General features: G+C 45.8%; 1 protein-coding gene across 4 annotated transcripts; it reads right to left on the reverse strand.

Annotated features, from left to right (window-relative positions):
- Positions 1-1001: 1001 nt before the first annotated feature.
- Positions 1002-35070, reverse strand: LOC141272059 (uncharacterized). Of its 4 annotated transcripts, none has more exons than XM_073682359.1 (7): positions 34989-35070; positions 26865-27013; positions 26556-26735; positions 26350-26473; positions 26169-26266; positions 14176-14266; positions 1002-2472 (listed from the first exon to the last, which is right to left on the reverse strand). In XM_073682359.1, exons 2-7 carry the CDS (start codon positions 26940-26942, stop codon positions 1214-1216), a joined length of 1830 nt encoding a protein of 609 aa, XP_073538460.1. In that variant the 5' UTR covers positions 26943-27013; positions 34989-35070; the 3' UTR covers positions 1002-1213. The 4 variants fall into 4 exon arrangements, with proteins under 4 accessions (XP_073538460.1, XP_073538462.1, XP_073538459.1 ...); XM_073682361.1 differs by having other exon boundaries at positions 1002-2469; positions 14188-14266; positions 34982-35062; XM_073682358.1 differs by having other exon boundaries at positions 34982-35062.
- Between the last annotated feature and the right edge of the window lie 20122 nt (positions 35071-55192).

The raw sequence follows: 55192 nt of genomic DNA on the forward strand, positions 1-55192 counted from the left end.
TAATTTGATGAGACAAAGTGTACTGCCCTTGCCGACACCCTTGCATGGTGTCCCCTTCTCTCCATGCATGATGCCGGCTTACTCACCAACCTGGCCTTCGGCACGGTCCCTTGTGCGCTCCTGCTCCTGCCTCCTCTGTGCACGCCACACTGTGCTCCGACAGCGTGCCTAGTGCGTGCATGCTCTCCTGCTCTTAAAGGGGCAGCGCGCGCATGTGGTAAATGCCCCCAGCTAACAGCTGATAGGCAATTAGTTAATGTTAAACATATGAAAGGTGTTTCACAGACAATAGCTAGGATGTATCTTATATGAAAGGGAACCTCCCAATAGGGAGGTGCCTGAGCAACCCCTAAAGTTATGTTAGATGTTTTGATGTGCAACTGTATGTTGCCAGGTCCCTATTCCTAGTTTGTTAAACATATCCTGTATCTCGTGTCCTGGGTCCCCGTTAGTTAGTCCTTGTTTCCTGTGACCACTTCCTGAAACCGTGTCCGCGGTGTCTGTATCCCGTGGCTGCATCAGCGATACCTGTCAGCTACCCTGGGGGCTGAGTGCCCAGGCCTGAACCCAGAACCTGTCCCAGTGGCCGTCCAGTCTGCACAGTCTGAACCTGTCCCTGTGGCCGTCCGGTCTGCACAGTCTGAACCTGTCCCTGTGGCCGCCCCGTCTGCACCTCTCCCAAGTGACCATCCTGCCCTGTTGAGAATTTGAAGAAAAGTCTCTGCCCTTTGGGGTCAGCAGCTACTGCCGGATGCCGCCCTGGAGTGGTACCTGGCAGCTACCTGCCGCACAAGCCTGACCTCACCACTAGAGGCTTCAGTGAACACCAAAGAGGCCGATTAGTCACGCCCCTCCAGGGTAAGTCCAGTCTTTGGCACAGTGGATCCATAAACCATGTGCGCCCCGTAGGAGCGTAACAACAAGGCATTGAATGATTACCTTGGCAACTGTCCTGTTCATGTATAGCATCATTTCTCCATGGTCAATGTCAATTAGCATGGAAGAAAGTGTCAGACAATCCTTTATACTGTAATTATACATATGTAAAATACATACATTGTTCAAATATAGGTGTATTATTTTATTACTTTTCAATAACAACTGGTCATTAGTAATTGTATACATTTTCTAATACATTTAGTGCACTAAATTGTTTTCCCATTCTTTTGTAGACGAGTGACTTTACTATAACTTATGTTTTCCTAGTATATGGCTACTTCCCTGTGTGAGTTCTCTGATGTTTGACAAGATGTGATTTCCGATTAAAACATTTCCCACAATTTGAACATGAAAATGGCTTTTCCCCTGTGTGAGTTCTTCGATGTATAGAAAGTTCTGATTTATCCCTAAAACCTTTCCCACATTCTGAACATGAAAATCGTTTCTCTCCTGTGTGAATTCTCTGATGTATGACAAGAATTGATTTCCGAGTAAAACATTTCCCACAATTTGAACAAGAAAATGGCTTTTCCCCTGTGTGAGTTCTTCGATGTATAGAAAGTTCTGATTGAACCCAAAAACCTTTCCCACATTCTGAACATGATAATGGTTTCTGCCCTGTGTGGGTTCTCTGATGTACAAGAAGTCTAGGTTTACTAATGAAATTTTTCCCACATTCTGAACATGAAAATGCTTTTTTCCCTGTGTGAGTTAACTGATGTCTAATAAAATTAGCTTTCTGATTAAAACATTTTCCACATTCTGAACATAAAAAAGGTCTCTCCCCTGTGTGAATTCTCTGATGTGTAACAAGATTTGCTTTCTTATTAAAACATTTTCCACATTCTGAACAGACAAATGGCTTCTCCCCTGTGTGACTTCGCTGATATAGTCTAAGATTGGATGTCTTATTATAATCTTTTCCACATTCTGAGCATGAAAATGGCTTTTCCCCTGTGTGAATTCTTTGATGGTCTACAAGTTTGGCTTTCACTCTAAAATGTTTCCCACATTCTGAACATGAAAATGGCTTAATACCTTTGTGAATTCTCAGATGGGTAAAAAGACTTGCTTTCCAATTAAAACATTTCCCACATTCTGAGCATAAAAATGGCTTTTCCCCTGTATGAATTTTCTGATGTTTAAGCAGATATGATTTTTCTGTAAAACATTTCCCACATTCTGAACATGAATACGGCTTCTCCCCTGTGTGATTTCTCTGATGTGTAACAAGTCTTGATTTACTACTGTAATATTTTCCACATTCTGAACATGAAAATGATTTCTCTCGTATGTAAGCTATTTCATTTTCAACAGCAATTCTCTGACTTTTATTTTGCATATTTGTCTTTGATGAAGCAGAAGAGAGGACCTTTTCAAAAGAATCAGGTGACAGATTTTTTCTTAGCTGAGCTTGAAGTGTATCTGTGAAAATTACAGGTTCTTCACATGTATCAGATATGTTATTCTCAGATTTTTGAGCTGATAATCGTAGCATCAGCAGTCCCTCGGAGCTCGTGGTACCGCCATCTGCTACGATTAAAATTGATTTTATTATTTTTAAATAACACTGCATTTGAAATCTATTAATATGCATTTTTTATATACTTAATTGAATTCTATTACAGTTTATATGGAATTTATATAATCGACAGACTAAGGCAGTGGACCACAAAATAGGGGCTGATAGCTTATGGTGTTGGACCAAAATTCACAGACGCTCAAAATTAGCCGCACCCCTAATGAACACCATGCCTCCAAATGTAAAAAATAAGAGGATATACTTAGAATTACAATATATATATATATATATATATATATATATATATATATATATATATATTACACACACACACATACACATACACACAAAATAATACAGATACTGTTTATAGAATTGCACGTTGAATCTGCACATTGATCTCCTGGCTGTGGGCTTCAGGAAAATGGCTGCCGGAAGCGGCGCATGCGCCGGTTCAGATCCTGGCTGAAGAGCCCAGAACTAAACCTGCTCATGCGCTGCCTCTGCTGCCATTTTCCTGAAGCCCACCGCCGGGAGATCAATGTGCAGAGCATGGACTCTGCTCCTGCCTCGCACCGCCGACATTTCCCTGAAGCGCACCCCACCGGGAGTTCAATGGCTCCTGCCTTGCACCGCCGGGACACCCAATCCTCCCATCCCAGGGCCCGCAGCATCGTCCCACTCCTGCCACCACCAGCTTCCTGCAACAGCGAACCTTCCTCCTGTGACTCTGCTCCACATCCCCGGTAAGCTACATTCGGACTATAAGACAACCCCATTTTCCTCCCAAGTTTGGGGAAAAAAAGTGTCTTATAGTTGGAAAAATATGGTATATAGAAATATATATTATAATAAGCTTGCTGCTATGATAGCACCACATATATAATAATATATATTATTTTCTATACAGTACCAGGAGAGCTATGTAACTGTGTGATGTGCCGTGCTCTTCATATGCCCACCTCAACAGACTATTACTACTTGCCAAATTCAGCTTTACTAACTAGCAGCAGCTGGAGGAATCCTGGAGGGTGGAGAGGAAGGTGATGATGGCGCCAGCGGACTACTGGTGTGTGATGTTTGGCAGTGGGAGTCATCAGACCATACAATTGTGAATTGTGAGCACAATAGCAGGGCACAATGAATCGTGGAGCATCTGCGGTCAGACACACGAGAGAGCTGCCCAGCCCGGGGACAGGAGGGAGCTCAGCCAGAGTGCAGGACATCAGATGCCGGAATGGTGTATCTTGTTCTGAGGCAGAAAAAGGAGGATGAAAAGCGGTGAAAAGGGTAAACACAGGAAAGAAGCCCACGCGTACCACTGATTAGTTGACGTCTACAGCTCCGCAACCAGGCTCCTTCTGGAGATGAGTGTTTGCCCATGCATAGTGGTAAGCTTCAGTGGAAAAAAAAAATCACAGACTGTGCTTTTTTCTTCCAGACACTACCGACGGCATAACAAAAAACCTGCTTTTCAAGGACTGTCTGTAAATTTACTGACGGTTGGCAATCCAGTCTATATCTCCCAGCCTGGACGGAACTACAAGTCCCAGAGAATACAAAACTAGAACTGTCACCCTGCGTTGCCCGCAACGAGAGCGTGGCGCTGCTTGGTGACAGAAGCAAAGGCTGGAAGGGCAGGCACTGGTACAGATGTCACAGTACCCCCCATCTTATGAAGGGCCTCTGGACACTTAGGGCCAGGTTGATCTGGAAAGGATCGGTGGAAACTTTTGATCAGGTTTCTGGCATTAATGTTAGTAGCTGACACCCTCGATTTTTCCTCAGGTCCATAACCATTCCATTGAAAAAGATATTAAAGAGATCTTCTCACAAACCAAGAGTCAAGGATCTTTTGTACCAAGTACTTAAGACCACCCCTGACCAAGACAAGAAAAGGAGAAATTACTGAAAGGGTGAACAGGCGAACATATATTTTTGTTTTTATGGCACCAACATATTTCGCAGCACTTTACAATTAAGTGGGAAAATATGCAAACAATAAAGACATTACAAAGTTACACATAGTTCAGCAGTTACAGGAGAAGTGAGGGCCCTGATCAAAAGCTTACAATCTATAAGGAAATAGGGGGAAACAGGGGGGAGACAATAGATAAAAAGCGCTCGTCATGTAAGGTCCAGTCATCATTATAATATGTAGGGGTTATGATATAAAGCAGCATGAGCCGTCATCTGTCAGTATCTGTACAGTTACCAAGTGCTACTGGGTGCATGGAGGTTGTGGAAACAGATGAATAGGAGGGACCAGATTCTGAGGAAATTTTAGAAAAAGGGGAACAGCGAAGAGTTAGACTAGTGGAATGAGGTTATAAGAGATGTGTTTTTCAAGCATGCTTAAAACTTTGCGAGCTAGATATTTACCGGATGATATGGGGTACTAGATTACAGAAAGCAGGCACAGTTTTGGAGATGAAAGTGGCAGGTTTAGATTTTGGAGAAGGTTAGTCCTAGATCAGTTGCAGAATGGAAAGCACAGGTAGGGTGATACACAGAGTGAGGAGATGAAGGATGGTGCAGAATTGTGGAGAGCTTTGTGCGTTAAAGAGATAAGTTTATATTGTAGTCTGCAGTGGAAGGGTAACCAATGCAATAACTGGCACAAGGAGGAGGCATCGGTGTAGCGGCTGGACAGAAAACCAACCCTGGCTGATGCATTTAGGATGAATTGGAGTTCAGAAAGTTTGGTAAGAGGGAGACCGATCAGTAGAGAATTTCAGTAGTCTAGACGAAAATTTATAAGAGCGACAGTAAAAGATTTCAAAAGGTGAGAAAAGGCTGGACATTTTTTTATGATTTTAAGATACAGATAACATGAGTGAGTGATTGGATAAAGGTGAGAATAAGCTGGATTATAGGGCGGATACAGAGAATGAAAAAAAAAAAGTTGTGTGTCAAATATGACCCCAAAACAGCGAGCAATCGGCTTGGGAGTTATGGTTGAACCACCCAAGGCAATTTCAACATGAGGTAGATAGTAGGTTAGTAAGGGGGAGGGAATATGAGAAGGTCAGTTTTGGAGAGATTCAGTTTCAGATAGAGGGAGGACATGATGCTAGAGACAGCAGACAAACAATCCCTGGTATTTTATATTATGGTGGGAGTGATGTCAGGTGAAGGTGTATAATTGTGTGCAATTAGTATGTAGATAGTTTATACAAAAGGGGCAGTGTATAGAGAAGAGAAAAGGGCCTATGATCAAACCCCAAGGAACCTCGACAGTAAGTGGAAGCTTAGAAGAAGCCGGCACATTATACAGTAAAGGAGTTGTTAGAAAAGTAGGAGGAAAACCAAGAGACAACAGTGTCCTTTAAGCCAATAGAGCAAAGCATAGTGGGGAGGAGCTAACAAGAATGTACCAAGTATTGCAGGAGTTTAAAGGTGAAGAGGAGATTAGAGGCCGGTCTGTAATTAGCAGCTCAGTTCTGGTGGAGGGATGTTTTTTTAAGTTAAGGGTTTATGATGGAGTGTTTGAATGTGGAAGGAAAGCATCCCTTTAGAAAGAGAGAGGTTAAATATTTTAGTTAGGTAGGAAGTGACAGTCTGGAGAGGGAAGTGAGGAGCCTGGCAAATTTTTCTAGAACAAAATCAAAGGTGGAAGGTGAACTTGAGGTTCGGCAGGGAAACAGATCCAAGCTCTCAGGGGATTGTGCGAAAATGTCTTGACGAATATGGTTGATTTTTTTCTTGGAAATAAGTGGTCAGATCGACAGTACTGAGGTTGGTGACAGGGTCCTGTACTTTTGGGCTCAGGAGGGAGTGGAAAGTTTCCAAGAGTTGTTTAGTCGGATATAGTGTTGAGCGATACCTTCCGATATCAGGAAATATCGGATCGGATTGGATCGGGCCGATACCCAAAAAGTATCGGATATCGCCGATTCCAATACCGGAAACCAATGCAAGTCAATGGGACACAAATATCGGAATGAAAATAAACCCTTTCTTTCCTTGTAGGTTAATTCTACATGAAGGAAAACAACTAAGAATAATGTAGAATGTATTGGGGGAGGTGGTTGCCCAAATCGATGGGAACAGTGCTCACAGTGAAACATGAAAAGCCGGCTATTCAGCAGCGGCATACACCGGTACCCGACAATTTAGAACAGAAAGAATAGAGCTTCACACATAGATTAGATAGATAAAAACATGTCAGTCACATATATAAGAAGTACAGTGACAGTGTTGGTTACTGTACTTGTGATTTAGTGTTAAAGGATTTATTTAAAAAAATAATAGTGTTTTCATGCACCGTCTCTTTAAAAAAGCCGGCCGGAAATTCAGCATCGGTACCCGACAATTTAGAACAGAAAGATAGAGCATCACACATAGATTAGATAGATAGAAACATGTCAGTCACATATATAATAAGTACAGTGACAGTGTTGGTTACTGTACTTGTCATTTAGTGTTAAAATAAAGGATTTATTTAAAAAAAAATTGGCGTGAGGTTCCCCGTAATTTTAGTCTCTAGCGGAGGTTAAGCAGACGGCTGGGGCAGATGTTTGAAGCCTGGGAAGGGGGTAATACCCACGGAGCTTCCCAGGCTACTAATATCAGCCCCCAGCTGAATACCTAGCCTTTACTAGCTATTAAAATGGACCCCCAAAAAAATGACGTGGGGTCCCCCCTATTTTAATAGCTAGCAAAGGCTAGGCAGACAGCTGGGGGCTGATATTAATAGCCCAGGAAGGGTGCCATGAATATTGGCCCCCTCCCAGGTTAGAAACACAAGCCGTCAGCCGTCCCAGAAATGGCGCATCCATAGGATGCGCCAATTCTGGCAATTAGCCTCGCTCTTCCCACTGCCCTGTAGCGGTGGCAGTGGGGTAATAGGGTTGGGGTTGATGTCAGCTTATAATGCCAGCTGACATCAAGCCCAGGTTAGTAATGGAGAGGCGTCTATAAGACACCCCCATTACTAACCCCATAGTGAAAGTTAAAAAAAACACAAACACCCAGAATAAAGTCCTTTAATTGAAATAAACACACAATTCTTTATTGTTCTAAATTAAACCATACCTACCATCACGCCCATTCCAGCTGAAGCCAATGATCTCCTGCAATAAAAGAAAAATAATAAACCAACATCATCCTTACCTTTCGATGGTTCCCAGGACTGCTCCAGCTCTGCTACATCGAGATGACAGGCTGGAATGCAGCAGAAAGCTGCCATCCAGCTTGCCATGCCGCAGACACTGAGAAGCGCAGGCATGCTTGCGCTCCTCAGTGTCAGGCTGTGACGGCATCCAGATGAGCCGAGGTCATGTCCAATGAACTCAGCTCACCTCATGCACGTCACTGACAGCGTGGGAGAATTCTCCTGCGCATGTGGTGAGCGTGAGAGACTCGGCTCATCTGGATGCCGCCACAGCCTGACACTGCGGAGCGCAAGCATGCCTGCGCTTCTCAGTGTCTGCCTGTGGCACGGCAAGCTGGATGGCAGCTTTCTGCTGCGATCCAGCCTGTCATCTCGATGTTACAGAGCTGGAACTGTCCTGGGAACCATTGAAAGGTAAGGATGATGTTGGTTTATTATTTTTCTTTTATTGCAGGAGATCGTTCAGCTGGAATGGGCGTGACGGTAGGTATGGTTTAATTTAGAACAATAAAGAATTGTGAGTTTATTTCAATGAAAGGACTTTATTCTGGGTGTTGTGTTTTTTTTTTAATGCTTTACTAGAAATTCATGGCGGTCATGTCTAATATTGGCGTGACCCCATGAATTTCGGGCTTAGGGCCAACTGATAATACCAAGCTGGCCCTAACCCCTTTATTACCCAGTGAGCCACCGCACCAGGGCCCTGGATGAGTTGGGTACAGCGCCAGAAGATGGCGCTTCTATGAACGCGCCATTTTCAGGGGTGGCTGCGGACTGCAATTTGCAGTGAGGGGGGCCCAGAAAGCTTGGGCCTCCCTGCGCTGCAGATTCCAGCCCCAGCTGCCTAGTTGTACCTGGCTGGACACAAAAATAGGGCGAAGCTCCACGGTAGGTATGGTTTAATTTAGAACAATAAAGAATTGTGTGTTTATTTCAATTAAAGGACTTTAGTCTGGGTGTTTGTGTTTTTTTTAACTTTCACTATGGGGTTAGTAATGGGGGTGTCTTATAGACGCCTCTCTATTACTAACCTGGGCTTGATGTCAGCTGGATGCGCCATTTCTGGGGCGGCTGACGGCTGGTGTTTTTAGCCTGGGAGGGGGCCAATATTCATGGCACCCTTCCTGGGCTATTAATATCAGCCCCCAGCTGTCTGCCTAGCCTTTGCTACCTATTAAAATAGGGGGGACCCCACGTCATTTTTTTGGGGTCCCCCATTTTAATAGCTAGTAAAGGCTAGGTATTCAGCTGGGGGCTGATATTAGTAGCCTGGGAAGCTCCGTGGGTATTACCCCCTTCCCAGGCTTCAAACATCTGCCCCAGCCGTCTGCTTAACCTCCGCTAGAGACTAAAATTACGGGGAACCCCACGCCAATTTTTTTTTTAATAAATCCTTTATTTTAACACTAAATTACAAGTATAGTAACCAGCACTGTCACTGTACTTATTATATATGTGACTGACATGTTTCTATCTATCTAATCTATGTGTGATGCTCTATCTTTCTGTTCTAAATTGTCGGGTACCGATGCTGAATTTCCGGCCAGCTTTTTTAAAGAGACGGTGCATGAAAACACTATTATTTTTTTAAATAAATCCTTTAACACTAAATGACAAGTACAGTAACCAACACTGTCACTGTACTTCTTTTATATGTGACTGACATGTTTCTATCTATCTAATCTATGTGTGAAGCTCTATTCTTTCTGTTCTAAATTGTCGGGTACCGGTATATGCCGCTGCTGAATAGCTGGCTTTTCATGTTTCACTGTGAGCACTGTTCCCATCGATTTGGGCAACCACTGTAATGCCACAACCACCATGGCTGTGGCATTAACGTCTTAAAAAAATATTAATTCCTGCTATTCCATTTAATTGTAATGTAAGGGAGATAATGTAATGTCAGCGCTTGAGCAGGAGAATTCTCCCACGCTGGGATGGCATTCTGATGACAGGCTGGATCGCAGCTGAGCGCTGCCATCCAGCTTGTCATGCTTCAGAGACACTGCAGAGCGCAGGCATTATGTGAACTTCCGATTCCGGTATTCGAAATATTGTAAAAGTATCGGAACTCAGTATCGGAACTCCGATACAGCGAATATCGGTCGATACCCGATATTTCAGTATCGGAATGCTCAACACTAGTCGGATAGTGATGTGATGAGAGTGGTGAAGTAGACTTGTTTGGATTATGGAGAGGAGAGTTAAAGAGGTTGTCCAGTACTTTTGACAAATGCCCCAATGTATTGACCTTGGGCCCATAAGTGTTTTTGTAATTACCTTGCTGTGTCTTTATGGCCGGTGAGTCGTGCTACAGCGGGCCGCTCACAGGTTCTGACATCCGCTGATGTCACGTCAAGTTCCAGCTGCCTCAGCGCTGCGTTCCACGGTGGATGTGGGGCTGTGGACGTGGTTACACTGTGCATCACACCCAGCATTCACCGCGGGCTTTCCCTTTCCTCATTCATTGGGAAAGCACGCGGTGGATGCTGGGTGTGACGCACGGGGTAACCCCGCCCACAGCCCAGCATCCACCGCAGGGACCGCGTCACTGATGTCACGCCTCACTTGACGTGACATGAGCGGAAGAAAGAGGCGGCGGTCACGTGATACCTGTGAGCGGCCAGTGATAGCGCCGCTCACAGGCCATAAAGATACAGCAAGGTAATTACAAAAAGCACTTATGGGCCCAAGGTAAATACATTGGGGGACATTGGGGCATTTATCAAAAGTACTGGACAGCTGCTTTAAAAGAATGAACTTATCAAGAATGCAGTTGTAGCGCCCCGAGGGTTCGGTTGCTACAGGGGTATTGCACCTCAACCAGAGGTATGATATTTCACTCCCAGGTAAGGATGGAGTATGGACCAGGGCTCAGTGGCTGCATGCACACACTCACCCCATTTCCGGGGGACAGCTCGACGGTGCTCCCATTTATATATATGCAGGCACAACTGACCATGTCCCTGGCTGGAGTGGGGAGGGGGGAGAGAACCCAGTGATGTAGGAGCAGAAGGGGACGGTTTCTGGAGCATAGGAAGGAGCTCATTGGGTGCAGGTCACCTGGGCTCACACAGAGAAGCAGATAAAAGGTGGGAGCCATCTTAGTTCAGAGAGTTCAGCCAGAGAGAGAGCTGACAGGGAGCTGTGGCTCAGCCTGAGCTCAGCTCCACAAGGCAGGCCTAGGGTGAAGACAGAGGAGTAGGAAGGCTCCAGAGACAAGAAGGCAGAAGGGACCCTAAGAGAGAGCAGAACGGACAGTAACCATTGCAAACCTGCGTGATATCGGGTGAAGGGTCAGGTCGTGGAAGGGTACCAGATTCCCAAGTTGGTGGAGGTAAATTATCCCTCAGCCAAGGACCGGAGGTCATGATCATCTATTGGTGCGACCCCCCGCCAAACCTGCTAGGAAGGCACCATATAGGATAGCGGGAAACGGGGGCCAACGTTTGCCCGCATAGATCCGCGGCAGCTGGACAGAAGTTTGGTCACTGGTGGGGCACGAGAGGCCAGAGAAAGGACAAAAGGGGGTCCTGTGCCATACTCCTGAATTGCCTGGGGGTTGACCGAGCTCCTCACCTGGTGGACGCAGCACGGCTCGGGCAGTCATTGCCGGCAGAAGTGACTCGGATAACAACTGTGAGTAAAAGACCCTGGACTGCATCACTGACTCTGTGTGATTAATGCTGCGTCTGCACCATCACCCCCAGCATCCTACTACACTGCCCTGAGGCTATACTCTTCCCGTGGGGAGTTATCCTATCCCTATGCTGCACACTAACACCAGCCTCAGCGGTCTGCCTTGCAGCGGCGGTCCTCCCTGACCGCAATCCACGGGTGGCGTAGTCGGACATTCATAGCTCTACAAATAGACTGCCACAGCATTTTGTCTGACCACCCTGAGCCACGGGATCGGGTTGCCACTACTACCCCCATCATCGCATTGAAGCCCGGGTGCCCGACGGCCCAGGGGGCGAGTCACAGTCTTCTGCTGAAAGTTATTTTCTCCACTGACATTCGGCACACCTTAAAGGGAAGGTGCCATAAAAAAAAATTTCAGCAATTGAACAAATTTAAAGTATTAATGTTTTATATTTTTTAAATATTATCATTTGTTTTTAATGAAGTAAAATATGAAAAATAATTTTAAAAGGTTTGGTATTGCCACTTTTAAACACTAGGGGGAGCAGCTGCTGAAATTTGCCATGGAAACCTAGTGTACAACTAGCTCACATTACGACTGCAGTAAATGTGGGCTGGATCTGCCCACATGTGTTTGACATCACTCCCCTCCTCCCCTTCTGGGTGTTTGTAACAGGATAAGAGAGAATGAAGTTTAGGATCATACTGGGGAGCATTTTTGTTGGTGACTGCCAGTAATACTGACAAGTAGACAGAATCGGTGCTGCCGGCCGTCCTCGATGACACTGTTAGTTGGTGCTGCTACATAATGCAGTGCCACGCGGCCGATGTGGGGCCCGTGAGCCGGGTGGGGGGAGGGGCCCAGCTCTGGGTCCCCAGCCCGTCCTCGCAAATTCAACTGTATCGATTGGATGCCGATACAGTTGAAAGCAATGTTGAGTGAGGGAGTGTTACGCTCCCATCAATCCCCCTCTATGCCTGACTTCACTGATGCAGACACTGACAGCGGGCGCGATGACTACATGGAACCCACCATGCTGAGATGTGAGGGCTCTTGCTACAGAGACTGGAGCAACGGGAGAACAAGGAGTGCATTCTACAGTATGGAGTCCGATGGTGAGGGCATTCCACTGTATGGAGTCCGATGGGGTGTGCATTATACTATATGGAGTCTGATGGGGAGGACATTATACTATATGGCGTATTTTATATTTTTAGTAACAGCGCGGTCATCTGCTGAGGTTCTCCTACATGTACTATTACGGTGTACCACTGTAGTTGTAATCTGGGTTACCTGGTTAGGGGCCCACTCAGAAATTTCACTATCCCAAACCAAAACCCTAGCTATGCTTTCGGTGACACCACTCAGTCCACTTCTATGGGAGCAGTGGTGTAATATGTGACCCACGCTCCATCCACCATAATACAACTCCCATATAAGTGGACCGAGTGAGGTCACACACTATACCACTGCTCCCTTAGAAATGTATAACCTTGCTCTGTCCACTTCTAAGGGAGCAGGGGTGTAATAGAATAAACGTCCAGTAGATATAGAATTTCACAATAATACATACTACATATAATAAACTTGCACCCTTTAGCACTAAAGGGTGTTTACCCTAATAAATTAAAAAAACAGATGTGGGGTCCCCCCCCCTATTTTTTGGTACCAGGCAAGGTATAGCAGACAGATGCGGGTTTATATTATCAGGCTGCAAAAGGTCCCTGGTTATTGGGCCCTTCCCAGCCTAAAAATACCAGCCTGCAGCCACCCCAGAATTGGCGCATCACATTAGATCGCGTTTTGCCTGCCTCTTCCTGATTGCCCTGGTGCGGTGGCAATTGGGGTAATGATAGTTGGGGTTGATGACAGCTGTGAATTGTCAAAATTCACATCTGGAATCAAGCCATGTGGTTAGTACTGGAGAGGCATCTAACAGACACCCCCATTACTAACCCACTAATGAAAAAAAAAAACAGAAAAATACATGTTATTTAAATAAAGACTCCCTGATACTTTCCCTGGTTCATCAATTTATTTTTGAAAAAAACAACCTATGCATGTCCTATGTAGTCCATGGCTTTCCCACAAGGATCCCCGAATCCGACGACCAAAGGCTATGGAGCCTTGTTCAGAGAACGACGCTCCATAGGCTGTAGCAGCAGCCACTCCGGATCAAGCTTCGCTCCACAAGACTTGGCGGCTGTAGTAGAACACTTCTACTCACCTTTCACGCTCCCACGCAGCGCTGTCTGTGTGCTTTGAAGATGTCAGCGGTGATAACAGCTGAGAGGCTGAGATCACCGAACCTCTGCTCCCAGAACTTTTTCCCCAGCAGCTCCTTTCATGGCACATACTGCATGTGCGTGCCATGACAGGGAAAATGTGCAGCTCGCAGCTTAAGCTCCTCCCACGGCTGCGACTTGGACAACCCAGGGGGCGTGCCCAGGTCGCAGCTAGAGGCAGGAGGAGCAGCCTCTAATGTAAGAGATAGGGTCGGTGACCGACTACTGTCTCTTATGGCCAGGGCTGCCGTAAGTGAGGTGTGTAATAGGCTGCTTAGCTTCTTACACACCCCCCAAATAAAAATGGCAGCCCCCAGTGGCTAATGTAAAAATTAATACATAAAAAAGTAATAAAGTTGTACATTAAATTTTGTATTACAAATAATTGATTACATAATCAATAATTATTAATACCAAATTTAAAATCGCGGCACCTTCTCTTTAAGCACTGCTGGAGAAAAGGTGCTTGCAGCACGTGCCAGGGTTGCCATTGTTTGTTTCTAGTTGTTGTGCGTGTAGCAGGTGCTGGCAGGGATGGCTTAGAGTTAAGTGAGTTAAGTATTGTTTGAAGGCCCTTAATTGCCAATAATTCAGGATTACTAATTGTTGAGTGAGAGACGAGGTATCTTATGATAACACCGCTCCAAATTCAACCTCAGTCACTCCTCACCTGTGCAGTTACCTGTAAGAATGTCCTCTTTCCACTGCTCTTCAGCCTTCACATATGTCTCTGTAGTATCAATAGGAGTCAGATCTTTACTCTGAAACAAAAATTGTAAAAGTCAAAGACAGATGGAGACGTCACGTTTAATGATTTAGAAGAGAAAAAAACAATTTAACAAGATGGCCAAAAATGACAAGACGGCAGTAGTTATCAAATAGCTGCAGGTTTTCTGTATAAATTCAAACTGTCAGCTCCTAATTCTAACCAGCAGTCTCCATAACCAGAGACGATCCAGACAACATCTAGTGTCTATGATCAGCTTTACACCCAATTCAAAAAAATCTGCAGACCAGGCAGCAATGCTGCAAGTATAAAACACTGGAGTATGCAGTGCTGGTTAAAAGAGAATGCCAGATGTGGTGATGCTGAACCGTGCAGCAATACAATCGTCAAAAATTCCAAAAGTAGAAGAAAAATTAGTTGCACTCACCACTGGCACATTATTTTGTGCTTTTTTATTCTAAAATCATATGGTCAAGCTTCAAAATGCCACAAAAATATATTTGCAAATGTTGGGGCCACTGGTGTACCCATGGCGGTACCAGCTGCCTGGGTATGTCAGTGGTGCGCAAATTGAAAGGAATTATGTCCCAAAACAAAGCATAAGGATTTACATATAAACATCAATAGTTAACTCTCGATGTTAATATTCTCCAACTGATGTCTTACAGCTTATATACCGATACCCTGCGGGATGTGGGTGTCACGGGTATGTCAGTGGTGATAGACAGTCGCCCTGCAGTGGGTTGCAGGAGATCTCTATGTTTGGCATTGCAGACAGCTTTTTAAATAAGAGTTAGATAAGAGGCTGTGTTTAGGACCAACCGTCTACCTCTCTCTTGCTAATTTGCTCTCTGGCCAGGGTGTATATATACCTGATGTGTCTGAGAGGGAGTCGCTGGCTATATCAATTTCTACTTGCGAAGCTTAGCAGGAGCAGTACTTTGTCCTCTCTGGAGCTTGAGGCTGTGTGCTTATTTGGAGTTCATCTAAAGCTAAGCCATTTCCCCTGTTTTGTCCACCCTTGTTGTCTATAGAATTTACTGGAGGTTGACTAGTGCTCATCTCCTTCCATCCCTAGCTGTAGCCATACGCCAGGGAGAGTAGGGCGAGGCACGTGTTCGGCGATTTCTGAGGAGGCAATATATGGATGATAGTTGAGACAGGGTGACACTAGACCAGACTAGAATGTCTCCACTTCCCCCTTTCCCTAGTGTCTGGCCTCCCTTTCTCTATTCCCTCTGTGTTGCACTAAGTCTTCCCCACACCTGGCTTGACAGTGGGTGTACAGGCTCTCATTGTCGATCATTGCCAGCTGGAATCCTTCTTGCTAATCAAGCTGGTCCAGTATTTGTAAAAAATTTTCCTGTGTACTGTATATACAAAGGGAGTTTTCTCAACAAATATGAGTAACATCCAGTCCAAGTATCGGGGTAGAAGTAACTACTGTCCCTCTATTACAGGACGTATAGGTGGATTGTCTATACATTTATGGATTTTGGGAATAAAATACCAGTATGATTTTAGGATATTCTACCATTAGTTTGTTTTCAAAATTGTGTGATAATACCTCTCTCAATTCCTTGTCTTAATATTGATTGCAATTGTTCCTTATGGGAGTGTGTGGGATCTAAACTTAAAGATATATAGGTTTTTTTGATCACTTAATTGACGATTGGCTTCAGCCATATAGTATGCATGGGACAGGGGGAACTCATCACAGGTGGGAAAAAGGTGATTCCCGCAGATAAGTAAGAAAGGGTTCTTCACAGTTAGAGCAGTCAGACTATGGAATACCCTGCTACAAGAGGTAGCAATGTCAGGCGCTGGGCAGGGGAGAGTTACAGAGGGTCAGCCTTGCAGCTGGGCAGGGAAGGGTTACAGAGGGTCAGCCCTGCAGCTGGGCAGGGGAGAGTTACAGAGGGTCAGCCCTTTAGCTGGGCAGGGGAGAGATACAGAGGGTCAGCCCTGCAGCTGGGCAGGGGAGAGTTACAGAGGGTCAGCCCTGCAGCTGGGCAGGGGAGAGTTACAGAGGGTCAGCCCTGCAGCTGGGCAGGGGAGAGTTACAGAGGGTCAGCCCTGCAGTTGGGCAGGGGAGAGTTACAGAGGGTCAGCCCTGCAGCTGGACAGGGGAGAGTTACAGAGGGTCAGCCCTGCAGCTGGGCAGGGGAGAGTTACAGAGAGTCAGCCTTGAAGCTGGGCATGGGAGAGTTACAAAGGGTCAGGCCTGCAGCTGGACAGGGGAGAGTTACAGAGGGTCAACCCTGCAGATGAGCATAGGAGCATTACAGAGGGTCAGCCCTGCTGTTGGGCAGGGGAGAGTTACAGATGGTCAGCCCTGCAGCTGGGCAGGGGAGAGTTACAGAGGGTCAGCCCTGCAGCTGGGCAGGGGAGAGTTACAGAGGGTCAGCCCTGCAGCTGGGCAGGGGAGAGTTACAGAGGGTCATCCCTGCAGCTGGGCAGGGGAGAGTTACAAAGGGTCAGCCCTGCAGCTGGGCAGGGGAGAGTTACAAAGGGTCAGCCCTGCAGCTGGGCAGGGGAGAGTTCCAGAGGGTCAGCCCTGCAGCTGGGCAGGGGAGAGTTACAGAGGGTCAGCCCTGCAGCTGGGCAGGAGAGAGTTACAGAGGGTCAGCCTTGAAGCTGGGCACAGGAGAGTTACAGAGGGTCAGCCCTGCAGCTGGACAGGGGAGAGTTACAGAGGGTCAGCCCTGCAGCTGGGCAGGGGAGAGTTACAGAGAGTCAGCCTTGAAGCTGGGCATGGGAGAGTTACAAAGGGTCAGGCCTGCAGCTGGACAGGGGAGAGTTACAGAGGGTCAACCCTGCAGATGAGCATAGGAGCATTACAGAGGGTCAGCCCTGCTGTTGGGCAGGGGAGAGTTACAGATGGTTAGCCCTGCAGCTGGGCAGGGGAGAGTTACAGAGGGTCAGCCCTGCAGCTGGGCAGGGGAGAGTTACAGAGGGTCAGCCCTGCAGCTGGGCAGGGGAGAGTTACAGAGGGTCATCCCTGCAGCTGGGCAGGGGAGAGTTACAAAGGGTCAGCCCTGCAGCTGGGCAGGGGAGAGTTACAAAGGGTCAGCCCTGCAGCTGGGCAGGGGAGAGTTCCAGAGGGTCAGCCCTGCAGCTGGGCAGGGGAGAGTTACAGAGGGTCAGCCCTGCAGCTGGGCAGGAGAGAGTTACAGAGGGTCAGCCTTGAAGCTGGGCACAGGAGAGTTACAGAGGGTCAGCCCTGCAGCTGGACAGGGGAGAGTTACAGAGGGTCAGCCCTGCAGCTGGGCAGGGGAGAGTTACAGAGAGTCAGCCTTGAAGCTGGGCATGGGAGAGTTACAAAGGGTCAGGCCTGCAGCTGGACAGGGGAGAGTTACAGAGGGTCAACCCTGCAGATGAGCATAGGAGCATTACAGAGGGTCAGCCCTGCTGTTGGGCAGGGGAGAGTTACAGATGGTCAGCCCTGCAGCTGGGCAGGGGAGAGTTACAGAGGGTCAGCCCTGCAGCTGGGCAGGGGAGAGTTACAGAGGGTCAGCCCTGCAGCTGGGCAGGGGAGAGTTACAGAGGGTCATCCCTGCAGCTGGGCAGGGGAGAGTTACAAAGGGTCAGCCCTGCAGCTGGGCAGGGGAGAGTTACAAAGGGTCAGCCCTGCAGCTGGGCAGGGGAGAGTTCCAGAGGGTCAGCCCTGCAGCTGGGCAGGGGAGAGTTACAGAGGGTCAGCCCTGCAGCTGGGCAGGAGAGAGTTACAGAGGGTCAGCCTTGAAGCTGGGCACAGGAGAGTTACAGAGGGTCAGCCCTGCAGCTGGACAGGGGAGAGTTACAGAGGGTCAGCCCTGCAGCTGGGCAGGGGAGAGTTACAGAGAGTCAGCCTTGAAGCTGGGCATGGGAGAGTTACAAAGGGTCAGGCCTGCAGCTGGACAGGGGAGAGTTACAGAGGGTCAACCCTGCAGATGAGCATAGGAGCATTACAGAGGGTCAGCCCTGCTGTTGGGCAGGGGAGAGTTACAGATGGTCAGCCCTGCAGCTGGGCAGGGGAGAGTTACAGAGGGTCAGCCCTGCAGCTGGGCAGGGGAGAGTTACAGAGGGTCATCCCTGCAGCTGGGCAGGGGAGAGTTACAAAGGGTCAGCCCTGCAGCTGGGCAGGGGAGAGTTACAAAGGGTCAGCCCTGCAGCTGGGCAGGGGAGAGTTCCAGAGGGTCAGCCCTGCAGCTGGGCAGGGGAGAGTTACAGAGGGTCAGCCCTGCAGCTGGGCAGGAGAGAGTTACAGAGGGTCAGCCTTGAAGCTGGGCACAGGAGAGTTACAGAGGGTCAGCCCTGCAGCTGGGCAGGGGAGAGTTACAGAGGGTCAGCCCTGCAGCTGGGCAGTGGAGAGTTACAGAGTCAGTCCTGCAGCTGGGCAGGGGAGAGTTACAGAGGGTCAGCCCTGCAGCTGGGCAGGAGAGAGTTACAGATGGTCAGCCCTGCAGCTGGGCAGGGGAGAGTTACAGAAGATCAGCCCTGCAGCTGGACAGGGGAGAGTTACAGAAGGTCAGCTCTGCAGCTGGGCAGGGGAGAGTTACAGAGGATCAGCCCTGCAGCTGGGCAGGGGGAGAGTTACAGAGGGTCAGCCCTGCAGCAGGGCAGGAGAGAGTTACAGAGGGTCAGCCATGCAGCAGGGCAGGAGAGAGTTACAGAGGGTCAGTCATAGACTAAATAGACTGTAGTTGCAGTGGGGCTCTGTAGAGTGGGGTTGGGGCTCCATCTATTGCTCATTGTTGGCACTTGAGGAATGATATTAGGTATGCAAAAAAATTTAGTAGAAGGGGAGAAGTTTACTCTATAAATAGACCCCTGGTTGCTGTTAGAGCTCAGTTGTAGATTGAAAGTTGAAGTGAGAAGAAGTGAAAGACTGAGAAGTAAGGAGAAAGCTGGAACAGGATATTGAGCTTCTAAATCCTAATACTGACACATGGCTGAGAAAATGGAGAACAGCTGGTAAGACCTGGGACCGGGTCAGAGATCTGATGAGGAAAGAGCATCTCTAGTGGTACTGAGACAGGGTCCAGAAAGGTATCCAAGGGTTTATGTGCAAACTAAGAAAGTAAGGAGAAAGGCTATGTATAACACAGACTTGGAGTTTATAGAAATAAGTCTAGATAGCCAAGTCAGGGGACAGATCATACACTGGGAGGCAGCAGGAAGAAGGAAAAGAAAGAGCCATCAGGAAAGATGGAAACTAATGAATGTTCCTGTTGGATACTGTATAAGTTATGCCCCATCACGTGAAACCATTCAGTATGTGCCTGTGTTGGAAACAGATGATGTGATTGACAAGTTATGTACATGCTATTCTTTCTATATACTGTATATATTACATTAAGTTAATCAGTAAAATTCAGTTTATTTTCATAACTAACAGAATCGTCTCTTGTCTATAGATTATATCTGGGGTGTCTGTCTCATCTGAGCATATGCGGACATATAGGAAAACATCTGCAGAACTGAACAACACACACTCTAAGGAACCCGTTTCACTGGTGTTTAGGGTCACAGTGCAACACGTTGGTCCGTGCGACTGTTAGGAGATGGACATACTGCCCACAATCCCCCTTGAAGAACAAGTGTAATGTTAGATTGTGTAACGTGAATTGTGATATGCTGTTGGTATAGTGTGTTGCCCGATATTAGGGAGAGTTAGAGTGAAGATTGGGACTAACCCAGAGTGGGAGGGGCTAAGGTTAAGGGACAGAGACAGTTTCTTGTCAGAGCGTCACATAGGACCCAGTGTGTATAGAAAGCAGACCTAAGGTCCGATCTATGCCACATGACATGGGTGTCCCTAACTTGAGAGAAAAAAAAAAAATCTGACCAGCACATCCTAAAAAGAAAACTGGTGTGTACAGGTGCTTACTAAGAGTAGCCATCTCAATGTAAAACTAACAAATAAAGTAGCATTCTAGCTCTAACAGGGCTGTAGAGACTCAGGCTCCTCAAATTCCATGACACCCACTCCACGACTCCGACTCCCTTATATATGGCTCATGTTTAAGTGATAAATTTACTGTAGCACTTCATCTCAGCTAAAAGTCTAGACCCTTAGATCAGGAATAGGACAGACATTTATAGGACATTTCATAACTTTCCCAAATTCTTATGAAAAAAAATATTCCCCACAAACTGCATTGAACTACTGTACCCAATTTATTATATATTTTAGGAGTCGGAGTCAGTCCATTTTATACTGACTCTGACTCCACCAAAATGGACACCGACTCTGACTCCACGGCTCTGACTCCACAGCCCTGAGCGCTAAGTATGCAAACATGAAGTATATGAAATTTGAATAGCAATACTGCTCAGGAAAATAGAAATAATTGAGAAATCTTAGCGCATAATTTGGCCAATTCATGTGTACCTGAGCAGTATTGCTATTCAAATGTCATATACAGCTGTGCTCAAAAGTTTACATACTCTGGCATAATATTTCCTTTCTTGGAGAATATGAATGAAAGCAAAAAAGCTTTTTCTCCACTCATGATTATTGGTTGGGTGAAGCCATTTATTGTCAAACTACTGTGTTTTCTCTTTTTAAATCTTAATGACAACCAAAAACATCCAAATGACCCTGATCAAAAGTTCTTAATACCGTGTATTGCAACCCTCTAACATCGATGACAGCTTGAAGTCTTTTGTAGTTTTGGATGAGGTTCTTTAATTTCTCAGATGGTAAAGCAGGCCATTCTTCTTGGCAAAAAGCCTCCAGTTCCTGTAAATTCTTGGGCAGTCTAGCATGAACTGTGTGCTTGAGATCTCCCCAGAGTGGCTCAATGATATTGAGGTCAGGAGGCTGAGATGGCCACTCTAGAACCTTCACTTTGTTCTGCTGTAGTCAATGACAGGTCGACTTGGGCTTGTGTTTTGGATCGTTGTCATGTTGGAACATCCAAGTACGCCCCATGCGCAGCTTCCGGGCTGATGAGTGCAAATTTGCTTCCAGTATTTGCAGATAACGTGCTGCATTCATCTTTCCTTCAACTTTTACCAAGTTTCCTGTGCCTTTGTAGCGCACACATCCCCAAAACATCAGCGATCCACCTCCGTGCTTTACTGTAGGAATGGTATTCCTTTCATCATAGGCCTTGTTGACCTCTCTCCAAATGTAACGTTTATGGTTGTGGCCAAAAAGTTACATTTTGGTCTCATCACTCCAAATTACCTTATTCCAGAAGTTTTGAGGCTTGTCTCTGTGCTGTTTGGCGTACTGTAGGTGAGATACTTTGTAGCATTTGCACAGTAATGGCCTTCTTCTGGCGACTCGACCATGCAGCCCATTTTTCTTCAAGTGCCTCCTTATTGTGCATCTTGAAACAGCCACACCGCTAATTTTTTAGAGAGTCCTGAATTTCAGCTGATGTTAATTGTGGGTTTTTCTTCACTTCTCGAACAATTTTCCTGACAGTTATCGCCGAAATATTTGTTGGTCTGATTTTCCATTTGTTAATCATAGTTTGAATGCTGCTGACTGGCATTATCAATTCCTTGGATATTTTTTTGTATCCCTTTCCTATGTTATACAGTTGAACTACTTTTTCCCGTAGATCTGTTGAAAATTCTTTTGCTGTCCCCATGACTCACAATCCAGAAACTTCAGTAGCTGGATGAAAGATGCAAGAGTCTGTCTGGATCCCAGAAACTCACTCAGCTTTTATGTACACACACTGATTATAAGCAAACAGGTCACATGTGAGGATGTTACCTTTAATAGCCATTCAAACCCATTTGTGTCAAATTCTGTGCATGTTATCAGGCCAAAATCACCAGGGTATTTGAACTTTTGATCAGGGTCATTTGGATGTTTTTGGTTGTCATTAAGATTTAAAAAGAGAAAACTCTGTAGTTTGACATTAAATGGCTTCACCCAACCAATAACCATGAGTGTAGAAAAAATTTTTTTGTTATCATTCATATTCTCTGAAACAAGGCCAAGAAAGGAAAACTTTTGAGCACAACTGCATTTCATGTTTGCATACTTAGCGCTACATAGTTCTACTTTATTTGTTAGTTTTACATGGAGATGGGTACACTTAGTAAGCACCTGTACACACCAGTTTTCTGTTTTAGATGTGCCAGTCAGTTTTTTTGTTTATATGCATAGGCCTTCTGACTGAGCACTCCGCCTCTAAGAGACATGTGGTTGTAATTACAGTAGGTTCTTACCATTCCATAAACATGCAGACGTTAGTCTCCAAGAAAGGAAACACATTGGTAGGTTTCTGGTATCGAGAAACGCCTTATCGTTGCTACCAGGTACACATGAATTGGTAAATTTATGCATTAAGATTTCTCAATTATTTCTATTTTCCTGAGCAGTATTGCTATTCAAATTTCATATACTTCATGTTTGCATACTTAGCACTACTTTATTTGTTAGGCTAACTTGAGAGGAGACCATGAAAGGAGATAGTGAGATCCTAGTGGAAGAAAGGGGAGAAGTGACCAAAGAACAGAGAAACACATACAGTGAAACATAGTGGTGGCAATGTCATTGTTTGGGCCTGCTTTCTACATCTATCATTGGCCCTCTGCATGGAATTGATGGAAATATGAATGCTATCATGTAAAAAAGTATACTGGAGAATGTAATGCTGCCACATGGTAAAACCAAAGTAGGCAGTGGATGGGAATTCCAGCAAGACAATGATCCTAAGCACACATCCAATTTATTAAAAAATTGGTTAGCAAAGAAAAATGTTTTCCTGCTTCAATGGCCAAGCCAATCACCTGATTTACACCCTATAGACCACCTTTGGGATGAGTTAGGGTGACAAGTTGGGGCCCATACCCATAACAATAAAGATGAATTGTTTTCAGATTTGCCAATGGAATGGAGCAAGATCCCTCAAGATGTCTTGAATACCCGAGTGGCTTCAATGCCCCATCGGTGTGGTGCAGTAATTAAAGCAAGAGGTTATGCTACAAAATACTAAGTTATGGCAAAGTAAACTATGAATTACTCTCTATGTTGTGATCAATAAATAGTATATGCAAAACTTTTGGCAGTCAGTTTCCTTTAATTAAATGACCATACCTGCATTCAAAAGCATTTTGGTAAAATTAAGGTCTTGCATGATGACAACTTCATGCACTTTCAATTCATCACCAGGAAAATGGCATCACAACAACCAGACAGAATTGATCACACTTTAAAAAAAAAAAAAGCAAAACTTTTTGTAGCCACTGCAGGACAAGAGACTAAAGAGGAAGGAATTGGAACTGTGTGTGGAAAATGCTCTGCATTGTGAAGGAACCATTCATAAAGTTGTGTGCCCGCTATCTACTGTATATGATCTCCATCAACTTATTGTTTAGTAAAAATTGTAAAGGGATAGAAGTAAATATTTTGATAGACAATGGGGTTCCTAGCTTGGATACAACCAGTTATCAGCCTCGATAGGGTCTTGTTAGATGTGTACCAGTTGCTATGGAATCACTACACATTGCGTTAAATGCCAAATGGCTCTGTGCCCTTCGACTTGGGTGGTCTTGATCGGCCTGATTTATTCTGTTTTGTATGGACATATATCTACGATATGGTATTCTGAATAACATACTCTAGGTGGGTGGGGGGTTCAGTGGAGGGGGTTGGGGTTAAACTCCTTGGTTGAGAATGTTGTTTGAATAGATGTACCTGTTATAAAATGAATAAAAAATTTACTTGATTAAAAAAAACTAAGTGGAAGAAAAAGCCCTGCCCAGTAAAGTGTGACTCAAGAAAACGTGACGAGGAGATAGAGAAATAAGATGGGAGAGATGAAGAGAAGCTCCACTCAGCAAAAGGTGGAGTCCTGACATAATACGACGAGAGGCGAGATAGACAGCGCCATTTGTCGGTTGGAAGTGGAAGCAAATACAGTCAAACGGGAGCAAAGAGTAAGGCTGGTCACCCCAGGGGGCAAAAGGTGATCCCGAGGACCCAATGCCAGCTAGCTCTCTTGCGGGAGAAGTAGGAGCTTGCTACAGGGGTCCAGACAGGGACAAGGTGGCTCCAACAGTAAGACCTGAAGGAAGGATGTGGCCTATGCCTCCGGGCTTCCCAAAAACTGAGGAAGGGAGAACAAGGGTCTAGTAGCTCGTCAGCGACCTGAGAGGCCTGGGCTGGTTGACGGTGTAAAGGAGGCGGGCCTGTACCCGAGCCAGAAATATATTGGTGGGCACCTTGGCCAAAAGCTACGGAGAGTTAAACTTCCAAGGGAAAGTTCATAGCTATGATCTGCAGCGCGAACATGGATTTATCTATGAATTCGGGACTGGCCACCATATTGACGTGCAGAAGAAAATTGTGGAGACTAATCACTTGCATCAGAGGTTGCACGACCTCACATCAGGTACGCGAGTAAACTTCCTCAAGATGGATGATCCCCGTAGATGGGATGCGGCCAGTGTAGTGGCGAGGGCATTCTCACTTTTGTATGTATGTGAGAACTAGAGGGCCAGGGAAAGAAACATTTGACCAGTTAGATTGGGGGTACACCAACCATTCCATCAGTGGAGCATAGAAGGATGCCCTCCAATCAAGGATCTGTCATCGTCCAAGTTATGGCCAGAGCCTTGGTTCATGTTCACATGTCTGGAACTCCGGGGGCCTTAGAGGCAGTATCTTATCCGGAAGAGGCGCGAGGAAGGGAGTAGTCTCCATGTTCCCACAAGAGAGAGGATGGTCGGTGAAGAAAGATGGAGTCGGAGTCTGAAACAGGCCAAGGTATCAGTGGCAGAGAAGTTAAGTACTGGCCATACACTGTAGTTCCCTGGAGGGGAAAGAAACCGCGGAACCGCGGGTTGAGAATGTATTTTTGACTGGTGGTCTTCCTCACTGAACTGTCAACCATCTGGTCCTGGCCAACCAAAGTCATCGGTAACAAGCGGCCTGCAAGGGCGTAGCGCTCCTATAGCGCAAGTCCACACACTCAGCCAGGACCCCTACCTTCATGTAACCTGCTGAGGCATCAGAGACAAGGACCTTGCTTGTGGCTACTGCCCGGCGCCATGTTACAAGGCCCCTATACTGGAAGAAATCCATGACTACATGACCCTTGTGACCTGGATCATTGTATTTATACTGTAGACACAATAGCTGACATGAAGGGATGAATTTGGTCAGACACATACTAAGGTAAAACCTAGTATCCAAACATCCATGCACAGGTATCAAAGTACTCATGATGTGCTCAGACAATATATTCCACACCATTAATCCACCTCCACCAGCCAGAAATGTTGACACCTGACAAAAAGAGAACATAGGTTCATGCTGTTTGCATGATATACTGACTCTCACACCAGTACAGTGCAACAGAAATCTCATCCAAGCAGATGATGTTTTCCACTGCTCTGTGAAATAATTGTTACTTTCTTTTGTACAGTGAAGTTTTTTTATTACTGTTTTGCTGGAAAGTAATGGCACTGGAACTGGTCATCTGCTGCTGTAGCCCAATTGTGCTAACGAATGCCTCCGATCCGGCCCATTAACATTGATCTGCAATTTGTATGACTGTGCACCACATGTTCTAAGAACAATTCTGGATGTACTTTGTTAATGAGTTGCTTATATCCATAAGATCTAATAACACTGGAAGTTTTTCTTTTCTAATAACATTCTCAGTATACTCTTGACATCATTGCGTGTAAAAACCCCATAATCTAGCAGTGATGACCTTGTGCAAAGTCATTCAGATTGCTTAATCTTCACATTCTGAAAACTGATCATTTCATATTGCACATTGGGGGTCATGTGTCTAATAAGTTACAGATGGGAAAGGGCTGCTGCCTAATTTCTACACGCTGAACCTCCAGTTGGGAAAGAGCAGATGTCTTCAATAAATTGGCCATTCAGTGTATTAAAACTGGTGGATAAAACAGGACCTTCACAGCTTCCACACATTATAGAGGATTTTTCATGACACCTTCTCTCCATCTACCTGATGATCCTGAGGAACATTGAGATCTTCTTGTTTACAATCCTGTGGAAGAAGAGGACAGGGACATCTCTCTGGAGTTGTCCTCTTACTGGATGGATCTGTAGGAAACACATACAGCGACTGAATTCATTCTTTATATACAGATAATAATAGGCTGTGTGTAATTAGTTCTGTCTATTACCTGGTGATGTGAGGGGCTGGGGAACCTCCATCATGATGTCCTTGTACAGATCTTTGTGTCCTTCTAAATACTCCCACTCCTCCATGGAGAAATAGACCGTGACATCCTGACACCTTATAGGAACCTGACACATACAATGATACCGTCATCCCCCAATACCTTCATAGCGTTACTGTATAATGTCCCAGCATTCCCAGCAGTGTCACCTCTCCAGTCAGAAGCTCAATCATCTTGTAGGTGAGTTCTAGGATCTTCTGGTCATAGATGTCCTCTTGTATTAGGGGGCGAGGTGGAGGCCCCGAGATTGGGCTTGGGGGTCTTCCCCATCCTTCAGACACAGGGTCCTGACAGCGCTCACTAGAGGTCTTCTTCACTACTGTATAATCCTGGTTATGGAGAGAGACATTAATAAATCTCACTACAGACATTTCCAGAGTCCTCACCTCTCCAGTTCTGTCCATCTGATATTCCCATAGATAAGAATGATGTAATGTGATGTCATCAGAATCTCTCACCTCTCCAGTAAGCCGGAAGAGGATCTCTAGGGTGAGGTGTAATATCCTCTTCGCCATCTTGTCCCTGTCCCTATCCATCCTTGATGGTCAATCAGGAAAATTCTCTTATATAGAAGATCTCCACTGAGAGGATCCGATATTGTAGAGACCTGAATGGGGAGAAGATGACGATGTAACATCATAAAGATCCCATGTAAGAAATCTTTGGAGCTGTTACCGGCTTAACATGATCACTACATCCAGTCATGGCCACGTCCTGCCCCCGGTATAACACACAATCCAATTACAGTCACTATTATGGTTGGGCCATCACTTAGCCTCCGCCGTGACATGGGAACTACAGTCAATACCGACACTCAAATAGCACAATAATGGCCTTCTTACACAGACTGATCCAGACCATTAAAAGGGGTATTCTCAGGTTTGAAAGTTATCACTTATCTGTGGGATATGAGAGAACTTCCTGATTATTGGGCGTCCAAACAGTATCACACGTGATTTAGGATCCTGTATGTTGCATGTACTCATCCATAGCTGCATGTACTAAGTTTAAAGGGAATCTGTCACCCCTTTGGACTTTTCAGACCTCTACTATGGGCATACAGGTTATAGAAATATAAATCTATACTTACCTGTATGGCCCATATTATAGGTCTGATTGCAGAGAAATCTCTTTTTATTTGCTTTTCTAGGCTTGGCGTCCGGGGGACACCAAGAAATGGCTGCCTATATGCTTAATTTAAATATTCCTCCCCTCCCCTGCACGTCACAGGGCCCGTGTTTTCCGGTACGTGTGGAAACTGTCACCACTCGTACCGAAGATACTGACGTGTGAAAGAGCCCTTATTCTCACTTTCTAATAACATAAGATCTCTGGTCATTAAATATTTGATTTATTTTTGCTTATAACTCAATAATAGTGTTCACTTTTGTAATCACCCCACAGGGTTCATTTTGTCAATCTCACCAGAAGGTTATCTATTGCTGCTGCCTAGTGCTTGTTCTCTCTAATAAATAGTTTCTTTTTATTTCATTTCTATATCTATACTTATTTTTATATATGACATACATTTTTCTGTGGAGACATATAGTATAATGCATTATACTATATGGATGACTATGGTGTGCATTATACTATATGGAGGACTATGGGGAATGCAGTATACTGTATGGAGGAATATGGGGTGCATTATACTCTATGGAGGACTATGGGGCTGCCTTATACTATATGGAGGACTATGGGAAGTGCAGTATACTATATGGAGGACTATGGGAAGTGCAGTATACTATATGGAGGACTATGGGAAGTGCAGTATACTATATGGAGGACTATGGGAAGTGCAGTATACTCTATGGAGGACTATGGGAAGTGCAGTATACTCTATGGAGGACTATGGGAAGTGCAGTATACTCTATGGAGGACTATGGGAAGTGCAGTATACGATATGGAGGACTATGAGGAGTACATTATACTATATGGAGGACTATGGGGAGTACATTATAATATATAGAGGACAAATGGGGGTTGCATTATTCTGTATGGAGGACTATGGGGAGTGCATTATATTATATGGAGGACTATGGAAAGTGCATTATACTATATAGAGGACTATGGAAAGTGCATTATACAATATGGAAGGCAATGCGGGTACCATCATACTATATAGAGGGCAATGCGGGTACCATCATACTGTATGGAGGGCTTTGTCAGGCCCATTATTCTATATGGAAGGCTATGTGGGGTGCCATTATAATATTTGTAGTGCTATATGGGAGCCATTATACTGTATTTAAGCAATTATAGTGTGAAGATTTGTGTGGAGTCCATCGTACTGTGTGGAGGGCTATGTGGCAGGGCTGTGGAGTCAATAAGCCAAACCTCCGACTCCTCAATTTCCATGACACCGACTCCCACTCCCTCATACATGGCTCATGTTTAAGTGATAAATTTACTGTAGCACAGATTCTTCTCAGCTAAAAGTCTAGACCCTTAGATCAGGAATAGGACAGACATTTATAGGACATTTCATAACTTTCCCAAATTCTTATGAAAAAATATTCCCCACAAACTGCATTGAACTACTGTACCCAATATATTATATATTTTAGGAGTCGGAGTTGGTCCATTTTATACCGACTCCGACTCTACCAAAATGGGCTCTGACTCCTCAGCCCTGTGGGGGCCATTATACTGTTTGGAGGGCTAGTGCAGGCCATTTTGCAGTGTGGGGGGCCATTAAACTGCATGGAGGGCTGTGTGGGGGTCACAATTGAGGGATCATACTGTGTTGGGGGTCACCATACTTTGCCGGGGGAGTTGAGGTGGGGTATAATAGGGTCATCATGCTATGTACAGTACAGACCAAAAGTTTGGACACACCTTCTCATTTAAAGATTTTTCTGTATTTTCATGACTTTGAAAATTGTACATTCACACTGAAGGTATCAAAACTATGAATTAACACATGTGAATTATATACTTAACAAAAAAGTGTGAAACAACTGAAAATAGGTCTTATATTCTAGGTTCCTCAAAGTAGCCACCTTTTGCTTTGATGACTGCTTTGCACACTCTTGGCATTCTCTTGATGAGCTTCAAGAGGTAGTCACCGGAAATGGTCTTCCAACAATCTTGAAGGAGTTCCCAGAGATGCTTAGCACTTGTTGGTCCTTTTGCCTTCACTCTGTGGTCCAGCTCACCCCAAACCATCTCGATTGGGTTCAGGTCTGGTGACTGTGGAGGCCAGGTCATCTGGCGTAGCACCCCATCACTCTCCTTCTTGGTCATGAAAATACAGAAAAATCTTTAAATGAGAAGGTGTGTCCAAACCTTTGGTCTGTACTGTACATATGTGGAGAGTACTGTGGAAGAATTCACTGTGGGGGGTATCATACAACATTTCTGGGGCACTTTTGTTAGCATCAAACTTTATGGGTGCAATGAAAGGGGGATCTAGGGCTTCAATAGAAGGAAAATTACTTTGTAAAGGCTGCAAAGTTGTGTGTTGTGCTCTTCTGTGACCCTGCTGAATATTAATTAATTTTTTTGGGGGGTGGGGAGGGGGTGGGAAATTAGAACTTCTATGGGGCCCCATGATTTCTATGTATGCCCCTGGTGACTCATTCAGTCTGTGATGTGCCGATCCCCACCTACCAATGACACGCGTATGCAAATCAGCGCAACAGTGAACGCTGGACCTGCAAGTACTCGGGACATATCACAGGTATAACTGTTTGTTCAGCCGTTGGACATCTGTCTTAATAAAAACAACCCCCTTTTACACATTATTAAAGCCACCTCTGAGGAAGCGGCATTCACGCCTCTGACGAGGTGATTTACTCCGCACTAACATGCGAAGCCTTGTTTCCAGCAAGAAACAAGGCTTCACATGACTGTCGGCAAAAATGTAGAAAAATTATATCTTTCAAAATATGGTGATGAAAAAACTTTGTTTTGCAAAAAAAAGCATCTTTTAGTGTGAGACAGCAGTTAAACATAACAAACCCGATTATAAATCTGGTATCGCTGTACTCGCACCTGCCTGAAGAATAAAGTCGGCTAACCACTTATACCGCACGAGTAACGGCATTAAAAATAAATAAAACCTATTCTTCATTGTGAAGACACGTGGGTCTCCCATGGGCATAATACTACTCAGACAACACAGGGTGAGGGTAAAATAGTGTGGCAATACTTTATTAAACCACCAGACAATAAACATATAGAACAAACTCAGCAAATACCCAAGATGGTGCAAATCACAGAGTCTCACTCTTCCGCTGACTCACCAGGATTAAAGCAGCTGCAACTCTGAGGGGCTTCCAGGACCAACTACCCACACCAGTGGCACCCTGCTTTTGGCAGACACCCGAAGAGAGGAGGTAATGACAAGCTTAGGAAGCTGACAGTCCATTGAGGTACGTGGCCAGGAGACCCGAGGGTCCCAACCTGGCTTCTCTGAACATATCCATGGAACCAGGTGACCGGATGGTCTCAACCTGGTTTCCCCTAATGTATCCATGGGTTCTGTAATAGTCAATGGAGCAGATCTGTATTCCTTCAGCCAGGGTCATGGTCCCTTAAGATGATATCCTGTAGAATCCAAATCTGAGTCCCTCTTGATGGAGCCATGTTGTCCTAGCTGTTGCTCTGGCAATTCACTCTGATTCTGAAGACTCTCTCTAATTCTACTTGCAGCACGATAGAAATCCCTTTTTATATTTACATCTGTGGCTCAGGTCATCATTCACAGGTCAGGGGGGAAGGTGGCAGGGGCTCATGTCTCATTGTTTGCGAATTTAATCAATTTGAATAGTTTGTCCTCCATTGCTCTGCAGGTCAACAAACTAGCTGACCTGGTACAATATGTAATCAGCATATTAGCAAACATCATTGTTCCAAGACCCTGCCTCTCTGTCCTTCAGAGATGACAGACAATAAGATACAAAAAACATCAACTCAACCGTCAACATTCAGACAATATAACAAAGTCTCCTAACCTACTGAAAATAGACGTTTGGATAATTAAGATAAAATTCCATGTCATCACATTCACCTGCTGTTGATTTGTTCATTCTGCCTCCCAGAGATCGCAATAAGGCTCGGCGCACATTTATCCTGCACTATACTCTGAGCGCTTACACTGGAGTTTCTATGTAAATCTCTGAAATACGTGATTTAGACGGAACCCCCGGCAGAAGATTCCCTAAAGTGAGGCAGATGGAGGCACTGGGACGTCGTCTGGCCTATGATCTGGCGGTGTCCGTCTTTTTACATGTGCATAAAAGCGCGGTCGGCTGAAAAGAAGGACACAGCTGCTGCCTCATTACAGTTAATGGACACTCTGCTGCCTCATTACAGTTAATGGATCCCTTGGGGATTTCATCTGAATCATGTCACTCGGAGATTTAGATGGAAACTCCAAAATAAGTGCTCAGCATAGAGCGCAGGAGAAATGTGATACCAAATGTTATGTAAAATGTTTCCAACAAAAATTTCAAATCAATCCACAAAAAAAGCAAGTCCACACTCAGGTCCATCATCTGTTAACGGAAATATAGGGGGCTTCCAGGTTACTGGTAGTAAAAAGGCTCTGAAAGCACTATGTCTCCTCACCTCCAATAGAAATCCAGTGAATTCTGCACTCCCAAATCCAAATGTCCACCTCCCTTCTGATCCCCACAGTGTGCCTAAACAGCAGTTTGCATCCACGTTTGGCATTTCTGTACTGATGAGAGCCCACCTAATTTACGGACGCATGGCTCCAAAAGCATGAGCTGGGTACAATGTACGGGCACTACACTGCCTGATTTGTAATATCCACTCAGTAACATCCACTGCTGCTCGCTTCTGGAAAACACCCACGGAGTCAAAATCATCACGACACCTGTAGATAAATTCCCAGAGGGGTGTAATTTCCAAAATGGGGTCACTTGAGGGAAGATTCTGCTCTTCTGGCACTTAGTGACTCTGTATATGAAGCCTGCAAACTATTCTACGATAAATTGTTCTCCAAGAGTCAAACAGTGCTCCTTCCCATCTCCGTGTGGCTAAGCAGTACAGCACAGCCACATATGGGGTATTCTCACTATCAGCAGAAATTGTATAACAAATTATGGTGACATTTTTACCCATTGCCCGTGTGACAATGTAAAATCTAGGGCTAAAACAAAATTTTTGTGGTAAAAATTTAATTTTTTTTTTCATCACCCAATGTTGTAAGGTTCTGTGACACACCAATGGTGTCAATATAATCACTGCACCCCTAGATGAATTCATTGAGAGGTGTAGTTTGTAAAATGAGGTCACTTATGGGGGGGCTCTGCTGTTCTGGCACCTTAGGGGGTCTGCCATTGTGACATGTCACCCTCAAACCATTCCAGAAAAATGTGCCCTCCTATATGAGGTATTGGCGCACTCAGGAGAAATTGTGTAACATATTTTGTAGTCCATTTTCTCCTATTATCCCTTTTGAAAATTAAAAACTTGAGGCCAAAGTAACATTTCAGTGGAAAAAAAATAGTAATTTTCAATTGACTCAGCCCAATTTTATGCAATTCTGTCAATTGCATAAAAATGCTTAAAAAGGATTAAAAATGCTCACTACACCTCTAGATGAATTCCTCAAGACATGTAGTTTCTAAAATGGGGTGACATGGAGGGGGTTTCTGCTGTTTTGGAACGTCAGGGGCATTCACAATCTATTCCAGCCAAAATTGCACTCCAAAATTCAATTGGCGCTCCTTCCCTTCTGAGACCTGACGTGGGCCCAAACAGTAGTATTCCCCCACATATGGTGTATCGGTGTACTCAGGAGAAATTGTACAACAAATTGTGGAGTTCATTTTCTCCTTTTATCCTTGTGAAAATAAAGGTCCCTCAAAGTCACTTCAAATGTGATCCTTCAAAAAAAAAAAAGGTTTTGTAAACTTTGTTGGGAACATGAGAAATCGCTGATCAACTTTTAACCCTTCTAAGTTATTAACAAAAAAATGATATTTGAAGAATTGTGCTGATGTAAAGTATGTGGCAAATGTGTTAACTATTTTATGTGATGTAACTCTGATTTGAAGGGCATAAAAATTAAAGTTTGAAAATTCAGAAATTTTTGCCAAATTTCCAAAGAAACGCAATCATATTGAACAAATTTTACTACTATTATGAAGTACAATATGTCACGAGAAAACAATCTCAGAATCAGTGGGATCCGTTGAAGCGTTCCAGAGTTGTAAAAATTGGCCCGGTCATGAAGGTGAAAACAGGTTCGGGGGTAAAGGGGTTAATACATTTAGGACTTGTGTGAAAATCTGATGTAGTTTTAGGTCAAAGTAATTCAGAAATATGGAAAATTCTAAAGAGTTCAGGAACTTTCCAGCTATGCTGTACAGGTGCATCTCACAAAATTAGAATATCATCAAAAAAGTTAATTTATTTCAGTTCTTCAATGCAAAAAGTGAAACTCATATTATATAGAGTCATTACAAACAGAGTAATCTATTTATAGTGATTATTTCTGTTAATGTTGATGATTATGTCTTACAGCCAATGAAAACACAAAAGTCATTATCTCAGTAAATTAGAATACTTTATAACAACAGCTTGAAAAATGATTTTAAAATCCAAAATGTTGGCCTACTGAAATGTATGTTCAGTAAATGCACTCAATACTTGGTCAGGGTTCCTTTGGCATCAATTACTGCATCAATGCGGCGTGGCATGGAGGTGATCAGCCTGTGGCACTGCTGAGGTGTTATGGAAGTCCAGGTTGCTTTGATAGCAGCCATCAGCTAATCTGCAATGTTGGGTCTGGTGTCTCTCATCTTCCTCTTGATTCTCTAAGGGGTTAAGGTCAGGCGAGTTTGCTGCCAATCAAGCACAGTGATACTGTAGTTTTTAAACCAGGTATTGGTACTTTTGGCAGTGTGGACAGGTGCCAAGTCCTGCTGGAGAATGACAGTTCCAGAGCTTGTCGGCAGAGGGGAGCATGAAGTGCTCTAAAATTTCCTGGTAGACGGCTGCGCTGACTTTGGTCTTGATAAAACAGTGGACCTGAACCAGCAGATGACACGGCTCCCCAAACCATCACTGATTGTGGAAGCTTCACACTAGACCTCAAGCAACTTGGATTGTGGCCTCTCCACTCTTCCTCCAGACTCTGGGACCTTGATTTCCAAATGAAAATTGGAACTATGGGACCTTGTGGAGAGTGTCAATGACTGCCTTCTGGACGTCTGTCAAGTCAGCAGCCTTCTCCATGATTGTGGAGCCTACTGAAACAGACTAAGGGACATTTCTAAATGCTCATGAAGCCTTTGCAGGTGTTTTTTGTTAATTATTCTAATTTACTGAGATAATGACTTTTGTGTTTTCATTGGCTGTAAGACATAATCATCAACATTAACAGAAATAAACAATTGAAATAGATCACTCTGTTTGTAATGACTCTATATACGAGTTTCACTTTTTGTATTGAAGAACTGAAATAAATTAACTTTTTGATGATATTCTAATTTAGTGAGATGCACCTGTATATTCTAGTGGTCAGAGAGACCCCGTCCTTCAGCCCATTAGGGTTTAGTCCTGTTCCCCCATCACACACTCCCTGCTCCCTCATTACCTCTCACCAGTACAGACGGCTTCTCTCACACCGAGCCGCGTCCTACACTACCTGCAAAATGGAGACTGGCTCCTCCCCTCCATGTCACTGATCACATGACTGTGACATCATCACAGGTCCTGTAAGCACAGAACAGTCATATATGTAGTGTTAGAGGTGTCTAGCTTGGAGTTGATTTTTTGAGGGAATGACATCACCCGAAGGAGCGGAGCCTCCTCAGTCCAGGTCATATTTGATACCAGAGCGTAGCGTTGTGCTGCGGCTCCCGGTGATGAGGCTGTGTACATACGACCCTGAGGGCACTGAGGTCCGGCATACTGGAGCTGTGTGCAGATGGAAATCGTGTCTACAATTGTATTTTGGGGGCATAAAAAGTGCATCATGTGACTACTTGGGGTTGCATGTCGTTCTGAAGCTGCATGCACGGGGCTGCTTGTTGGGGGGCTTGCACAGGGAAGGGAGTGATGCATGTTAGGGGTCTTGCACAGAGAAAGGGTGATGCATGTTAGGGGGTTTGCACAGGGAACGGGGTCATGTTTTGGAGCTTGAGAGAAGGGGGGATGATGTTGGGCTGTGCTGAGAAGGGGGATGATGATGGGCTGTGTGGAGAAGGGGGGATGATGATGGGCTGTGTGGAGAAGGGGGGATGATATTGAGGGGCTGTGCAGAGAAGGGGGGATGATGTTGAGGGGCTGTGCAGAGAAGGGGGGATGATGTTGAGGGGCTGTGCGGAGAAGGGGGGGATGATGAGGGGCTGTGTGGAGAAGGGGAGATGATGATAAAGGGCTGTGTGGAGAAGGGGGGATGATGATGAAGGGCTGTGTGGAGAAGGGGGGATGATGATGAAGGGCTGTGTGGAGAAGGGGGGATGATGATGAAGGGCTTTGTGGAGAGGGGGGATGATGATGATGAAGGGCTGTGTGGAGAAGGGGAGATGATGATGAAGGGCTGTGTGGAGAAGGGGGGATGATGATGAAGGGCTGTGTGGAGAAGGGGGGATGATGATGATGGGCTGGTGGAGAAGGAGGGATGATGATGATGGGCTGTGTGGAGAAGGGGGATGATGATGATGGGCTGTGCAGAGAAGGGGGTATGATGATGTTGGGCTGTGCTGAGAAGGGGGGATTATGATGATGGGCTGTGCGGAGAAGGGGGGATGATGATGATGGGCTGTGCGGAGAAGGGGGGATGATGATGATGGGCTGTGCGGAGAAGGGGGGATGATGATGATGGGCTGTGCAGACAAGGGGGGAAGATGATGATGGGCTGTGCGGACAAGGGGGAATTATGAGGAGGGTCTGTGTGGGGAAGGGGGGATTATGAAGAGGGGTTGTGCGGAGAAGGGGGATTATGGGGAGGGGCTGTGCGGAGAAGGGGGATGATAAAGATGGGCTGTGCGGAGAAGGGATTATGAGGAGGGGCTGTGCGGAGAAGGGGGGATTATGAGATGGTGGAAGGGCGGATTATGGAGATAGGTTATGCGGAGAAGTGGCATTATGAAGAGCAGAGCTGTGGAGTCGGTAAGCCAAACCTTCGACTCCTCAATTTCCATGACTCCGACTCCCTCATACATGGCTCATGTTTAAGTGATAAATTTACGGTAGGACACATTTTTCTCAGCAAAAAGTCTAGATCCTTAGATCAGGAATAGGACAGACATTTATAGGACATTTCATAACTTTCCCAAATTCTTAGAAAAAAATATTCCCCACAAACTGCATTGAACTACTGTACCCAATTTATTATATATTTTAGTCGGAGTCGGTCCATTTTATACCGACTCCACCAAAATGGGCACCGACTCCACGACTCTGACTCCACAGCCCTGATGAGGAGGGGCTGTGTGGAGAAGGGGGGATTATGAGGAGGGGCTGTGCAGAGAAGGGCGATGATGTGGAACTGTGCGGGAAAGGGGGAATGAGGTTGGATAGCTGTAAGGAGACGGGGGTGATGTACCTTGCTTGTGGCTGTCGGGAACAGTGTAATGTCACTCTCCTGAGGCTGCATGCAAGGTGGCTGCGTGGGGCTGCGTGTGAAGGGAATGATGCAACTCACATGGGACTGCATAGTGAAGGGGGTAATGTCACTGCATGTTGAGTGCCTGTGTGAAGAAGGGGATCATGTTACTCGCGTGAGGATGCATGCTGGGAGGCTGCGCAAGGAAGGGGATGATATTACTCACATGGGGCTGCATACTGGGGGCTGTTCAGGAAAGGGAGTGATGTCACTCGTGGAGGATGGTGGTGATGTTACTTTCATGAGGCTGCATGCTTGGGGTCTGTGTGGTGAATGGCGGCAATGTCACTGGTGTGGGGCTGTACGCCAGGCTGCTGCTTGGGGTAGTGGGTGATGTTATTTGCGTGTGACTGCATGTGGTGAGGTGGTCTATGTAGGAAAGGGGTTGACTTCACATGCATAGGGCTGCATGTGGGGTGGTTGGTCTGCACAGGGAAAAGGGTGATGTCAGTCATGTGGGGGAGAGGTTGTCACTCGCGTGCATTTTGTCTTCGTTACTTATCTCTAACGTGGCTTGGTTCTACGTATTGATCGGTTATATTGTTCATTGTTATAGACTTGTATGTATAAATATATTTATATCTATCTTTGTTTTGTTATACTTATGTATAGAAGTATTTTAATAAAACTGTTTGAGAGCTATGGGTTGAATTTTCATTTCAATATTTCTAAAACTCACATTGCAATTTGTTGGGGAAATGATCTGCAGCAAAATCCTCAACAGTAGACCTGCACTAAATTGCTCAGATCTCACTGACAATTTCTTTCCCATCCTCAGCAGCATTTAAATAAAAAAAAAGTAAATAAAAACACGATAATCGCTTATGTAGCCAATGTATTAGGTCCCTGCAGTGTATCTCGGCCTTCTGTGGCCGTTTACCAGTCTCTGTTCCCCATACAGCTCATCTGTTGTACAAGTTATATGGGACAAAACATTTTTTTACAGATTTTTATGAAAGGGCCATCAGTTGCTGAGGTCTGACTACTGATACCCCCACTGTTCCATAGGACCTGCTCTGGCAGAGGTCACCCTACATATTTTACAGAGGAGTAAAAACTCTCCTGTGACGATACAGCTTCTAACCTTAATCAGCCAGACAATTAGATTTATTAAGCCAAGAGAAATGCACTATTGTGTTTGTGTTGACTTGTAAATGTATGTGTATTTCTGTGGCTGGTCAAGAAGGACAGACCAGTATTTGTATAACCCTGAATGTTGTCTTCTATTGGTCTGTGAACAATGCTGTTTGTTACTATGCTAATTGCATATTATACTAAGCTAGCTAGTTTATGTACAAGAGCCCCCTGCTCTACCAACTATGTAAATTGATTAAATGCACAAACAATGAGACCTGAGCCCTTTGGAATAATATCCTTAACCCGGGGATGTGTACTTAAAAGGACACGTGCCCCTGTAGCAGGCAGACTTTACAAGAAGAATTAAAGATCAGACTCTCTGACCATCAGCTTGGAAGCATGGCTTTAACCAAAGGAACACAGATTTGGATTGTATGTGATTCCTGCCTAAGGGTATATGGCCCTGACTAGAAAGATATGAATCTGCACCATTGACCATCAGAGAGCCCATGGATACATTTGGGGAGACCACTTTGGGGCAATTAAGTCACCTGGCCCCATGTTTTAGGCATCGGTCTGGTGCTGGATTTGAAATGGGTCCAGGACCTTCTGTGGTCTCCCATTTTGGTCCAGCCAGGGCTGATGCTACTCAGCATCACCATCAGCCTCAACACCTAGCTGGTCCGCAAGCACTGTTAATCTCCCAGGTAGTTGTGCCTAGCAATGTTAAGCCTGGGTTGCAGAGGGGGACAGGGCTTGTGGAATCTAAGTCCAGGATTTGACGCACTGAGCATGTCCGTGACCTGGCAGATCATGATTGGTGGGTTGGCACCCACCTCACCCGGTGACCTGGCACCCCCTGATTGGTCCACGGGTAACATCACCAATGGCGCGTCGGTGGGCAGGGCTTAGTCTTTAAAAGGCCCGCCCACAAACATGGCGACGCGCTCTGATCATTTGAGCAAGTGATGCCGTTGTGTGGACAACTCTGTTCCACGTGCTCCTTAGCTGTTCACTCCGTGACCTGCCGATGCCAGAGTTCGCTCGGCTAATTAGCACAGGTCGCTTAGGCAGGTTAGCTCCATAGAGGCAGGTTAGCTCCATAGAGGCAGGTAGCTTCGTCTAGCAGCCTGGCTCAGCTAAAGGGGTCACCTATCACCCCGAGCAGCCTGCAGACGTCCTGTGCACGGCTAACGCCTGTCCGTCACGTGGAGTTGAACCCTTCAGTCCGGTAGCACGCCGGCTGGGGGCACGTGTACCCGTTGGCGTAGTCACACACGCATCCTAGCGCCGCCACTGTAGTCCCTGTGCTGTAACAGGACTACAGATAGTTTTTCTCTGCCTATCTCTCGCGCAGCTAACGGAGATAGAGCGTACCGCTATACCCGTTCCTGTGTGGAGAAACACGGAAGGGTTTAATATTTAAGTTGTCGCTTTCCTTTCCACCCGGAAAGTGTTCGGCAGCAGTCCTCCACGCTGCATTGCGGACCCCTGGGTCGGTTGCGTTCCATTAAATTAAAGTTGTTTGCAACCGCCCTTCTAACACCATGGATGTTGTTTGGGGTTGCCAGGTAGGACCCGCCGGTCGCCTGGAACCCATAGAGACATCAGAGAAGCCAGATTGGGACCAGCCGGTCATCTGGCCCCATAGAAACGCTCGGAGAGGCCAGGATGGGACCCTCGGATCTCCTGGCCTTGTAACTCGATGGACTGCTAGTTTTCTAAACTTGCCGCTAGCTTCCTAAGTCCTAAGCTTGCCGCTACCTTCTCTCTGTGGGGGTCTGCCAGAATTATGGGGGGCCACTGGTTGAGGTAGCTGGCCCTGGGAGTCCCAAAGTCGCAGCTGTTTTACCCCAGTTGGGCCAGCGGAAGGGTGAGGACTTTGTAATGTTGTACCATCTTTGGTATAAACTGGGACTGTTGTATGTATTTATTGCCTGTATTGTGGTTCAATAAAGTATTACCACACTGTTTTACCCTCACCCTGTGTTGTCCGAGTAGTATTACGCCCACATAAGACCCCGGGTCTTCAAAACTCCTCTTACCAATTTCGAGGAGTACTTTTAGCCAAGAATGAGGACATTTAATTTTCAGTAACTCAAATCTATAGTACATACAGTAGTGTTCAAAATAATAGTAGTGTGTTCAAAAACATGAGTTAAGCACAAAATCTTTATACTAGTTTTTATTTCCATGCATTGGGGACATTGCACACTGTTTTCTAATTCAAAACATGAAGAGACATGTATATAATTTTAAGTACTTTACAGAAAATAACAAAAAATGAACATTGGGCTGTTCTAAAAAATAGCAGTATCTGCATTTGTCTTTACAAACTCACAATATGTAACCTTTTTTTTGAGGATTTAGCATTCCTGTGAATCACTAACCTAATATTTAGTTGTATACCCACAGTTTTTTAGAACTGCTTCAGATCTATGTTGCACAGAGTCAACCAACTTCTGACACCTGTCAACTCTTATTCCAGCCCAGGATGCTTTGACTACATCCCACAATTTTTTGGCATTTGTTGGCTTTGCCTCAGAAACGGCATTTTTGATGTCACCCCACAAGTGTTCTATCCGATTAAGGTCCGGGGATTGAGCTGGCCACTCTATAACCTCAATTTTGTGGGATTGGAACAAAGATTTTGCTCTTTTACTGGTGTTTTTAGGGTCGTTTTCTTGTTGAAACACCATATCCTCTTCAGCGTAAGGCAACATGACTTCTTCAAGTATCTTAATGTATGCAAATTGGTCCATGATCCCTGGTATGTGGTAAATAGGTCCGGCACCATAGTAAGAGAAACATGCCCATATCATGATGCTTGCACCACCATGCTTCACTGTCTTCAGAGTGTACTAAGGTTTGAATGGAGAGTTTGGGGGTCGTCTGACAAATTTTCTGGGGCCCTTGGACCCAAAAAGAACAATTTTACTTTCATCAGTCCACACAATGTTTCTCCATTTCTCTTTAGGTCAGTTGATGTGTTCTTTTGCAAATTGTATCCGATTCATTACATATCTTTTTTTAACAGTGGGACTTTTTGCTAAGAGATTAGCTTTACACAGGCGTCTTCTAACTGTCGCAGTACTCACAGGTCACTTGAGACTGTCTTTGATCATCATGGAGCTGATCATTGGCTTAGCCTTTACCATTCTGGCTATGCTTTGATCCATTTGAACGGTAATCTTCCATGTTCTTCCACATCTCTCTGGTTTTGATTTCCATTTTAAATTACTGGAGATTATTTTAGCTCAACAGCCTATCATTGTTGGCACTTCTTTATAAGTTTTACCCTCTCCAATCAACTTTTTAATCAAAGTACGCTGTTCTTCTGAACAATGTCTAGAACGACCCATATTTTTCAGGCTTTCAAGGTGAAATGTACGTACAACATGTGCTGTCTTCACCCTTAAATAAGGGCCACCTGATTCACACTTGTTTCTTCACAGAATGATTGACCTCACTAATTGAACTCCACACTGCTATTATTTTGAGCACACCCCTTTCAATTAATTATTCAAATACACAGACTCAAAAACCTGCAGATCATGAATGCTGAGTCTGTTGGTTTCATTAGAATCTACTGCACCAACTGGTAAATTGTTTGACATGTGGTAATATAATTTATACCAAAAACAGTAATTAATCTGGTTAGTCATATTGAACTGCTATTATTTTAAACACTACTGTACATAATAGTGTCTTGTCAAGATCAAGAAGCTCTCGAGAGTTCAGAACAAAAAATCCAATCACACAACAGCCAAGCTCAAAAGTGTATGAGGCTGCCTGATATGGAAGAAATTCGAAGTGTTACTGAATCTGTGCCGGAAACTACTAGTAGGGAAGCTACAGATAGACAACAAATTGAAGACACTTATTTTTCCACCAAGAAACAAGCATCATTGCTTAGTGAAGTTTCTGCTATTGTGTCAAGTAAGAGTACTGCAGCAAAAAAGAAAGTACACAACAGTACCAAAGAAGGGACAAAAAGCTTCTACAACTAAAAAAACATCTGTGCCTAGCAGGACTGTGGAGTCGGAGTCGTGGAGTCGGTGTCCATTTTGGTGGAGTCGGAGTCGGTATAAAACGGACCGACTCCTAAAATATATAATAAACTAGATGGTGGCCCGATTCTAATGCATCGGGTATTCTAGAATAGGTATTCGGCCGACCGGGCGCAATCAGCATAGCTGTGTTTAAATTTTGCGCCAAAATCGCTGATTGGTCGAGGCCGGCAACCGTGACCAATCAGCAAAGCGGTGTTAAAATTTGGCGCCTAAATCGCAGATTGGTCACGGCCGGCGGTCGCGACTAATCAGCAGAGCGGGGTTTAAATTTGGCGCCAATAATGCTGATTGGTCGCGGCCAGCGAACGTGACCAATCAGCAGAGCGGTATTTAAATTTGGCGCCAATAATGGTGATTGGTCACGGCAGCGACCAATCAGCAGAGCGGTGCTTAAATTTGGCACTAATAATGCTGATTATTCGCGACCGGTAACCGCGACCAATCAGCAGAGCGGTGTTTAAATTTGGCGCCAATTTCTCTGCTTGGTCGCGGCCGGCCACTGCGACCAATCAGCGAAGCGGTGTTTAAATTTGGCGCCAATATGGCTGATTGGTCACTGCCGGTGGTTGCGACTAATTAGCAGGGCGAGATTTAAATTTGGCGCCAATACTGCTAATTGGTCGCGGCCGGCGACCGCGACGAATCAGCAGAGCGGTGTTTAAATTTGGCGCCAATATTGCTGATTGATCTCGGCCAGCGACCGCGATCAATCAGCAGAGCGGTGTTTAAATTTGGCGCCAAAATCGCTAATTGGTCGCGTCTGGAGTCCACGACCAATCAGCAGAGCGTTGCTTAAATTTGGCGCCAATCTCGCTGATTGGTCGTGGCCGGCGGCCTCAACCAATCAGCAGAGCGTTGTTTAAATTTGATGCCAATCTCGCTGATTGTTCGCGGCTGGCGGCTGCGACCAATCAGCAGAGCAGGGTTTAAATTTGGCGCCAATAATGCTGATGGGTCGCGGCCGGGGACCACGACAAATCAGCAGAGCGGGGTTTAAATTTGGTCCCAATACTGCTGATTGGTCGCGGTTGGCGACCAATCAGCAGAGCGTTGTTTAAATTTGGCACAAAAAACGCAGATTGGTCGCGGCCAGTGGTTGCGACCAATCAGCAGAGTGAGGTTTAAATTTGGCACCAATACTGCTGATTGGTCACGGCCGACAACCGCGACCAATCAGCAGAGCGGTGTTTAAATTTTGCGCCAATACTGCTGATTGATCTCGGCCAGCGACCGCGATCAATCAGCAGAGCGTTGCTTAAATTTGGCGCCAATCTCGCTGATTGGACACGTCTGGCGTCCGCGAAAAATGAGCAGAGCGTTGGTTAAATTTGGCGCCAAGCTCGCTGATTGGTCGCGGCTGGCGTCAAATTTAAATATCGGCCGCGACCAATCACCGATCTTGGCTCCAGATTTAAACACAGCTGTGCTGATTGATCGCGGCCGATATTTAAATTTGGCGCCCAAATCGGTGATTGGTCGCGGTCAGCGCCCGCGACCAATCAGCACAGCGGTGCTTAAGTTTTGCGCTAAGATCAGTGATTGGTCGGGTCCGAAGACCGCGACCAATCATCGAATCGTCTTGGTGAGGACCGGGGAGCTGCGCTGCCTGTGCGGCTACTTACGCTGCGAGAACCCGGGACATAGCGGGCGCTCGCAGCAGAAGTATCCCGACCCGCAGCGCCGCTCCCCGGTCCTCCCTTCCGCATGGAGGTCAGCGGCGCCGGCGGTCCTTCCGCTGCTACCGGCCGGGAGATGAGCGCCTCGCGCCGCTCATCTCCCGGCTGCATCTCCGTCCCGCAGATGGGTCCGGCGGTCGGGCTCCTTCTGCTGTTGCCGGCTGGGAGATGAGCGCCTCGCGGCGCTCATCTCCCGGCTGCATTGCCGCTCCGCTCCGTCCCGCAGATGAGCCGCTAACGGCCGCCATCTTTTTTCAGAAATCCCGCGGCGCTGATTGGCCGCTGCCGGACCAATGAGCGACGCGGGATTTCCTGGACAGACAGACAGACAGACAGACGGGATAAGACGATTATATAGTAGATTGGGTGCTGTGGTTCAATGCAGTTTGTGAGGAATATTTTTTCATAAGAATTTGGGAATGTTATGAATTATTCTATAAATGTCTGTCCTATTCCTGATCTAAGGGTCTAGACTTAGCTGAGATTAATCTGTGCTACAGTAAATTTATCACTTAAACATGAGCCATGTATGAGGGAGTTAGAGTCGTGGAGTCGGTGTTATGGAAACTGAGGAGTTGGAGTCGGAGGTTTGGCTTACCGACTCCACAGCCCTGGTGCCTAGTATTACACAAGCTGATGATGATGATATTGTTATCACGGATTAGAAATCTTCCATTTTGCACAGTTTAATTTTTCCATGTTTTGCACACTGTAAATGTGGGGTACCAGTTTATAATTTGCAGTTATTTATTTCAGTTCTTTTATTTAAAGCCTTTGTCATGTAAATAATCTGTCTAAGGATATGTTCATATTTCATTTTTGCCTCGTCAGTGGCTCTGTTGGCGCTTCCGTATGAAGCCCAGGAAAAGAGAGCTTCAGCTCCAACCCCCAAGACGGCCATTGACTTCAATGAGGCAGGCAGTCACTTTGTTCGCTGTCTAGCCTCAGCTACAGCAGTGTCCACCTTTCTGAGGCAGACACAAAAGTCCAATCGACCATGCCTCAGAAAGGTGGATACTTCCAAAAATGAGGCCAGATAAAGCACAAAGTTACACTGTTTGCTTCACTAAGGTCAACAGCCCCGTCATGGGTTGTGCTAGAATCCTATTTTTCAAGGCTTCACACAAAAGTCCTAATGGAGAAACTGACGTTGCAAAAACACAATATGAACACAGCTTTAACGTGATAATGCCAAAATGGCACAAATAATAATGTGATGTAGGTTAATTGGGGCAATTAAAGGGGTTATCCGGGACTTTTGTATTTTTTTTCTTAAGGGGCTTAAGAACTTAAAGGTAAGTAGTTGCAAACTACCTGCCTGTTCTGCCCCGAGTCGATCTGTGCTGGCTCAGTGGTCACGGACCGCTCCAGCCGGTGATTCTACGGCTTTATTTGACCTCACTGTTGAGAGAGGTGAGTGTAACACTTTTCATGATCTCAGCAGACATGCACAAGTTGACTATATTCTCTAATTGCTGCTATTAACCAAAGGCACAATATATTGAAAGATATTTTATCTAATCGAATGGACCTGTCATATAATGTGCAGCTTTTAGATATATAGGTAACAAATCTGCTTTAAAATAGAATTTTGTAGTTTAAAATATTCGTATTTAAAAGTAACACTACCATGTTTGCATTTATACTTTAATTCATCACCGTATTTTTTGGACTATAAGATGCACCAGTCCATAAGACGCGCCTAGATTTTAGAGGAGGAAAATAGAAAAACATTTTTTTATCAAAAAATGTGGTCATGATTAGTGTTGAGCCACCCCCGTAGTGTTCGAGTTCGGTTCGGTCCGTCGAACACCCGTGTGTTCGCCGAACTGTTCGTCGAACTGTTCGTCGAACACCTTCGAACACCGTTAAAACCAATGGCAGGCAAACAAAAACACATAGAAACACATAGAAAACACCTTCAAAGGTGTCCAAAAGCTGACAAACTGCTCAGAAGACACAACTAACACATGGAAAAGTGACAAGTACATATAGTCATGCGAAAAGAAAAGAGGTGGAGGAGTAAAAGGAGGGGGAGACACAGATATAGGCATGTCATGCCCTTCTAAAATCCAAAAAGTGAGAAGCCGAGACGGCCAGTCCGCTCCTGCCCGTGCCACCTCCGTGTCGCCGGGTTTGTGCCAGAGCCGCAGTGAACCCTGACGGCCAGCCCCCCTCTCCCAATACTGGTGCCTGTCCGCTGGTGGGTCGAGAGAGCCCCCCTGTGGTGGAGGCAGCTCTAAGCTTTTTAATTTAAATTGTCCCTCTAATTTGAATGAATACACTTTAAATCCATTTACAAGGATCTATTGGAGGGCAAGTCTCATGCCAGCAGCCGCGTAATTCCAGCTCCAGTAGCGTCCACTAAAGCTGCTGCAGTTAAAAAGCTTTTATAAGGATCGAGCTCGGCTGTCCACCGCAAGGCATCCTAGTGCCAGTCCCAGCCCCTATGCCTTGGGGTGCCTCCTGATGCTCTTCACTAAGTATCCCGTGGTCCCGAAGCATTTCCTTTGAAAAAATTAAGTGTCCAAACTACAGGTGGTGTAGCTTGCTTAACAGCCGGGATAATCCGCTGACTAGCAGACACTGCTACTAGGCACAAAGTATTTCCTGGGCTAGATGCAGTTAAAAATTTGTAAGTAGATACTCTCGTTGGATGCTGAGAAAGCATTCCATAGAGTCTCCTGGCACGCCATATATGATTCTCTTAAAAAGCTTGGGGTAGGGGTCTAGGGGACCCTTTTATAGCCAAAATCACGGCCCTGTATCACAATACGTCACCTAGGCTGAAGATAAATGGAACTGTAGCACCGAGGGCTCGGTTGCTACAGACGTATTGCACCTCACCCAGAGGTGTGATATCTCACTCTCAGATAAGGATGGAGTGTGGATCAGGACCCGACACCTGCATGCATTACACCACATTGCCGTGGGGCAGGGCGACCAATATGCCCCTGAGATGGGCACGACAGTCCCTGTCCCTGGCTGGAGTGGGGGGAGGGAACACTGAGGAAGGGGAACCCTGCAGAGCAGGAGCAGGGAGGAAGCAGTTCCTGGGTGCATTGAGAAGGGAGTATAAAAGGTGGGCACCATCTTAGTTCAGTGCAGAGAAGTCTGAGCAGAAGTGGCAGGGAGCAGGGGCTCTGCATGAGCTCTGCTCCGGAGGCGGGCCTAGTAACAGAGGCCCAGGCCTGCAAGAGGGAGAAGGAAGGAAGAGGAGCGGAGAAGGCTCCAGGAACGAGGAATGAAGGGATCCCAGGGGTGCGGACGGGCGAGTCGCCACCGCACGCCCGAATCCACCTGCGTGGAGGGGTCAGGCCAAAGGGGGAGACCGGTCCCCGAACTAGTGGAGGCAGGAAACGACCCTCAGCTAGAAACCGGAGGCTCTGACATTTTATGTGGCGCAGCCCCTTGCTCCACCCGCTAGGAAGGCACCACATAGGGTCAGGGAAACTGGCGCCAAGTTTACCAAGAGGAGGCCCGAGGCAGCCGGACAGAAGTGTTGGTAAGAAAGGCCAGACAAAGGACACACAAAGGGGGTCCTGTGAAGCGCTCCAAAGTTATCTGGGAGTTGTCTGAGCCCCTCACCTGGTGAGCACAGTACGACGTGGGCAGCCGTTACCTGCAGACGTGGTCTGGATAATAAGAACTGTGAGTAAAGGCCCTGAACTGCATCACTGACTCCGTGTTGTTACTGCTGCTGCCCTGCACCATCACCCCCATCCTCCGCATACACTGCCCTGAGGCTATACTCCTCCCGTGGGGAGTTATGCTACGCTCTGCTGCACCCACAACACCAGCCTTAGCGGTCTGCCCTGTAGCGGCGGTTCACTCTGACCGCAATCCACGGGTGGCGTAGTCGGACATTTAAACATCAAAACCACATAAATAGTTCCGCCACTGGTTTGACCGCCCTGAGCCACGGAACCGGATCGCCGCCACGAAGACTACAACCACCAGCATCCACCAAAAAGGGTCCGGCTCCGGGTGTCCCAAGGCCCAGGGGGTGCGTCAGAACATTTTCATCACCTTTCACAATCACCAATGGGACAAGGCAGGGATGTCCTCTGTCCCCTCTCTTATACATCCTAGTGACGGAGCACCTGCTCTCATCAATTCGCCATAACCCCAATATTAGGTGGATTGAGGTGGGAGGCACCGAGTACAAGTGCTCTCTATTTGCTGATGATGTCCTAGTATATATCACTCAATCACATATATCCATCCCTGCTGTTATGGCTGAAATAGATCACTTTGTTACATGGTAAAATTTTAAAATCAATGCAGCGAAGTCTGAGGCCCTCGATGTCTCCCTCCCTAAATCCATATAGGATTCCATCCAGTCCAACTTTCCCTTTGCCTGGCCCTCACAGGGTATCAAATACTTAGGAATTCCTATTCATAGAGACCTCTCCCATCTATGTTATCTTAATTTTGGGCCGTTTATTGAACAATTCCATACAGACCACGGTTGGCAAGTTAGAACTGTAAGATTCACTACGTGAACCACTGGTGTTTTGTGGAAAAGCACATGTACACCGCGTTCCAAATTATTATGCAAAAAGTGTTTAGGAGTGATAAGGGAAGAATTTGTTTGTTTGTCAGTTAAACTCATTGATGGTGATGTGTGTCAGGGCTCTTTATATCACTGTAAGCAATTGCAGACACCTGTGCTAATTAGTTTGGCAGGTGTGTCCAATGAAAGGCAAGACTACTTAAGAAGGCTCTCTCACATTATTAAGCAGCCTACATTTTCTGCCAAAATGGGAAAGAAAAAGGATGTGTCGGCTGCTGAGAAGCAACAAATTGTGGAGTGTTTAGGTCAAGGCATGACTACAATCAACATTGTGCGATGATCAGGATGAAGTGTCTTGGCAATCAAGAAGTATGTAGCTGATTCACAGTACACACGTGTGCGTGCTGATAAGGGCAAATTGAGGACTCTTTCCTACAGGCAATTACGTCAGGTTGAAAGAGCAGCGGCAAAAAAGCCTTGTCATAGCAGCAGACAAGTTTTTGAAGCTGCTTGTGCCTCCAACGTCCCCCGAACAACAAGATGCAGGGTCCTTCAGAGGTTTGCAGCTGTGCATACGCCATCCTGTCGACCTCCTCTATCCACTTCACACAAGCAGAAACGGCTCCAGTGGGCCAAACATTACATGAAGACTGATTTCAAAACTGTTTTGTTCACGGATGAGTGCCGTGCAGCGCTCGATGGTCCAGATGAATGGAGTGGAGGATGGCTGGTTGATGGACACCCCACGCAAACACGGCTACAGCGCCAACAAGGAGGAGGTGGAGTAATGTTTTGGGCTGGAATCATGGGGAGAGAGATTGTCGGCCCCTTTAGGATCCCTGAAGGCGCTAAAGATGAACTCCATAATGTATGTGGATTTTCTCAAACAGCACTTCCTGCCATGGTTCAAGAAGAAGAACCGTGTATTTCACAGCAAGATCATTTTTCTGCATGATAATGCACCATCTCATGCTGCACATAAAACATCTGCATCTCTGGCTGATATGGGCATAAAAGGGGACAAACTTATGGTGTGACCCCCATGCTCCCCTGACCTCTACCCCATTCAGAACCTTTGGAGCATCATTAAAAGGAGTGTCTATGATGGCGGGAGGCAGTTCACATCTAAGCAACAGCTCTGGGAGGGTATTCTGTCCTCATGCAAAACAATTGAAGCAGAAACCATCCAAAACCTGACAAATTCAATGGACGAGAGAGTTCAGAAGCTCCTTTCGAACAAGGGGTCCTATGTGAAAATGTAACATCACCTAGAATAAAGTTTTGAGTTGAAAACTGTTTGATTTCAGTTTCTAACAACCTGCTAATGCTTATAATTTCAAAAATGACCATTTTTTTGGTCTTTATTAAAATGAAAAGGTTGATCGAAAAGTTTGGGGGATCTAAGAGTGTGGCAACCCAGTAGTCATGATTACTTCGAATTCTGACAATATGAGGGTCATGCTGCAGGTAGTGCAGCAAGAAGGCACTTATGTGTCTTGCGCATCTCAGAGCCCCAAAATTATTTTCCGGGCTAGATGCAGCTAAAAATTATTTTTAATTTTAAATCTGGTGAAGCTTATTATAGATGGCCTAATAGGATCAGTGCTGCACACTGCTACAAAGCCCAAATTATTTTCCAGTCAAGATACAGATAAACATGATTAGTAATTTGAAAGCTTAAAACGGTTGGTAGGGTGATTTTAACCAATCATCAAGCTTTTACTCTCCCCAGGATGACACAGGGGTAGAAAAGTCGTTTCGGATCCATGATTTGTTCATCTTTATGAACGTGAGTCTGTCTACATTATCAGTGGAGAGCCGCGTGCGCTTATCTGTCAGCACACCACCAGCAGCGCTGAACACACGTTCAGACAGAACGCTGGCTGCGGGGCATGACAAGATCTCCAAGGCGTAAGTGGCTAGCTCCGGCCATTTATCCAGATTGGAAGCCCAAAAAGAGCAAGGGTCCAGTGACACAGTCGTGGCTTCAATGTTTACTTGGAGATACTCCTGTACCATCGTCTCTAGGCGTTGACTATGTGTCAGACTTCTTGTCTCCTGTGGCCTTGCAAAGGATGGGCTAAAAAAGTGGTGAAATGATTCCGCAAAATTGATGTTACCAGCAGATACTGTGGTTCTGTTACGGTTTGAGTGCTGAACACTTGACGGTCCCACGGTTGGCAAGTTGGAACTGTGAGATTCACTACGTGCACCACTGGTATTTTGTGGAAAAGCACATGTAAGATTCTGCAACAGTCTCTGCTGATACTCCTGCATGCGTGCATCCCTTTCTATGGCAGGAATAATTTCTGCAAATTTACTTTTGTACCGGGGATCTAACAGTGTGGCAACCCAGTAGTCAGGATTATTTCTAATTCTCACAATTCGAGGGTCATGTTGCAGGTAGTGCAGCAAGAAGGCACTCATGTGTGTTGCGCATCCAGGAGCACCAAGTCCCTGTTGTGTTGGTGGCGAGGTAACAATCATGCTTCCTTCCTCTGTCCTCTCCCCCCAACCTCGCACAACAGAAATGTGATCAAGGTCTCCCTCATCTGATGAGTCTTCCATCAGTTCGTCCTCCACTTCTTCCTGGGCTCCTGCACCTTCCTCACTAGTTTGGCTGCTACCATGCGCCCTGGTAAAATCATCTCCCCCACCCTCACATGCCTGCCGCCCTGGTGCTGCCGACCGTCTGGACCTTGCAGATGTTAGCCCTTCCGCATACAACTCCTCCTCCTCTACTTCCTCCACCTCCTCTTGTGCCACCACCTGACTCCGAATTCTGTTTAACATGTGCTCCAGCATGTAAATCACCAGAATAGTCATGCTGATAATGGCATCGTCAGCACTAAACATCTTCGTCGCCATTTCAAAACTGTGCAGAAGGGTGCATAGGTCCCTGATCTGAGACCACTCCTCCAGCGTGATTTGCCCCACCTCTGAATCTCGTTGGCCCAGGCTATACGTCAGAACGTATTGCACCAGGGCTTGTCGGTGCTGCCACAGTCGCTGCAACATGTGCAGAGTTGAATTCCACCGGGTAGGCACATCGCATTTTAGCCGGTGAAGTGGCAGGCCCAACGACTTCTGTAGAGATGTAAGTCGCTGAGCTGCGGGATGCGAACGGCGGAAGTGAGCACACAGCGACCGTGCCCTCTGCAGAAGGCCATCTAGTCTGGGATAGTGGGCTAAAAATTGCTGGACAACCAGGTTCAACACGTGAGCCATACAAGGCACGTGTGTGACATTGCCCCGGCGAAGGGCCGCACCCAGGTTTGCAGCATTGTCGCACACGGCCTTCCCTGGTTTCAGGTCCAGTGGAGACAACCATTCATGAAATTGGTTCTCCAGAGCTGACCACAACTCCTCAGCTGTGTGACTCACATTTCCCAGACATTTCAATGTAAAAACCGCCTGATGACGTTGAGCCCTACTGCCAGCATAGTAAGGAGGTGTGCAGGATCCCTTCTGCGCAGTTAGAAAGCTTGTGGCATGACCAGACAGGCTTTGGGTGCAGGTGGAAGACCGAGAGGAGGTTGAGGAGGCAGAAGCAGTGGAGGAAAAATGACATAAAGAGGATTGACGCACAACTCGTGGGGACGGCAAGACTTGGACAGCAGCCCCTTGTCCTGCTGTCACCATAGTTACCCAGTGCCCAGTCAGCGACATGTAACGCCCCTGTCCATGCCTACTCGTCCAAGTGTCTGTGGTGAAATGCACCCTGTCACACACAGAGTTTCTCAAAGAAGCGGTGATGTTGTGTGCGACATGCTGGTGGAGCGCAGGCACACCTTTCTTTGAGAAGTAGTGCCGACTGGGCATCTGGTACTGGGGCACTGCGATGGACATAAGGTCTCGAAAATCCTCTGTGTCCACCAGGCGGAAAGGCAGCATTTCTGTAGCCAAGAGCTTGCAGATGGTGAAATTCAACCTCTTAGCTTTCTCATGGCTAGGAGGAAATGGTCTTTTACTTGTCCACATCTGAGGGACCGAGGTCTGGCTATTGTGCTTAGACGGGGTTGATAAGGGTGTCCCCGGCAAACTGCCGGTCTGTGAGGAAGATGCAGGCGGACATGTTAGGTTGCCTTGATCCAAAGGTGGTGCTATCGATGTCGGACAGCGCTCAAGACCAGCTGGTGTTACCACCTCCAAAGAAAATGATGACCTGCCAATCACGCTGGCTGTTGCGGGTAAAGAGGTGGCAGGTCTGCGCCCCAAAACAGGTGTGACTGCTGTCCCCCCAGTCACAGAGGATGAAGAGGCCGCGGATGCACAAGATATGGCAGACGGTGGTTGGCCCGGCCGGCTAGACCGCATTGTAGCACACTGAGCTTCCCACTGCAACTTATGCTTCATGTCCATGTGCCGGTTCATGCATGAAGTACTCAAACTATGTATTTTTTGGCCTCTACTTAGCTTTTGCTGACAAATGTTACAGATAACACGAGTTGGGTCATCTTTATCGATCTGAAAAAATGCCCAGGCTATGCAAGGCTTAGCACCCATGCGACCTGAAGAGCCACCACGACTTGTGGTGAGAGGCAGAGTTGTGTTTGAGGATGCAGTTGTTGACGTGCTTCCAGTACTACGTCTCTGTCCAGGAAGGCGCAACCTGACCTCGTCGTCACTAGCATCTTCCTCCACCTCCTCTGCTGACCTCATCTCTTGGCTGACTGTGGGTTGACAGTAAGTGGGATCTCCGACCTCATCATCATCACCCTGTGCGTTATCACACCCGTCGTCCTCAGAGCCAACCTGTTCCTGCCCTGACAAAAAACTAAAGTTGTCGCTCCAATCAGGTATTTGAGTCTTATCATCGTCTTCCTCATTGTCTCCACCAACAGGAGTTACAGTTTGGGAATGAGGGTCTACATTATGGTCAGAACCTTCTGCGTCTGGTCCTGGATCCGACTCATAAAGATTCTGGGCATCAGTGCAGATCATTTCCTCGTCTGGATTCACAGAAGCGCTGGAGTCGACCTCTGATTCCCAGGCTATAGTATGAGTAAACAGCTCTGCAGACTCAACCATCTGTTCTACCTCATACTCAGACGGGCAGCTGGAGATTTGGGAGCTGTGAGGAAGCAAGTGCGATTTGGGTGACACCTTTGAGGACTGGAGTATTTGTGATGTTGAAGTTGATGTGGAGGAGAGCCCACTTAAAGGAGCACTTGATATCCGTTGAAGCACCTGCTGTTTTTGTGCCTCATCTGGAATTTGTAGCGATTGGCGTGGCCGTAAGAAAGGGATCTTATCACATTGTCCGCTAAAAGAAGTAGACATTTTAGTTTGGCTGGAAGATGGTCTTTCTTCTGCACCTACCCCACGGACACAACCTTTTTCCCCCTTCCCAACACGCCTATTCCCCTTTCCACCAGCAGCAGGCCTTTTTCCACTCATTTTGGTGGTTAACTAATTCACAACTCTGGAGTTGTTTGCACAAAAAAACAATGGATGGTAACCGAGCAGAGCTGAGTGGCCAAACTGTGGTATTAGGCCAAAACTATTGGCTGGGTTAGATGCAGAAAAAAATTATTTTTAATTTGCAACCTGATGGAGGTCAGTATAGATGGACTAATAGACCAAGTCCCACACACTGCTAGAAGCCCAAATATTTTTTCAGAGCTAGATGCAGAAAAAAATTATTTTTAATTTGCAACCTGATGGAGGTCAGTATAGATGGACTAATAGACCAAGTCCCACACACCGCTAGAAGCCCAAATATTTTTTCAGAGCTAGATGCAGAAAAAAATTATATTCAATTTGCAACCTGCTGGAGGTCAGTATAGAAGGACTAATAGAACAAGTCCCACGCACTGCTAGAAGCCCAAATATTTTTTCAGAGCTAAATGAAGAAAAAAATTATTTTTAATTTGCAACCTGATGGAGGTCAGTATAGATGGACTAATAGACCAAGTCCCACACACTGCTAGAAGCCCAAATATTTTTTCAGAGCTAGATGCAGAAAAAAATTATTTTTAATTTGCAACCTGATGGAGGTCAGTATAGATGGACTAATAGACCAAGTCCCACACACCGCTAGAAGCCCAAATATTTTTTCAGAGCTAGATGCAGAAAATTTTTTTATTCAATTTGCAACCTGATGGAGGTCAGTATAGATGGACTAATAGACCAAGTCCCACACACTGCTAGAAGCCCAAATATTTTTTCAGAGCTAGATGCAGAAAAAAATTATTTTTAATTTGCAACCTGATGGAGGTCAGTATAGATGGACTAATAGACCAAGTCCCACACACTGCTAGAAGCCCAAATATTTTTTCAGAGCTAGATGCAGAAAAAAATTATTTTTAATTTGCAACCTGATGGAGGTCAGTATAGATGGACTAATAGACCAAGTCCCACACACTGCTAGAAGCCCAAATATTTTTTCAGAGCTAGATGCAGAAAAAAATTATTTTTAATTTGCAACCTGATGGAGGTCAGTATAGATGGACTAATAGAACAAGTCCCACACGCTGCTAGAAGCCCAAATATTTTTTCAGAGATAAATGAAGAAAAAAATTATTTTTAATTTGCAACCTGATGGAGGTCAGTATAGATGGACTAATAGACCAAGTCCCACACACTGCTAGAAGCCCAAATATTTTTTCAGAGCTAGATGCAGAAAAAAATTATTTTTAATTTGCAACCTGATGGAGGTCAGTATAGATGGACTAATAGACCAAGTCCCACACACCGCTAGAAGCCCAAATATTTTTTCAGAGCTAGATGCAGAAAAAAATTATATTCAATTTGCAACCTGCTGGAGGTCAGTATAGAAGGACTAATAGAACAAGTCCCACACACTGCTAGAAGCCCAAATATTTTTTCAGAGCTAAATGAAGAAAAAAAT

This window comes from Phyllobates terribilis, unplaced genomic scaffold (assembly GCF_046119375.1).
Source record: "Phyllobates terribilis strain yellow unplaced genomic scaffold, ASM4611937v1 Scaffold_5__5_contigs__length_657084704, whole genome shotgun sequence".
Classification (NCBI taxonomy): Eukaryota; Metazoa; Chordata; class Amphibia; order Anura; family Dendrobatidae; genus Phyllobates; species Phyllobates terribilis.

Excerpts from the sequence above, each read along its gene's own strand:
- LOC141272059 (XM_073682359.1), bottom strand. The coding sequence starts at position 26,942 with ATGGATAGGGACAGGGACAAGATGGCGAAGAGGATATTACACCTCACC. Across the intron at positions 26,474-26,555 it reads TTGAGCTTCTGACTGGAGAG|GTTCCTATAAGGTGTCAGGA; the intron begins GTGACACTGCTG and ends TGTATGTGTCAG. Across the intron at positions 14,267-26,168 it reads ATGTTCCTCAGGATCATCAG|AGTAAAGATCTGACTCCTAT; the intron begins GTAGATGGAGAG and ends TTTTTGTTTCAG.